At 43.8% G+C, this 72,089-nt stretch overlaps 1 protein-coding gene and 1 long non-coding RNA gene across 3 annotated transcripts; both read right to left on the bottom strand.

Moving 5' to 3' along the window:
- Positions 1-16,374: 16,374 nt before the first annotated feature.
- Positions 16,375-34,474, bottom strand: LOC140688676 (trafficking protein particle complex subunit 9-like). Its single transcript, XM_072948284.1, has 4 exons — positions 34,299-34,474; positions 33,869-33,995; positions 30,079-30,149; positions 16,375-16,902 (listed from the first exon to the last, which is right to left on the bottom strand). The coding sequence occupies exons 3-4, from the start codon at positions 30,124-30,126 to the stop codon at positions 16,654-16,656; spliced, it is 297 nt and encodes a 98-aa protein (XP_072804385.1). The 5' UTR covers positions 30,127-30,149; positions 33,869-33,995; positions 34,299-34,474; the 3' UTR covers positions 16,375-16,653.
- A 6,662-nt stretch (positions 34,475-41,136) lies between these two features.
- On the bottom strand, positions 41,137-43,513 carry LOC140688668 (uncharacterized). 2 transcript variants are annotated; one of them, XR_012063372.1, is made up of 4 exons: positions 43,251-43,513; positions 42,641-42,697; positions 41,799-41,920; positions 41,137-41,361 (listed from the first exon to the last, which is right to left on the bottom strand). It is a non-coding gene; the product is annotated as an uncharacterized lncRNA (long non-coding RNA). The 2 variants fall into 2 exon arrangements; XR_012063371.1 differs by lacking the exon at positions 43,251-43,513 and having other exon boundaries at positions 42,641-42,904.
- Positions 43,514-72,089: the final 28,576 nt, after the last annotated feature.

The raw sequence follows: 72,089 nt of genomic DNA, 5'->3' as shown, positions 1-72,089 counted from the left end.
GGGAACGGGTTGCAGCAGAAACCCTTACTCTGATTTCTCCGTCTGTTTCATAGTGCCGGTTTGAAGTGCCTGCCGTTTTCACTGTAAAACCGAGTTGGAGCTTGTACCTCCCCATATATATGTATGGAGTGGAGTTTGCAACTGAAAAGAAACTTTGTGTTCCCTTCAAGCTAGGTGAAGGACGGCTTTCACACACACTTATCTCTCAGAACTGAGCATGTGGAGAGACGTTCGTTCATCCAGCACAAAGGGAACGGGTTGCAGGAGAAACCCTTACTCTGGTTTCTCAGTCTGTTTCCTAGTGCCGGTTTGAAGTGCCTGCCGTTTTCACTGTAAAACCGAGTTGGAGCTTGTACCTCCCCATATATATGTATGGAGTGGAGTTTGCAACTGAAAAGAAACTTTGTGTTCCCTTCAAGCTAGGTGAAGGACGGCTTTCACACACACTTATCTCTCAGAACTGAGCATGTGGAGAGACGTTCGTTCATCCAGCACAAAGGGAACGGGTTGCAGGAGAAACCCTTACTCTGGTTTCTCAGTCTGTTTCCTAGTGCCGGTTTGAAGTGCCTGCCGTTTTCACTGTAAAACCGAGTTGGAGCTTGTACCTCCCCATATATATGTATGGAGTGGAGTTGGCAACTGAAAAGAAACTTTGTGTTCCCTTCAAGCTAGGTGAAGGACGGCTTTCACACACACTTATCTCTCAGAACTGAGCATGTGGAGAGACGTTCGTTCATCCAGCACTAAGGAACGGGTTGCAGGAGAAACCCTTACTCTGGTTTCTCAGTCTGTTTCCTAGTGCCGGTTTGAAGTGCCTGCCGTTTTCACTGTAAAACCGAGTTGGAGCTTGTACCTCCCCATATATATGTATGGAGTGGAGTTGGCAACTGAAAAGAAACTTTGTGTTCTCTTCAAGGTAGGTGAAGGACGGCTTTCACACACACTTATCTCTCAGAACTGAGCATGTGGAGAGACGTTCGTTCATCCAGCAGAAAGGGAACGGGTTGCAGGAGAAACCCTTACTCTGGTTTCTCAGTCTGTTTCCTAGTGCCGGTTTGAAGTGCCTGCCGTTTTCACTGTAAAACCGAGTTGGAGCTTGTACCTCCCCATATATATGTATGGAGTGGAGTTGGCAACTGAAAAGAAACTTTGTGTTCCCTTCAAGCTAGGTGAAGGACGGCTTTCACACACACTTATCTCTCAGAACTGAGCATGTGGAGAGACGTTCGTTCATCCAGCACAAAGGGAACGGGTTGCAGGATAAACCCTTACTCCGGTTTCTCAGTCTGTTTCCTAGTGCCAGTTTGAAGTGCCTGAATTTTTCACTGTAAAGCCGAGTTGGAGTTGTACCTCCCCATATATATGTATGGAGTGGAGTTGGCAACTGAAAAGAAACTTTGTGTTCCCTTCAAGCTAGGTGAAGGACGGCTTTCACACACACTTATCTCTCAGAACTGAGCATGTGGAGAGACGTTCGTTCATCCAGCACAAAGGGAACGGGTTGCAGGAGAAACCCTTACTCTGGTTTCTCAGTCTGTTTCCTAGTGCCGGTTTGAAGTGCCTGCCGTTTTCACTGTAAAACCGAGTTGGAGCTTGTACCTCCTCATATATATATATGGAGCGGAGTTTGCAACTGAAAAGAAACTTTGTGTTCCCTTCAAGCTAGGTGAAGGACGGCTTTCACACACACTAATCTCTCAGAACTGAGCATGTGGTGAGACGTTCGTTTATCCAGGCCAAAGGGAACGGGTTGCAGCAGAAACCCTTACTCTGATTTCTCCGTCTGTTTCATAGTGCCGGTTTGAAGTGCCTGCCGTTTTCACTGTAAAACCGAGTTGGAGCTTGTACCTCCCCATATATATGTATGGAGTGGAGTTTGCAACTGAAAAGAAACTTTGTGTTCCCTTCAAGCTAGGTGAAGGACGGCTTTCACACACACTTATCTCTCAGAACTGAGCATGTGGAGAGACGTTCGTTCATCCAGCACAAAGGGAACGGGTTGCAGGAGAAACCCTTACTCTGGTTTCTCAGTCTGTTTCCTAGTGCCGGTTTGAAGTGCCTGCCGTTTTCACTGTAAAACCGAGTTGGAGCTTGTACCTCCCCATATATATGTATGGAGTGGAGTTGGCAACTGAAAAGAAACTTTGTGTTCCCTTCAAGCTAGGTGAAGGACGGCTTTCACACACACTTATCTCTCAGAACTGAGCATGTGGAGAGACGTTCGTTCATCCAGCACAAAGGGAACGGGTTGCAGGAGAAACCCTTACTCTGGTTTCTCAGTCTGTTTCCTAGTGCCGGTTTGAAGTGCCTGCCGTTTTCACTGTAAAACCGAGTTGGAGCTTGTACCTCCCCATATATATGTATGGAGTGGAGTTGGCAACTGAAAAGAAACTTTGTGTTCCCTTCAAGCTAGGTGAAGGACGGCTTTCACACACACTTATCTCTCAGAACTGAGCATGTGGAGAGACGTTCGTTCATCCAGCACTAAGGAACGGGTTGCAGGAGAAACCCTTACTCTGGTTTCTCAGTCTGTTTCCTAGTGCCGGTTTGAAGTGCCTGCCGTTTTCACTGTAAAACCGAGTTGGAGCTTGTACCTCCCCATATATATGTATGGAGTGGAGTTGGCAACTGAAAAGAAACTTTGTGTTCCCTTCAAGCTAGGTGAAGGACGGCTTTCACACACACTTATCTCTCAGAACTGAGCATGTGGAGAGACGTTCGTTCATCCAGCACAAAGGGAACGGGTTGCAGGAGAAATCCTTACTCTGGTTTCTCAGTCTGTTTCCTAGTGCCGGTTTGAAGTGCCTGCCGTTTTCACTGTAAAACCGAGTTGGAGCTTGTACCTCCCCATATATATGTATGGAGTGGAGTTGGCAACTGAAAAGAAACTTTGTGTTCCCTTCAAGCTAGGTGAAGGACGGCTTTCACACACACTTATCTCTCAGAACTGAGCATGTGGAGAGACGTTCGTTCATCCAGCACAAAGGGAACGGGTTGCAGGAGAAACCCTTACTCTGGTTTCTCAGTCTGTTTCCTAGTGCCGGTTTGAAGTGCCTGCCGTTTTCACTGTAAAACCGAGTTGGTGCTTGTACCTCCCCATATATATGTATGGAGTGGAGTTTGCAACTGAAAAGAAACTTTTTGTTCCCTTCAAGCTAGGTGAAGGACGGCTTTCACACACACTTTTCTCTCAGAACTGAGTATGTGGAGAGACGTTCGTTCATCCAGCACAAAGGGAACGGGTTGCAGGAGAAACCCTTACTCTGGATTCTCAGTCTGTTTCCTAGTGCCGGTTTGAAGTGCCTGCCGTTTTCACTGTAAAGCCGAATTGGAGCTTGTACCTCCCCATATATATGTATGGAGTGGAGTTGGCAACTGGAAAGAAACTTTGTGTTCCCTTCAAGGTAGGTGAAGGACGGCTTTCACACACACTTATCTCTCAGAACTCAGCATGTGGAAAGACGTTCGTTCATCCAGCACAAACGGAACGGGTTGCAGGAGAAACCCTTACTCTGGTTTCTCAGTCTGTTTCCTAGTGCCAGTTTGAAGTACTTGAAGTTTTCACTGTAAAGCCGAGTTGGAGTTGTACTTACCCATATATATGTATGGAGTGGAGTTGGCAACTGAAAAGAAACTTTGTGTTCCCTTCAAGCTAGGTGAAGGACGGCTTTCACACACAATTATCTCTCAGAACTGAGCATGTGGAGAGACGTTCGTTCATCCAGCACAAAGGAACGGGTTGCAGGAGAAACCCTTACTCTGGTTTCTCAGTCTGTTTCCTAGTGCTGGTTTGAAGTGCCTGCCGTTTTCACTGTAAAACCGAGTTGGAGCTTGTACCTCCCCATATATATGTATGGAGTGGGGTTTGCAACTGAAAAGAAACTTTGTGTTCCCTTCAAGCTAGGTGAAGGACGGCTTTCACACACACTTATCTCTCAGAACTGAGCATGTGGAGAGACGTTCGTTCATCCAGCACAAAGGGAACAGTTTGCAGGAGAAACCCTTACTCTGGTTTCTCAGTCTGTTTCCTAGTGCCGGTTTGAAGTGCCTGCCGTTTTCACTGTAAAACCGAGTTGGACCTTGTACCTCCCCATATATATGTATGGAGTGGAGTTGGCAACTGAAAAGAAACTTTGTGTTCCCTTCAAGCTTGGTGAAGGACGGCTTTCACACACACATATCTCTCAGAACTGAGCATGTGGAGAGACGTTCGTTCATCCAGCACAAAGGGAACGGGTTGCAGGAGAAACCCTTACTCTGGTTTCTCAGTCTGTTTCCTAGTGCCGGTTTGAAGTGCCTGCCGTTTTCACTGTAAAGCCGAGTTGGAGTTGTACCTCCCCATATATATGTATGGAGCGGAGTTTGCAACTGAAAAGAAACTTTGTGTTCCCTTCAAGCTAGGTGAAGGACGGCTTTCACACACACTTATCTCTCAGAACTGAGCATGTGGAGAGACGTTCGTTCATCCAGCACAAAGGGAACGGGTTGCAGGAGAAACCCTTACTCTGGTTTCTCAGTCTGTTTCCTAGTGCTGGTTTGAAGTGCCTGCCGTTTTCACTGCAAAACCGAGTTGGAGCTTGTACCTCCCCATATATATGTATGTAGTGGAGTTTGCAACTGAAGAGAAACTTTGTGTTCCCTTCAAGCTAGGTGAAGGACGGCTTTCACACACACTTATCTCTCAGAACTGAGCATGTGGAGAGACGTTCGTTCATCCAGCACAAAGGGAACAGGTTGCAGGAGAAACCCTTACTCTGGTTTCTCAGTCTGTTTCCTAGTGCCGGTTTGAAGTGCATGAAGTTTTCACTGTAAAGCCGAGTTGGAGTTGTACTGCCCCATATATATGTATGGAGTGGAGTTTGCAACTGAAAAGAAACTTTGTGTTCCCTTCAAGCTAGGTGAAGGTCGGCTTTCACACACACTTATCTCTCAGAAGTGAGCATGTGGAGAGACGTTCGTTCATCCAGCACTAAGGGAACGGGTTGCAGGAGAAACCCTTACTCTGGTTTCTCAGTCTGTTTCCTAGTGCCGGTTTGAAGTGCCTGCCGTTTTCACTGTAAAACCGAGTTGGAGCTTGTACCTGCCCATATATATGTATGGAGTGGAGTTGGCAACTGAAAAGAAACTTTGTGTTCCCTTCAAGCTAGGTGAAGGACGGCTTTCACACACACTTATCTCTCAGAAGTGAGCATGTGGAGAGATTTTCGTTCATCCAGCACAAAGGGAACGGGTTGCAGGAGAAACCCTTACTCCGGTTTCTCAGTCTGTTTCCTAGTGCTGGTTTGAAGTGCCTGCCGTTTTCACTGTAAAACCGAGTTGGAGCTTGTACCTCCCCATATATATGTATGGAGTGGAGTTGGCAACTGAGAAGAAACTTTGTGTTCCCTTCAAGCTAGGTGAAGGGCGGCATTCACACTCACTTATCTCTCAGAAGGGAGTATGTGGAGAGACGTTCGTTCATCCAGCACAAAGGGAACGGGTTGCAGGAGAAACCCTTACTCTGGTTTCTCAGTCTGTTTCCTAGTGCCGGTTTGAAGTGCCTGCCATTTTCACTGTAAAGCCGAGGAGGAGCTTGTACCTCCCCATATATATGTATGGAGTGGAGTTTGCAACTGAAAAGAAACTTTGTGTTCCCTTCAAGCTAGGTGAAGGACGGCTTTCACACACACTTATCTCTCAGAACTGAGCATTTGGAGAGACGTTCGTTCATCCAGCACAAAGGGAACGGGTTGCAGGAGAAACCCTTACTCTGGTTTCTCAGTCTGTTTCCTAGTGCCGGTTTGAAGTGCCTGCCGTTTTCACTGTAAAACCGAGTTGGAGCTTGTACCTCCCCATATATATGGATGGAGTGGAGTTTGCAACTGAAGAGAAACTTTGTGTTCCCTTCAAGCTAGGTGAAGGACGGCTTTCACACACACTTATCTCTCAGAAGTGAGCATGTGGAGAGACGTTCGTTCATCCAGCACAAAGGGAATGGGTTGCAGGAGAAACCCTTACTCTGGTTTCTCAGTCTGTTTCCTAGTGCCGGTTTGAAGTGCCTGAAATTTCCACTGTAAAGCCGAGTTGGAGTTGTACCTCCCCATATATATGTATGGTGTGGAGTTTGCAACTGAAAAGAAACTTTGTGTTCCCTTCAAGCTAGGTGAAGGACGGCTTTCACACACAATTATCTCTCAGAAGTGAGCATGTGGAGAGACGTTCGTTCATCCAGCACAAAGGGAACGGGTTGCAGGAGAAACCCTTACTCTGGTTTCTCAGTCTGTTTCCTAGTGCCAGTTTGAAGTGCCTGAATTTTTCACTGTAAAGCCGAGTTGGAGTTGTACCTCCCCATATATATGTATGGAGTGGAGTTGGCAACTGAAAAGAAACTTTGTGTTCCCTTCAAGCTAGGTGAATGACGGCTTTCACACACACTTATCTCTCAGAACTGAGCATGTGGAGAGTCGTTCGTTCATCCAGCACAAAGGGAACGGATTGCAGGAGAAACCTTTACTCTGGTTTCTCAGTCTGTTTCCTAGTTCCGGTCTGAAGGGCCTGCCGTTTTCACAGTAAAACCGAGTTGGAGCTTGTACCTCCCCATATATATGTATGGAGTGGAGTTTTCAACTGAAAAGAAACTTTGTGTTCCCTTCAAACTAGGTGAAGGACGGCTTTCACACACACTTATCTCTCAGAACTGAGCATGTGGAGAGACGTTCATTCATCCAGCACAAAGTGAACGGGTTGCAGGAGAAACCCTTACTCTGGTTTCTCAGTCTGTTTCCTAGTGCCGGTTTGAAGTGCCTGCCGTTTTCACTGTAAAACCGAGTTGGAGCTTGTACCTCCTCATATATATGTATGGAGCGGAGTTTGCAACTGAAAAGAAACTTTGTGTTCCCTTCAAGCTAGGTGAAGGACGGCTTACACACACACTAATCTCTCAGAACTGAGCATGTGGTGAGACGTTCGTTTATCCAGGCCAAAGGGAACGGGTTGCAGCAGAAACCCTTACTCTGATTTCTCCGTCTGTTTCATAGTGCCGGTTTGAAGTGCCTGCAGTTTTCACTGTAAAACCGAGTTGGAGCTTGTACCTCCCCATATATATGTATGGAGTGGAGTTGGCAACTGAAAAGAAACTTTGTGTTCCCTTCAAGCTAGGTGAAGGACGGCTTTCACACACACTTATCTCTCAGAACTGAGCATGTGGAGAGACGTTCGTTCATCCAGCACAAAGGGAACGGGTTGCAGGATAAACCCTTACTCCGGTTTCTCAGTCTGTTTCCTAGTGCCAGTTTGAAGTGCCTGAATTTTTCACTGTAAAGCCGAGTTGGAGTTGTACCTCCCCATATATATGTATGGAGTGGAGTTGGCAACTGAAAAGAAACTTTGTGTTCCCTTCAAGCTAGGTGAAGGACGGCTTTCACACACACTTATCTCTCAGAACTGAGCATGTGGAGAGACGTTCGTTCATCCAGCACAAAGGGAACGGGTTGCAGGAGAAACCCTTACTCTGGTTTCTCAGTCTGTTTCCTAGTGCCGGTTTGAAGTGCCTGCCGTTTTCACTGTAAAACCGAGTTGGAGCTTGTACCTCCTCATATATATATATGGAGCGGAGTTTGCAACTGAAAAGAAACTTTGTGTTCCCTTCAAGCTAGGTGAAGGACGGCTTTCACACACACTAATCTCTCAGAACTGAGCATGTGGTGAGACGTTCGTTTATCCAGGCCAAAGGGAACGGGTTGCAGCAGAAACCCTTACTCTGATTTCTCCGTCTGTTTCATAGTGCCGGTTTGAAGTGCCTGCCGTTTTCACTGTAAAACCGAGTTGGAGCTTGTACCTCCCCATATATATGTATGGAGTGGAGTTTGCAACTGAAAAGAAACTTTGTGTTCCCTTCAAGCTAGGTGAAGGACGGCTTTCACACACACTTATCTCTCAGAACTGAGCATGTGGAGAGACGTTCGTTCATCCAGCACAAAGGGAACGGGTTGCAGGAGAAACCCTTACTCTGGTTTCTCAGTCTGTTTCCTAGTGCCGGTTTGAAGTGCCTGCCGTTTTCACTGTAAAACCGAGTTGGAGCTTGTACCTCCCCATATATATGTATGGAGTGGAGTTGGCAACTGAAAAGAAACTTTGTGTTCCCTTCAAGCTAGGTGAAGGACGGCTTTCACACACACTTATCTCTCAGAACTGAGCATGTGGAGAGACGTTCGTTCATCCAGCACTAAGGAACGGGTTGCAGGTGAAACCCTTACTCTGGTTTCTCAGTCTGTTTCCTAGTGCCGGTTTGAAGTGCCTGCCGTTTTCACTGTAAAACCGAGTTGGAGCTTGTACCTCCCCATATATATGTATGGAGTGGAGTTGGCAACTGAAAAGAAACTTTGTGTTCTCTTCAAGGTAGGTGAAGGACGGCTTTCACACACACTTATCTCTCAGAACTGAGCATGTGGAGAGACGTTCGTTCATCCAGCAGAAAGGGAACGGGTTGCAGGAGAAACCCTTACTCTGGTTTCTCAGTCTGTTTCCTAGTGCCGGTTTGAAGTGCCTGCCGTTTTCACTGTAAAACCGAGTTGGAGCTTGTACCTCCCCATATATATGTATGGAGTGGAGTTGGCAACTGAAAAGAAACTTTGTGTTCCCTTCAAGCTAGGTGAAGGACGGCTTTCACACACACTTATCTCTCAGAACTGAGCATGTGGAGAGACGTTCGTTCATCCAGCACAAAGGGAACGGGTTGCAGGATAAACCCTTACTCCGGTTTCTCAGTCTGTTTCCTAGTGCCAGTTTGAAGTGCCTGAATTTTTCACTGTAAAGCCGAGTTGGAGTTGTACCTCCCCATATATATGTATGGAGTGGAGTTGGCAACTGAAAAGAAACTTTGTGTTCCCTTCAAGCTAGGTGAAGGACGGCTTTCACACACACTTATCTCTCAGAACTGAGCATGTGGAGAGACGTTCGTTCATCCAGCACAAAGGGAACGGGTTGCAGGAGAAACCCTTACTCTGGTTTCTCAGTCTGTTTCCTAGTGCCGGTTTGAAGTGCCTGCCGTTTTCACTGTAAAACCGAGTTGGAGCTTGTACCTCCCCATATATATGTATGGAGTGGAGTTGGCAACTGAAAAGAAACTTTGTGTTCCCTTCAAGCTAGGTGAAGGACGGCTTTCACACACACTTATCTCTCAGAACTGAGCATGTGGAGAGACGTTCGTTCATCCAGCACTAAGGAACGGGTTGCAGGAGAAACCCTTACTCTGGTTTCTCAGTCTGTTTCCTAGTGCCGGTTTGAAGTGCCTGCCGTTTTCACTGTAAAACCGAGTTGGAGCTTGTACCTCCCCATATATATGTATGGAGTGGAGTTGGCAACTGAAAAGAAACTTTGTGTTCTCTTCAAGGTAGGTGAAGGACGGCTTTCACACACACTTATCTCTCAGAACTGAGCATGTGGAGAGACGTTCGTTCATCCAGCAGAAAGGGAACGGGTTGCAGGAGAAACCCTTACTCTGGTTTCTCAGTCTGTTTCCTAGTGCCGGTTTGAAGTGCCTGCCGTTTTCACTGTAAAACCGAGTTGGAGCTTGTACCTCCCCATATATATGTATGGAGTGGAGTTGGCAACTGAAAAGAAACTTTGTGTTCCCTTCAAGCTAGGTGAAGGACGGCTTTCACACACACTTATCTCTCAGAACTGAGCATGTGGAGAGACGTTCGTTCATCCAGCACAAAGGGAACGGGTTGCAGGATAAACCCTTACTCCGGTTTCTCAGTCTGTTTCCTAGTGCCAGTTTGAAGTGCCTGAATTTTTCACTGTAAAGCCGAGTTGGAGTTGTACCTCCCCATATATATGTATGGAGTGGAGTTGGCAACTGAAAAGAAACTTTGTGTTCCCTTCAAGCTAGGTGAAGGACGGCTTTCACACACACTTATCTCTCAGAACTGAGCATGTGGAGAGACGTTCGTTCATCCAGCACAAAGGGAACGGGTTGCAGGAGAAACCCTTACTCTGGTTTCTCAGTCTGTTTCCTAGTGCCGGTTTGAAGTGCCTGCCGTTTTCACTGTAAAACCGAGTTGGAGCTTGTACCTCCTCATATATATATATGGAGCGGAGTTTGCAACTGAAAAGAAACTTTGTGTTCCCTTCAAGCTAGGTGAAGGACGGCTTTCACACACACTAATCTCTCAGAACTGAGCATGTGGTGAGACGTTCGTTTATCCAGGCCAAAGGGAACGGGTTGCAGCAGAAACCCTTACTCTGATTTCTCCGTCTGTTTCATAGTGCCGGTTTGAAGTGCCTGCCGTTTTCACTGTAAAACCGAGTTGGAGCTTGTACCTCCCCATATATATGTATGGAGTGGAGTTTGCAACTGAAAAGAAACTTTGTGTTCCCTTCAAGCTAGGTGAAGGACGGCTTTCACACACACTTATCTCTCAGAACTGAGCATGTGGAGAGACGTTCGTTCATCCAGCACAAAGGGAACGGGTTGCAGGAGAAACCCTTACTCTGGTTTCTCAGTCTGTTTCCTAGTGCCGGTTTGAAGTGCCTGCCGTTTTCACTGTAAAACCGAGTTGGAGCTTGTACCTCCCCATATATATGTATGGAGTGGAGTTGGCAACTGAAAAGAAACTTTGTGTTCCCTTCAAGCTAGGTGAAGGACGGCTTTCACACACACTTATCTCTCAGAACTGAGCATGTGGAGAGACGTTCGTTCATCCAGCACAAAGGGAACGGGTTGCAGGAGAAACCCTTACTCTGGTTTCTCAGTCTGTTTCCTAGTGCCGGTTTGAAGTGCCTGCCGTTTTCACTGTAAAACCGAGTTGGAGCTTGTACCTCCCCATATATATGTATGGAGTGGAGTTGGCAACTGAAAAGAAACTTTGTGTTCCCTTCAAGCTAGGTGAAGGACGGCTTTCACACACACTTATCTCTCAGAACTGAGCATGTGGAGAGACGTTCGTTCATCCAGCACTAAGGAACGGGTTGCAGGAGAAACCCTTACTCTGGTTTCTCAGTCTGTTTCCTAGTGCCGGTTTGAAGTGCCTGCCGTTTTCACTGTAAAACCGAGTTGGAGCTTGTACCTCCCCATATATATGTATGGAGTGGAGTTGGCAACTGAAAAGAAACTTTGTGTTCCCTTCAAGCTAGGTGAAGGACGGCTTTCACACACACTTATCTCTCAGAACTGAGCATGTGGAGAGACGTTCGTTCATCCAGCACAAAGGGAACGGGTTGCAGGAGAAACCCTTACTCTGGTTTCTCAGTCTGTTTCCTAGTGCCGGTTTGAAGTGCCTGCCGTTTTCACTGTAAAACCGAGTTGGAGCTTGTACCTCCCCATATATATGTATGGATTGGAGTTGGCAACTGAAAAGAAACTTTGTGTTCCCTTCAAGCTAGGTGAAGGACGGCTTTCACACACACTTATCTCTCAGAACTGAGCATGTGGAGAGACGTTCGTTCATCCAGCACTAAGGAACGGGTTGCAGGAGAAACCCTTACTCTGGTTTCTCAGTCTGTTTCCTAGTGCCGGTTTGAAGTGCCTGCCGTTTTCACTGTAAAACCGAGTTGGAGCTTGTACCTCCCCATATATATGTATGGAGTGGAGTTGGCAACTGAACAGAAACTTTGTGTTCTCTTCAAGGTAGGTGAAGGACGGCTTTCACACACACTTATCTCTCAGAACTGAGCATGTGGAGAGACGTTCGTTCATCCAGAAGAAAGGGAACGGGTTGCAGGAGAAACCCTTACTCTGGTTTCTCAGTCTGTTTCCTAGTGCCGGTTTGAAGTGCCTGCCGTTTTCACTGTAAAACCGAGTTGGAGCTTGTACCTCCCCATATATATGTATGGAGTGGAGTTGGCAACTGAAAAGAAACTTTGTGTTCCCTTCAAGCTAGGTGAAGGACGGCTTTCACACACACTTATCTCTCAGAACTGAGCATGTGGAGAGACGTTCGTTCATCCAGCACAAAGGGAACGGTTTGCAGGATAAACCCTTACTCCGGTTTCTCAGTCTGTTTCCTAGTGCCAGTTTGAAGTGCCTGAATTTTTCACTGTAAAGCCGAGTTGGAGTTGTACCTCCCCATATATATGTATGGAGTGGAGTTGGCAACTGAAAAGAAACTTTGTGTTCCCTTCAAGCTAGGTGAAGGACGGCTTTCACACACACTTATCTCTCAGAACTGAGCATGTGGAGAGACGTTCGTTCATCCAGCACAAAGGGAACGGGTTGCAGGAGAAACCCTTACTCTGGTTTCTCAGTCTGTTTCCTAGTGCTGGTTTGAAGTGCCTGCCGTTTTCACTGTAAAACCGAGTTGGAGCTTGTACCTCCTCATATATATATATGGAGCGGAGTTTGCAACTGAAAAGAAACTTTGTGTTCCCTTCAAGCTAGGTGAAGGACGGCTTTCACACACACTAATCTCTCAGAACTGAGCATGTGGTGAGACGTTCGTTTATCCAGGCCAAAGGGAACGGGTTGCAGCAGAAACCCTTACTCTGATTTCTCCGTCTGTTTCATAGTGCCGGTTTGAAGTGCCTGCCGTTTTCACTGTAAAACCGAGTTGGAGCTTGTACCTCCCCATATATATGTCTGGAGTGGAGTTTGCAACTGAAAAGAAACTTTGTGTTCCCTTCAAGCTAGGTGAAGGACGGCTTTCACACACACTTATCTCTCAGAACTGAGCATGTGGAGAGACGTTCGTTCATCCAGCACAAAGGGAACGGGTTGCAGGAGAAACCCTTACTCTGGTTTCTCAGTCTGTTTCCTAGTGCCGGTTTGAAGTGCCTGCCGTTTTCACTGTAAAACCGAGTTGGAGCTTGTACCTCCCCATATATATGTATGGAGTGGAGTTGGCAACTGAAAAGAAACTTTGTGTTCCCTTCAAGCTAGGTGAAGGACGGGTTTCACACACACTTATCTCTCAGAACTGAGCATGTGGAGAGACGTTCGTTCATCCAGCACAAAGGGAACGGGTTGCAGGAGAAACCCTTACTCTGGTTTCTCAGTCTGTTTCCTAGTGCCGGTTTGAAGTGCCTGCCGTTTTCACTGTAAAACCGAGTTGGAGCTTGTACCTCCCCATATATATGTATGGAGTGGAGTTGGCAACTGAAAAGAAACTTTGTGTTCCCTTCAAGCTAGGTGAAGGACGGCTTTCACACACACTTATCTCTCAGAACTGAGCATGTGGAGAGACGTTCGTTTATCCAGCACAAAGGGAACGGGTTGCAGGAGAAACCCTTACTCTGGTTTCTCAGTCTGTTTCCTAGTGCCGGTTTGAAGTGCCTGCCGTTTTCACTGTAAAACCGAGTTGGAGCTTGTACCTCCCCATATATATGTATGGAGTGGAGTTGGCAACTGAAAAGAAACTTTGTGTTCCCTTCAAGCTAGGTGAAGGACGGCTTTCACCCACGCTTATCTCTCAGAACTGAGCATGTAGATTGACGTTCGTTCATCCAGCACAAAGGGAACGGGTTGCAGGGGAAACCCTTACTCTGGTTTCTCAGTCTGTTTCCTAGTGCCGGTTTGAAGTGCCTGCCTTTTTCACTGTAAAACCGAGTTGGAGCTTGTACCTCCCCATATATATGTATGGAGTGGAGTTTGCAACTGAAAAGAAACTTTGTGTTCCCTTCAAGCTAGGTGAAGGACGGCTTTCACACACACTTATCTCTCAGAAGTGAGCATGTGGAGAGACGTTCGTTCATCCAGCACAAAGGGAACGGGTTGCAGGAGCAACCCTTACTCTGGTTTCTCAGTCTGTTTCCTAGTGCCGGTTTGAAGTGCCTGCCGTTTTCACTGTAAAACCGAGTTGGAGCTTGTACCTCCCCATATATATGTATGGAGTGGAGTTGGCAACTGAAAAGAAACTTTGTGTTCCCTTCAAGCTAGGTGAAGGACGGCTTTCACACACACTTATCTCTCAGAACTGAGCATGTGGAGAGACGTTCGTTCATCAAGCGCAAAGGGAACGGGTTGCAGGAGAAACCCTTACTCTGGTTTCTCAGTCTGTTTCGTAGTGCCTGTTTGAAGTTCCTGCGGTTTGCACTGTAAAACCGAGTTGGATGTTGTTCCTCCTCATATATATGTATGGACCGTATGCCGACACATAAGAAGAGATTTTGGTAAAGATAAAGTGGCTGAAATCAATGTCCGGAAAACCTAACTAAGTTTCCTAAATGTCCCAACTTAACTAACCACAGGACTGCCGCATCAAGAATGGGGCAAATAGCACTTTGTGGATTTTTTTTAATAAATAAATAATGATCCACTTCCTACTACCGGCAATTATGATAAGACTGATTATAAGTTCTTACAACAAATAGTGTAGAAATCATAATTTCTACTTGATTCAAACCACTTCTTCTATAAAATTTGAATATTGTTTCTTCAGACAGATTTGTGCCATTTGACCTAGTGATAAAATTTTCAACTGGCTTTTATTAAAAATATTCACCATAGTGAGAGTTTATTACATCAACTATTCCTTTATGGGAAACCCTTGTGCCTTGTCACTGTCTTTCATAATATTTCCTGTGGAAAATTCAATCCTTCATTCAGGAAAAGGCTGAGCAATATTTCTCATGGAAATCCGTCCTAAACTGCAACCCAAGAAAATGAAATTGACACTGAGCAGCCCGTGAAGCCGGCAGACACATGCAGTGCACTGTTGTGTTCCCGCCTCGAATTTCTGTAACCAACAGGGAAATTTGTATCTCAAGAAATAGACATAAACAATTTTCAGGACCTGAGCACACACTTTCCCTTTCAGGGTTTAGTGGGCTTCCATTTAATTCTATGAGAAATGTTTAAAACCACAGGACAACAGCTGAGATAGGGTTTAAAATAACTTTTATTTCAGTGAAAATAAAGCCAACTGACTGTTATCATTTTTACTTTATTTGATCTCACTCTCTTACTTTACCTTCCCAACCTCCTCCACAAAATGATGGTGAACATCCCCTCCTGGGTCAGAAATCTAAGTAGAAATTGCCAATCACATTGAGGTGTGCTTTGTTGTTTTATTTTTCAAAACAACCAAGTTTCATTCATATGATTTAATAATTAAGATCAGAAACAAAGTCTACTCAATAAATGGTAGACAACACATGTCGTCATAGCTGCTCATCAGGTTTGGCCCCACGTTACACACTTTTACATGGACATGTGCCATGTGCTGTCATGGGAAACGGTGAGTGGGGACAGGGCCTCTGCTCTCACAGGGCACACAGCCTGGTGGGGCAGGCGGTGTTCAATCTTTGCCCTTTTCTCTTTAATATACTTACAAATTATGGGAAATGCTATTTAAAAAGAACAAAATGAGTCAATGAAAGTGAAAAATACAAGGACAGTATTTAGGCTGAGGGAAGACAGGGAATCTCTTTGAAGATCTGACACTCCACTGAGACCCAAAGGACAACTCTGGCACTGAAGGTGAAGGGCAGGGACACACTGATAAAGGGCTGAAATCCAGAATATACCAAAATTTCTTTACACTCAACAAGAAGGATGAATATCCTGATTAAAAAATGAGCAAAATGCCTGAACACACACCTCATCAAAGAAGAAATCTGGATGCCAAAGAAGCCTTTGGAAAGATGCTCCACAGCACCTGTCATCAAGGGGATGCAGACTGAAACAGCGAGATACCACTGCACACCTGTCAGAACTGCCAAAATGCAGAACACTGACAGCACCGAATGCTGGTGAGGATGTGGAGCACCAGAAATTATAATGCATTGTTGGTGGGAATGAAAAATGGCCCAGGTACTTTGGAAGACGGTCTGGCAATTTTTTACAGAGCTAGACGTAATTCTAACATATGATCCGTCAACTGTGCTCCTTGGTGTTTACTCGATGAAATGGAAACTTATGTTCACACACAAATCTGCATACAGATGTTAATAGCAGCTTTATTCATACTCAACAGGATTCAGAAGCAACTAAGCTCTTCTTCAGTAAGTGAATGGATAAATAAACTGTGGTCCCGCCAGAAAATGGACTATTATTTGGTGCTAAAATGAAATGAGTTATCAAGGAATGGAAAGACATGGAGGAACCTTAAATGCATATTACCAAGTGAAAGAAGCCAATCTGGGAAGTTTCAGCAACTGTCTGATTCCAACTGTATGGTGTTCTGGGAAAGGGAAAAACACAGAGACTGAAAGATCAGTGGCTGCCAGAGGCTAGAGGGGAAAGAGCAATGAATGAGGTGCAGCACGGAGCATTTTAAGGTCACTAAGACACACGACTCTGTATGATGCTGTGATGGTGGATACATGTCATTGTACATCTGTCCAAACCCACAGAGTGCACAACACAATGTGTAAATCCTAGTGTCAACTATGGGCTATGGGTGATGATGACATGTCAGTGTAGGTTCACCCATTGTCACAAATGTACACTCTGGTGCAGGTGTCAATATTGAGGAGGCTGTGGGGGCAAACTGCAGTTCATACACCCAATCCAGCCCCAGCCACCGCTGTTAATAAAGCTCTATGGGTGTGTGGACTATCTGGCTGTTCTGGCATCTAAACAGTAGAGCTGAGCAGCTGCACCAGAGATCAGGAGGTTTTCAGACCCTGAAATATTTACCCCCAAGCCCTTGAAAGGAAAAGTCTGCTGAGCCCTGTTCTAAATGAATCAAGATTCACCCTGATGAGGCAGGACAGCAGGGCCCAAACCAGGCATGGTTAATGGGGCTGAAGCAATGTTTTAGTTCCAACACATTTGCTGAAGTCCTGCAAGTCCAGTGACAGACTGTAGCCAGGAAGCGTCTGCAGGAGGAGTCGGGAGCAGGCCTTCCCGCCAGGCTCCGGGATGCCGGGGGCCGCGTGCCGCACGGGGGCCACCCGCTTGAAGAAGGTGGACTTGCAGTGGAAGCCGATCAACTCGTAGAGCTCGCAGAGGATGCTGCACGGCTGAATTTTCTCCTCAGAACGCTGAAGCACAGGGAGAAAAGCAACAAGCATCTGAATGAAACACGTAAGTGAAAAAAGACCCATAAAAATGGTTTTCCCTTAAAACAGAGACCCGATGACACAGGAAGGAAGAGGAAGGCTGACTTAGTGCACTGATGGGACCGGATGCAGAAACGCAGGGAAGCAGCACTGTGCAGACACTCCAGACCCCCTCTGGGCCCCACCTCTCCGCATTCCACCTGTCCCTTTACTAGAAAAGCCCGTATTCCCTGAAATAGAGGAATCTGCTACCTAAACATGGGACACAGAGAAGGGAAAGAGGAAAAGGAAGGGAAAGTAAAGGAACAACAGTTCATCTAGACCCTAGGGTCTGGGCGGGACTTTCACCAAACACACAACTTCTCAAAGCACAGAGCGCACAGGGAGAGGCTGACAGAGTGACTGCGACTTCTGCTCCTAAAGCACCCAGCTACCTGTCAGCACACGCTGCGCCCATTACTGAATCATTACAATCATCTCAGAAACAACTAGTACCCCGGCTCACAGGCAAGGAAATCTGAAACTCGGGGAGGAATTATTATCATCCTGGACAAAGTCCCACAGCCCAGTAGTCTCAGAGCCTCCGGCAGACCCTGGGCTAAAATGCTCCTCATCACCACGGGCCCTGAGACTCAGGCTGAGGCCACGTCAGGTCTGCACGGGCCCAGAGCACAGTCTGTGGGACAGGGAATGCTCCCACTCGAAGTGCCAGGTCAAGGCCCTCAGGAACTTGTGTAATGAAACCAAATCCCCAAACTCATTTCCAACCCACTGCCCTGTCCGGGAGGACTGCTCGGCACAACTGCGCTGTCACCTGTGCACAGGCTGAGCAAGGGGCCCAGACAGTAATGTGACATCCCAGTGGAAGTGGCTCGGAGACCACTTCATCACAGGACAGATTCTCCCGGCTTCCAACGTTAACTCTCCATTCCATTTCCAACTGGAAAGTAAGTTTAGACTTGTTTTCCTCTCTTAGAAACAAAGAGAGCGGTAACATCAGAGGGAAACTCAAGACTGAGGAAGAGTCTCCTGGTCATTTGCAAGGATAGGCCGGGGAGGGAACAGAGACAGGGATCAGAAAGACCCGTGTTCCAGTCCAAAGTCTGCACGTCACTCGCTTTGACAGTTTTCTTTATAATACAGGTGATAAAATCTAATTATGATTTTTGGGAAAACTAAATGAAATAACGTATTCCACTAGCATAGGTGTAAAATCCTCCATGAGTGTTCCAGAAATGGACGTGATCGTGGTTAGTTACTGTCTGCCAATTCTTGTGTTCTCAGCTCACATCACCCAACCAGAGATGTGCGAGAGAATGCCTCACCAGCCAGCAGCCTTCTCCAACTTGGAAACTTACAGTGTCCGAAGAGCAGGCAGTGTTGGATGCTTTGCGGCACTCTGGAGGTAGCACTCCAGTGATGACTTTAAAAAGCTGGGGAGAATTTAGGGGACCATACAGTTCAAATACAGAGTACTCATTCCATGTCTACAAATATTCATCTCTAGCCATGATGATTAAGAGAGGAAATACATATTCAAACATACATCATTTTCCCACATAAGTGCATCAAAACAATTTGGAAAGAGTGTAACTTTCTTCTCTAGATCACACAGCGGGGATTACAAGGTTTGTACTGACAGCCCTACTTGTAAATCATCTGCAAACGTAACTGGGTCCACTATCAGTCATCATAATTTGAAGGGAATGTTAGAAAAGAAAAAAGCCAAGCTAATACTCTCCAATCTTTTGTTTGGTTACGATGTCACAGAGGAGATGGACAGCTCAATAAGGAACCACTCTGCCGTGATCACGGAGCCGGGGAGCGGGATGTGCGGCAAGATGTATGACGCAGCCGCAACTGTGCCCATGATTCTAGGTAGGCAGGTACCCAAAGTCACCTTGACAAGGTGTGAAACGTTTATGCCCACGTCCTCATAACCTGACATGTATTAAGGAGAAATGGAAACTTATAAACGGCCAATACCCTTGGTGGATACACCGTCCAAAGAGCAAAGTCACAGTTTGACAACTGGCCATCCCGGTACCTTGGGATTCATTCTTGAAGAACCTTAAAAACCACTCCTCTGTCCTCAAGAAGTGCTGCCTACTAGTCCTATCTTTGGCTCATGGATACCACATGTTGAAGTGAACTTCAATGTCTGCACAGATTTGACTGTCTTTCTCCAGGTTCACTTGTCCATTCTGAAGAGGCCTGAGTTAAGTCCAAATTCCTTAAGATTAATTCCCTCCAGTGACAACTCAACGAGCCTGTAATTACAAGCCAACTGAACAGGACTGTCCTCAGCGAAAAATGTCACCAACCCTTCACTGCTTTCTTAAACTCCTCTCCTGGTTAATTGCAACATACTAACACCACCCTCCACCAAGTTCCCCAACTATGTCAAATAGAAAGTAAGGTCCATAAAAGAGGAGACAACTCCGTAGTCACCTTTGAATTCCTAGCATAAAGTAATGTCAATAAATAGAACTATGATTATGGCTTTTTTCCTTTAAAACCTTTCTGGTTATTTAAATGAGACCATGGAAGGGAGGTGTTTGAGTCCAGTATCTTGATCCAGAAGACTCTGGAGGCCTTTTTCAGAATGGCTGTCCACTGATTCTTTCAAAACACACCTTCTCTTTCCGGGAGGAGCTGTGATTTTCTGCCATGGGTTTGTGGTCACTCTCATGCCAGAACAGCTTTAAACTAAATCCTTACTTTGGATATGTTATTTTTTCCCGCTTCCAAAAAATTTTACTTTCCTTACTTCCTTGCCTTGAGGAATGCTTTTATTCTTTTCTTTCTAATTCAACCTTTTATAAAGCAGGATTCTCAGGATGTGCTTGGCCTTATATAAGAACAGCCATCCAACTCCCAGTGTGAGAGGCCACAGGCTCACCTCCTGCCCTCCTGCCAGGGCAACTGAAACTCAGTTCAGGAGCCAACCGGCACCCCAGGGTTTCTAAGGCTCACGTATCTCCCAGAATCCCTGCTTTCTGGTTTGTCTTGGCTTCTGAGAATTTCCCCTCACTTTCTTGACAATTAGCTGTGCAGCTTGAAAGATGAGGAAGGAAGGTTTTATTTCTTAATCAGAATTTAAAGGAACTTATGTAATGAAGCTTTTCACGAGTTTCTAGAACCCTCCATTGCTGAGACAGAAAACACACAAGATATTTTCTAAATTTAGCTATCATGTGCATTTTTTCTTTGCTTTTGTTTTGTTAACTGCTAATAGACATTTTTTAATTAAAAAATAAAATAAGGTCCCAAATAAGATAGAAAATTGAAGGGGCAAACAAAATTAAAGAGCAAAGACAGAAAAATGATAAGTACTCTACAAAGTTAATAGAATAAATACACTATGGATCAGACCAGCAATTCTCAGTAACAGCTAATTGAAACCTGACCATGAGGTAAAACGTCTCTCCTGTCAGGAGATGACCAACAGAAAATAGAATTAAATCAACAACCTAAAATTCTAAGTCTGGCGAGGTATAGAAGTCTACCAGCTAAGTATGTCTTCTTCTGGAAAAGAGGGAGACTCACCAGCTCTTTTCTGTGGAGCCTGAGCCCAGGGGAGGACAGTGAAGTGTGTTCTGTAAGTACCCAATTAGCAAGGTGGGTGATGAATAAAGAGATGTGAGCTTTGATGAGAGATGATACTACTATTCACTTGTCCTGTAAAGTATGTCTTCGCGTTCAGAGATCAATATCTCAGCAGGAAAATGCACAGCCTGGGACCAGACCACTTCTGTGATTGTGACACTGCACTTAGATGTCTCAAGGGCACCTCCAACTCCACCTGCAAAGAGCTAACTTCACGGTGTTCCTCCCATAGCCATCCTGCCCAGGGCCCTTGGTCGGGGGCAAGGTCTCCCTGCCTCTCCCAGCTCAGGCCAATCACTCACAGATGTGACAAGACCCCTCCTTCAGGGGCAAATTTCCTCAGTCAACGAGATCCACCACCCACACCTGTCCTACCAGGTACTCACTGGCACTCCCTCAGCACTGACTCTGTGCTGGGGACCATGCTGCACACTGTGCACACGTTATCTCACTGGATCTACACAGCAGTCCTGGGAGTTCGGTACATCACTGCTTCTATTGATTAGATAAATTGTTTCACTTCCTTGGGTGTGTCATCCAAAGTGACACGGCTACTGAGCCACAAACCTGGGACTGAAAATCACTTGAAAATTGAACACTGCTACACCTCGCAGCCACCCTACTCTGACTCATCACATCACCTCCTGCCGAGCCTTCTAAATGTTTCTAAGCATTCTACAAGACAAAAGTGATCTACGAGAGCATCGCACTAGCCTACTTAAAATCTGTCAATGACGGTCCACTGCTCTTAGGAGAAAGCCCCACCGGGCCTGAGCACAGCCCAACGGCCCAGCATCCGCTTTCCCTGCGCGGCCGCGCCGCCTCACCCACCACGCAGCTCTACACGTGCAGCGTCCAGGACAGGGATGCTGACTCCGTACAACCCGGGGCTCGTCTCACTCAAACAATGATCACCCTCTTCAGTGGTTACCTTCTTCAATACTGAATCTCAGAAAAATATTTTCTCTGGATGAATCAATATCTTTTTCCTTACAACTTCCCATCATTGATAATGAGCTCCCCCCAAAAGAGAGAAGACCTAATCCTCAGTCTCCTTATCTGTAAAGTGCAAATAACAGGGAAATATGAGAGGTTTTATTAGAAGTAATATTCATGTGAGGCTGAGGGACAATTCCCAACATACAGTAAATACTCAATATGTGCTTACTTAATATTAATAAGAATAGATTACATTCCAGCAACCTTAAATCAATGCTTTATGGCTTTGTCTAAAAGACTACCGACAAACTGTTGGACGAACTGTTTTGAGCAGATCAGCACAAGTGTACTGGGCGAGGTAAGCGCTGACTCCAGTTACAGCTGCAACCAACCAGCACTACGGGGCGGGAGCAGTTTGCTCAAACTCTTACATGTTGCTTGAGCATTTAGTTGTAGTTATTGAATAAAGACAGGTATTATTTACTCAAAGCTCCTGAAACATAAATCTTCAAAGATTGATGCAAATTATGTTTCAAGTACAACACTCTCACTAGAAATTACTTGAAAATTATAGTCTTAGCTCCTCCGCACATCAAAACAGCATTTTCCTAATGTATCTGACTATGTACTCTGAAAGGATTGTTTAAAAGAAATTAAGATGAAGCCATCCTGAATAAGATCTCAGTATCATCTACACAAACCCCACCCAAAGGTCTCATTTCTCACTTCCACATAGGTGTTCAGATGGCTTAAGCTGGGTCTTGGTTTCTTATGACACGGGGGTGGGAAGAATTGTGGATAGATCAATGTAGCAAATATAAACCTAGGGTATTTGCTATGTAGGAATCCTAGAAATAAATAAATTGATATATATAGTCCCACCCTTATGAAGCTAAGCCGTTCCATTTACAACTGCATAAAAAATAAAATGAGAGATACATTTAACAAAAGTTTACAAGATTTGTACATTGAATATTTTGAAGTATCACCAAAAAAATTTTAAAATATCTTCATATATGGAAGGCATCCCATGATCATGCAATGGTAGAAAATATTGTTAAAAATGTTAAGACTTCCCAAAGTAATCTACATATTTAATGGAATCCCTATCAAAATTCCAGCTGACTTCTTTGCAAAAATTGAAAAACTGATCCCAAAATTCATATTGAAAGCAAGGGACCCAGGTCAGCGAAAACAATCTTGAAAAAGAAGAGCAAATTTGGAGGACTCACTCAAAGGTTACAGCAAATCTATAGCACTCAAGTCATTATGCTTCTGTCATAAGTTTGGATGCAGAAATCTATGAGACACAATAAAAAATCCTGGGGGGAAACTTACATTTACAGTCAGTTTTCCAGAAATGTGCCAACAACACTCCATTGAAAGTATAGTCTATCCAACAAATGGAGCAGAGACACCTGGGTATCTGAAGGCAAAAGAATGAATCTGGAATCTGGACCCCGTATTTTATATAACAAATATTAATTCAAAATGGATCACAGACAGAAACGTAAAAACTAAATATATTAACTTTCTAAAAGAAGACATAGTATGAATCTTTGTGGTCATAGGATAGGCTATGGCTTCCTAGATACAATACCAAGAGCACAAGTGATAAAACAAAATAGATAAAATGGACTTCATCAAATTAAAATCATTTGTTACAAAGGACAACATCAAGAGTGTGAAATGAAAGGGGAAAGGGGTAGCTCAAATGATAGAGTGCGTGCTAAGGAAGAAAAACAAAATGAATAAATCTAATTACCTCCCCTATAAAGAAATTGTTTTAATGTTTAAAAATTTAAAGTGAAATGACAATCTGCAGAATAGGAGAAAAATCTTGCAAAGCATATATCTAATAAGAGACTAGTATCCAGGATATAAAACAAATGCTTACAACTGAACAATACAAAGAAAATCGACCCAATTTTTTAATTTGCCAAGGATTTAAATAGATACACAATTGGCCAATAAGCATCTGAAAAGATGGTCAGCATCACTAGCGAAATCAAAATCAAAATGAGATCTCATTTTAAACTCACTAGGATGGTTATAATCAAAACATGGACAATAACAAGTGTCAGTCAGGAGGCAGAGAAATGGATACCCTCAATATGCAGCCGTTGGAAAGGGGCAATGGTGCAGCTTCTTTGGAAAAGCCCGATGTTTCCTCAAAAGGTTAGAGTTATGTGGCTGAGCAATTCCACTCCTACATGTAGAGTCATCCTTCAGTGTCCTCGGGGGGTTGGTTTCAGGAACCCCCCACCCTGGATACCATAATCCAAGGATGATCAAGTCCCTTTGCAATCAGCCATCTGGATCCATGAAGTGGAAACTACAGATATGGTGGGCCAACTGTACAGCCAACAGAATGGAAATGTATTCTCACAAAAACTTGCACATCAATATTCATAGCAGTATCATTCAGAGTAGCTAAAAGTCACTAAAAATATCCATCCATCAATGAATGGATAAACAAAATTACCAAGAATAGTCCCACAAACTTTTGGTAATTGAATCTTTGACAAAGGAGGTGAGAACATACAATTGAGCAAAGACAGCCTCTTCAGCAAATGGTGCAGGGAAAACTGCACAGCTGCATGTAAATCAATGAAGTTAGACTACCCCCTCACAACATACAAAAAAATGAATTCAAAATGGCTTAAAGACTTAAAATTGTAGACAAGAAACTATAAACCTCTTAGAAGAAGACATAGGCAAAACATCTGACATATATCTCAACAATATTTTCCAAGAGCAGTCTACTCAAGCAATAGAAATACAAGCAAAAATATACAAGTGGGTTCTAATTAAACTTACAAGCTTTTGCACAGGAAAGAAAACAAAAATTAAAGCAAAAAGACAACCTATGGAGTGGGAGAAAATAGTTGCATTAAATGAAAGTGACAAGGGCTTAATTCCCAGAATATGTAAACAGCTTTTACACTTGATAAAAAAGAAAAACAAACAATTCAATCCAAAAATGGGCAGAAGACCTAAAGAAACATTTCTCCAATGAAGACATACAAATGGCCAATAGGCACATGAAAAAATGCTCAATAACATTATCAGAGAAATGCAAATCAAAACTGCAAACAAGTATCACCTTTCACCAGTCAGAATAGCCATCATTCAGAAGTTCATAGACACTAAATGCTGGAGAGGCTGTGGAGAATTGGGAACACTCCTACACTGTGGTGGGAATGCAGTTTGGTGGAGCCATTGTGGAAAACTGTATAGAGGTTCCTCAAAAGACAAAACCTTGGGGGCCCAGATGACACAGCAATCCCACTCCAGGGCATATATCCGAAAGGAAACGTAATTCAAAAAGACACTTTCACCCCAATGTTCACAGCAGCATTATTTACAATATCAAGACATGGAAACAACCTAAATGTCCACTGACAGACGACTGGATAAAGAGGTTGTAGTATATATGTCCAATAGACTACTATTCAGCAATAAAATAATAATAAAATAATGCCATTTGCAGCAATATGAATGGACCAGGAGAATGACATTCTAAGTGAAATAAGCCAGAAAGAGAAAGAAAAATACCATATGAGATCGCTCACATGTGGAATCTAAAACAAACAAAAAAAAAAACAAAAACAAAGGAACAAAAAGATAAACTTATCTACAGAACAGAAACAGACACAGAGACATAGAAACCAAACTATGGTTACCAGAGGGGAGAGGGTGTGGAATGAATAAATTGGGAGTTCAAGATTTGCAGATGCTGAGTATGTATACAATAAACAGCAAGTATATACTGTATAGCACAGGAGAATATATTTAATAACTTATAGTAACTTATGTTTAAAAAGAATATGAAAATGAATGCAGGTATGTTCCTATTTAACTGAAGTTTTGTGCTGTACACAAGAAACTGACGCAACACTATAAACTGACTAGACTTCAATGAAAATATTTTTAAATAGACCAAAAACGAAAAAAAAGGAAAAGGATATTATCAAACAAAAAGAATAATGTACTGATTCAGGCTACAATATGAATGAACTTTGAAAATTTATGCTAAAATAAGCCCGTCACAAAAGGGCAAATAGTGCCCTTTAAGGTGAACTGTATCTAAGCATTTATTGTACTACTCCTGTAAATTTTCCGGAGTTTTGAAGTCTATCAATATCAAAATAAAATGTATTATTCATTAAAAACTTAAAACCCTTCCTCACAGGAGGGCTTTAATTATTAAATGCAGAAAAGCATGTAAAACTCTTGGAACAACAATTTTCACGTCCACACACAGTCACTGCTGTCACTGCCACTCAGAGTGTGGTGCCAGCGCTGATGAGAGCTGCCTCCACTCGCTGCCCTGCAGACAGGAGTGAAGGCCTGAGCTTTGACAGGCAGGGTTTGCGTGAACCTGGGTCAGCCACAGCCACGTCCCAGACTCTGCGTTACCCAAATTTCTTATACAAACTGCAACATGTAATGTAAACACTCTAGAGGGATGTATCTTACAACACAGGGAATACAGACAATGTTTTACAGTAACTATAAATGGAGCATCTATTGTACACCTGAAACATATATTTTAAATCAGCTATGTCTTTATAAAAAATTAAAAAATAATTTAAAAATGTTATCCCTTTAATATTCAATTTGGTATTTAATTAACTACTAAACAGCTTAGAATATATAAAAGCATTTAAGTGTGATGTTTGTTTACATATTTATTTACTTCAGCCTCCTGCTAAAAGAGAAATTAAACAATTTTTTAAACACAGCTTAACAACCATAACAACAAAAAGGCAAAACTGAGAGTGAAGAGAAAATGGAGATTCAATACTTAAATGAAACCAGGGGGAGGTAAACTCATAAAAATGGATTCCATGAAGTCAGGGCAAGTGTTAAAGACCGACTAGAAATTCAGCTGTAAGATTCTTGGCAGCTAAAGCAAAAAGAAAAAGATGATGGGGCAGGTGGTAGAGCGTGTGCTTAGTGTGCACAGGGTCCTGGGTTCAAGCCCCAGGGCCTCCACTAACAGATAAATATACCTAATTACCTACTCCCCAAAAGAGCCCCAAAGAAAAGAAAAAGAGAAATTTCTTTCCAAAAAAATCCTGATATTAAATTTGGATTAAATACTTTAAAAATAAAAGGAAAATAGAAAAGATGAGTGACACTGTGAACAAAAACCCCAGCTGGGCTAACAAGCTAAGTCACAAATCTAAGTGTGATAAGTGTCGGTTTCCTGATCTAAGTTTTGCTGGGCTAACTCGTAAATCTGAAGTTCAGTGTCAGTTTACTGGGCTAACAAGCTAACTCGTAAATCCAAGGTCAACAATTGTCAGTAACGGGATCTGTTCCAAATTGATAAGCTTCAGTGTACTGATTCCTTGCTTTTTGTTGTTTGAGCCTTATTGGCTAAAAGCCGCATACTTGTAATTAACCCTATAAAACCTCATGTGCACGTCTTGGATGTGCTCAGGGCTTGGGAACAGAAGCCCCTCTGAGCCCGCTGGCATAATAAATCTCAGTACTCCCACCCTCTGAGTGCTGCTTATTTCTTGGCTGGCCTGTTGTTTCCGTAACAACACAAGCGATAATGCCCGTGAGATAAATCTGCGATGGCTGCTGGCAGGTCCCCATGTCTCATGTGGGAAAATCTGAAACATATTTCTCACCACTCAGAGTCATCCTCAGCCCACCCCACATCTCCCGCTGTTAAATGCAGGAACACACGCAGGGCCCGGCCTTTGCTCTCTCTGTGTCATCACAGTGAGACAGGATGGAAGGGGGCAGAGCAAGCCATTTAAGAAAGACCACAGCAATTAACATCAAAATGGTGAAGAATTCAACCCCCAATAGGTCTTGAGGCTCAGGATGAAGAGATTTAACTTCTAGTAGATCCTGAGCTTCATTATACACCCATTGTAATAGTAACATGGTGAATAACACGGCCCCAGGCACCATGGCAGTCACAAGGCTAGCCACAAAAGGTCAAAGGGTGGAAAATGGCCAACTCCCTGGAATCCCAGCCCCTTGCCCTAAGGCTGGTCCTTCTACTTATTAGTATATGAAACCACGAAGCCCAAGAAAAGGAGCAACACAGAGCCACATCCCAGGAACCCCTCTCTCTACCTCTTCGGAGAAGGCCCACACTATTTCTGTGGAGTGCGTGCCTACTTTTAATCTGAGCATCAAACCCCCATACTTCGTGACGTTTCTCATGCCTGTCAATGTATCTCTCTGAATAAATCTACCTTTACTCAACACTGGCTTGTTCTTGAATTCTTTACTGCATGAAGCCAAGGAACAAAATCTGGTGGGGCACATCCCAGGGGCTCAACGGAAGCCTGGGACACAGCCCTTCTCATGCCCCACATATTTTTTCTTGTATCAACAGGACTGGGATGTGAAGTGAGGTCTGAGACCCCAGCTAAGGGACAGAAGCAGCCTCCAGGTCTCCAATTGGTGGGCAGCCTCTCCCCCATCCGGGGCCATGGGGTCTGCCTGGTTCTCTGTGTTTTTTTGTTGTGCTGACTCCCCAGTCAGAGAGATTTCTCCTTAGGCCTGGCTCCACAAAACCCTTCTCTCCAAAATACAAGCACATTATGTCACAATCCTCTTGTTCAACCATGAATTGTTCAGCCAACTTTTTCCTTCCCCAGTTAAGTACATAAATGTCCTCCCTGCCATCCCACCACTTCTTTCTTTTTGAGAACTCTGCACTCCCCACACACCATCCTGAACGCAGGTGCCTTGCTGGCTGGGACCGAGATGTTTCAGTCTCAAACATCCTGAGTCCTTTCTCTTTCCACTTTCTAACTTAAAAAGGCCTTCCTGTGTCTCCCACCGCTCTGATTCTGAACGTCAAAAAATGCTCAGGTTACATTCACTCTGTGAATACCTCCCAGGTTTTGGCTAGGTTTCCTTCCCAAGATCTTCATTAAGGAGCTGCATCAAGAAGTTTAAAGGGGCTATTCTTACATTTGAGTGGAGGAGCCTGCAAGAAATTTAAATGGCTTTGAAGAGAGGGTTAACCAGGGACAGAGAGGTCGCAGGTCCTAGTCAACAGTGTCATGAGGCAAAATGTTCTTCAAAGGCTCAGAGTGGCTTCTGAACACGGAGTCGGCAGGGAGGAGGTGACAGGCAGTGAGTGGGGTGAGAGACACAGGGTACGGTCCCCCAGCAGGGGAAGAATTGGTTATTTTCTAGTTTTCCAATTTCTTACTACCTTTTTCTCTTATTGCCACATACCATTTCCTACGAATTAAGCATATCAATGTCAGTCATTTGGGCCACTTGGGAGAAGCTGCACGATGCCATTCACAGGGCTGGGACATGACAGCCACACCAGTCTAGGTTGAAAGACCAGTGGGGGTATTTCCATGGTAATCACGGGCATGCAGCAAACTCCCCAGCTTCAATGACCTCCTCTCAAAGTTGGCGCCAATAAAACTACCAAGCAAAATGCATGATGATTCTGGCCAACATCTGTTTATTAGTTAAGTGCCTGTGACACCTGCCACTTAATAGGGAATCAGTACGATCAACGAGGCCCTGTCTACCTGGCCACATGCGCCCTGCCTTCCTGCCTTGGTGCAGCAGCACAGCTTGTTTAGCTGAGATGAGCGCCCCCAGAGCAGCCCCGACGGGAAAGCTCCCAGCTCTGCACGGCCAGACATGTTCCTTTCCTTCTCAGAGCTGATCACAGTTTGCTGTCGTCTGTTTTTATGTTTATCCCTTTTGTAACTGCCTCTCCTCTGGAGATTTTGCTCAAGCAGCACAGGACCAGGTGTGTCTTGTGGCCTGCCGGATATTCTGGGCTGGGAAACAGCCGAGCCCACATCTGGCTCTGGTGCTGAACGGAGAGAGCAGAAGGCCCAGGAGCCCATGCTGAACCGAGGCCCCTGCACACAAAATTATGGTCTGACTTTGGGCAAATTACACAGTCTTTTTTACCCTGAGATTCCTCATCTGTCCATAAAAATAACTGCCGATGGCACACAGAGTTACAAGTATTAAAGGAAATCACCAAATTCACAAAGTAGCCAAGGGGCTACCAGTGCATCCTAAACAGACACATGCTGCCTTTAAGGCTCTGACACACACCAAGCGTGGTGGTCGAACAAAGTGTACACTGCTAAGTGTCAGTGTGTTAAGTGCTTCATGTGTGCTATAATAATCTTCAGAACTTACAACAAGCCCAGGAAGTAACGAATAATTTCATGCCCATTTCACAGACTCACCATCAGTTTAAGAGAGGTTACATTCAAGTCCAAGGCGCTATGGTGAGTAAATGGCGATTTCAACCTGAATATGGGCCCAGGCCTGGGCTCCATCTCTGTCCCATCCACCTGACCACTGCCTATGAATTCCACCTGTCCAATACCCAAGTTGAAGCCAGCCAGCTCTTAAATGCAATGTGTGTCACCGTTTGTCAATGTTGGTTCATTACCATAAACAGTTCTCAGAAAGCACTTCAGAAAGGAAAGTTGGACTCACATAGCTGCCCACAAAGAAGAAGAATTCTGCCTTGCCTTCTCCTGTAACGTGCAGACACCCTTCCCATTCACCACCGAATCCTTTTGTATGCTTCCTCCGTGTTCATGTTTACACATGGCTTATTAAAGTAGAAGTTACCTGCAGTAATTCCATCTCGGTTCCATTCCAAGCTTCCAGATTATCCATAATCAGGGTAATACCATAATTTTCTGTTAATGAAAACACTACAAATTGAATGAAAATATTGCAACCATGTCACTAAACAAAGAATGCTGAAAACAAGTCATCAGCGGCTGCCGCCACCCCCCAGTGAAGACAGGCCTGCAGCCATTCACAATGGTGCCCTCTGAGCAGACTCAGAATAAGAAAGGACAGATTACTGGCCCTAGATAGCTAGGTGCTTGTCTAATGTATATATTCAGTCAGCCCAAATGTTGGCTTCCTCCCATATATTGAAAAGCATTAAATTCATGAACTTGAGATACCTGGCTTTCTTTAGATAACAAGCAATGTTTTATTGTTCTGACTACCTGGTCTTTGTTGTAAAGCTCCTATATAATCCTAGCTTCTCCCCTACTCTTGCGAGCAGTCCCTCAGAGTGTTCTGAGAGGCGGTCATCCTGGCTCGAGTCCTTCTGACAAATAAAACATAACTCTTAATATTCAGGCTGCACGTTTATTTCAATCAAGTCCCAGAATAGACACAACTCATCAATTGTGTAATGGGACACACTGGATCAGGAACCAAAAGAGTGTAGTAGTCCCTAAGAACTACGGCTCCCTCTTTCTTCCTGTCATTATACAATCCCACCAGAACTCATTACTTTGCTGTCTGCTCCTCTGGCAACCAAACTCAGAGAAGTGTCAACTCAGCAGAGCGTCCTGCTGGGGAGAACCCCCGCAGCAGCACTGCAGACTGCCTGCCCTCCCGCACGCTCTGACGACTGCTAGTGTCCTCCGTGGAAACCAGGCCAACAGAGCTGTTCCCTACAGCTACAAAGTCCCAAATATTAAATAAAACCTTTCATTTTATACTATATGTTACATATATACCCATCTCTGAAAACAGCTTTGCCAGAAGCCCAAATCTTCAACATTAATCTGCAAAGGCAAATCAGGTCCCCAAGGGAAAACAAGTCTTAAGACGATGCTAAGACCTCCAAAGTCCTCTCCACGACCATAAACCAAACTGCCTGTAGGTCTGCAGCTGCAGGAGGCTACATGTCTGCTTTTAAAGCAACCCCTTCCTGCCCTCGGGTGCTACAATGCCCTTCTACGCCCTCCCATCTCAGGGTAAGAGCACCCACTGCAGAACCTTGCAGGGCAGCACTGACAGGACTGGACAATGAGGATCAGAGCTAAACTAAGCCTTCTGATGACACGAGTTGTCACTCTGTCACTTTACAGATGAAGATATATATAGAGAGAGGTGGGGTGTTATTGTTCAAAGTCACACAGATAAAAAGTGACAAAGTCTATAACTCTGCTCCTCCCTCTGGTGTGACGCCCCAACTGGGACAACCACAGGGTTCTTTCGTGCCTGCCTGACCAGTTCTTTCCTATCACTCATGACCCACCACAGGGTCTGAAATTAGCCTGCATTTGCAGCATCTTTTCCCTCCAGTTTCTCAGGAACAAGGCTGTTCGGGCCACTTTATGACTTCCAGGTCCCTGAAATCTCCGTGCTCAGGCTGCTCTTGCCTGTGCATCCGGCCCGCTGCTCAGAGGCTCTTCCTCCCCTGCAGGAGGACGTTTCTACTCTTCACAGGGACACCATCTTAGGGGATCCCTCCTCTCGCCCTCAGCATGGCAGGTGTCCCAGGCCACACCACGAGATGCCCCAATAGGACTGCATCTGCCCAGGTCTGCTAGTCAGACCAGCAGCCTCAGAGCCAGGGATTATGCCCAGGTCACACTGCAAACCTACTGCCTGCCTCACAGACCCCAGCCAGCAGGTCACCTGGAAGTCACAGCAAGTGCCCCACCCAATCCAGAAGCCTCTTCATTTCCCAGCACCACTGATGACTGGTTTCCAAACTTTGGTCAGTTTCACACAAAACAACACCTTCTACTGTGTAGCGGGTGGTTTTTGCTTCTGCACCCCATTCTTACTGAAAACGTTAAGGGAAACCAAAAAGCCTCTTCTCAGCCCTTTTCTGATGATACCCTCCCACCCACAATATACATATGCTCAAGAGATTTGGATCCACGTGATTTTGTTTCCCTTACGATAAGTGGCTCAAAACACTGCGGGATTATTTTTCCTTTGAGGGTATTAGGACTCAGTTTCTCGGCTTTAATCTGTTTTTGTCTTTGTCTTCTTTGTTCCTAGCAGTTGCCACCTCTTACTCCCTTCAGCAGCCTCCCTCCCAACTTCTAGTCTAGGAAATCAGCTGTGATGAGGGGCACGGGGGCATTCACAGAAGATGCAACAAAGGCAAAGAGAGGCTATATAATTTGCCAAAGATATCACCTTCAACCCCCAACAGAGTGTGTCATGTCCCTGTGTTTAACCCTTATTCTAAGCAAGTTAACTTTTTGTAGATTATGTTTATAAACAGATGAGAAATCAAAATACATACAAGGACACACATCAACTCTAAGATATTCATTAACTCCACTATTTTGTTTCTATTTATTTTATTTGTATTAAAAAATTAAGAACCCCTGCAACCAATATAGCAAAATGTTACTGGGTTTTAAATACAGAATATAGAGGGGTTAAGTGTGTCATTACTCATCCTTATATGTATGTTCACAAGATAAAATTATTTGAAAGTCTCTCTCCCCTCTCCCTACTCACTACTGGCTCTCACCTGAGATCCCAGACCACACATCTAACAACCTTTCACTTTACCCACAGCTGAACTCATCAGTTTTCCCCCAGAAATCCCTCTGCAGCTTTCCCTCCTCAGAACACAGCAGGACCATCATTTAACTCATTAATCCACCCAGAAACCTGGGCCTTACTCCATCCTACCTTCACAGACAGCTTTAAATCTTTCTTTTTACCATCTAAACATGCCTTCAATCTGTTCGCTTTTACCCACTATCCTACCGCTCAAGTGGAAGCCACCAACACTGCCCACCTGGACTCACGAGTCTCCCAAGTGGCCCCACAGCCACTCTCCCCTACTTGAGACAAATGGGATTGTGTCACTCCCACGCTTTTTGGGCTCTTTCAGACCCACTGTTCATAGAAGAAACTCCAATTTCTTCACCTTGTGAAGGTGTTTGCCATGAAACTGTCAGCTCATGGAGGGCAGGGCACGCCCTCTCCCCTCAACCCCACTCTCTGGCAGAGCATCAGCTTGGGAGGACCCACTGAGCTACATCAGCCTGTATCCTAAACCTGGTCTTGGGTTCTTAGCAAACTGGTTCACTTATCCATACATATCCAAGGTAGATAAGAAAGGTTTTAGATGTTGAGCTAGACTATTCATTTGGGGATTTTGCACTGGCAACCTGCAAGTATATTTTCTAATGTTTGTGTCTTGTTAAAACCACACCCAGATTAAAGGAGTATTTGTGGAATGTCTTCGGAGTAAAAGGGTTCTGTACTTTTACAGATTTTATGTTTTATAACATGAATAACCCAGACAGGGTCACAAATGGAACCGCCTCACAAGTGACAGAAGACAGGTGAGATGCATATAGCAACAGGTCACAAAGATGGTAAGAGCAAAGTTGTTTCTCCAAACCCCAAAAAAATTCCTCCAAGAACAGAAAACTCAGAATTTTGAAAGTAAAATACTATCATATAAGGAAAGAAAATAAATAATCCTCTTCATCAGGGTTTCAAGATCTGACTGCAGAGTTATTAGCAGGCTATACTGAATCCTAGCACAGAAAAATCAGATGGACTACTGGTGAGTAAGTTCCAGGAAAACGGCAGTATCTCCTCCACTTGAAAGAGGACACACACTCACTTGTTCAAGGTGATTGTAAACAACATTCTGCAGAAATTCAGAATATTCAGGCACCGCTTCTAGATGGTGATGACACGGAAGGATGGCTTGGATGCATGCTTCTAACTGAGTCACCGGCATTCTTACACTGCAGGGGGAAACGGAGGCCCTCAGCCAAGAGCAGAGATGTTCCTGTCATGTATCCCAGGTCGTGCCTCGGGGACTCAGTGTCCTGTAGCAGTCCAGCCCCAGGCGAGGACCAGCAGCGTGGCCCACCCAAGCAGGAAGGGCACTGTGCTTGAGAAAGCCCACACCAGATGGGAGCAAGAGTGGCTGGTGGGGTTTTGTGAACCTATGAATGCTCATAGAAAAACACCTGCATACATTCAAGTGATACAATTAACAGTAGCATTCTTTTTAACAAAATTTCAAATGTCAGTGGTAATTTTACCATTCCTTTTCTCTTGTCCCCTGCACTCTGAGACAGGCTTAGGTTCTCTCACACTTGCAGCTCTGATGCAATAGTTGTGAAGTTATTTTACTTTACTGCAAGTGTCTTCGCTCCACGTGTCACTGTGACTGTCGTCTCTTAACACAGTCAGATATCTTCCTGCATCTCTCCCTGAGTTCCTTGCTCCTGCTTCTCAGATCCTGAGATAAAGAACAGGTGAAGGCACATGACTGGAAAAGTCAATGTGGACTTGACCAAAGTCCTCAGTGACCCCCTAGGTGAGTGCTGCCCACCCCTTACCTTCGATTCTCAAGGTTCTGCCCAGGGTGACATCCAGCCAGGAGAGAGTCCTGGGCCCTATTAAAAGCTGTGTGGCTTGGGTGCAGGGAAAGCTGCAGGAGCTGGTTCCGTAGCCGGTCCCATCCACACCTCTGCTCCTCTCTCTCCCGAGGCAGCGCTGCCAAGCCCCCAGGCTCCCTGAGCTTCTGTCTTTCTCTTCTACTCTACTTCAAGCCCTTTTCCTCTTCCTTTATTCCCTGATTATCCCTAGCTGGAGTGATTTTTCTATCATAGAATCTGAAAAATTTTCCTGCAGCTGAAAAAGAGGTGCCAGAGGTCAACGCGCATATGGTGGTTCCTGAATAGAGCCCCTGGTTAGGGGGACCCTCACCAACACTCATGGGGCATCAGGCATGTTGCAGGGTCGACCACCACCAACAAGAGCTTGCTGTGACACCAAGGCACGCACAGCATCCCTGCTCACTAAATTGTAGTTGTAGTCCTTTATTAAGAAGCAAAAATAAAAAAATTGCTCATGTTTCTTACTAAAATTATTTATGAGGGAGAAAAAGAAATTGTAATAGAAAGAACAAATTTCACTCCATGTTAGATGTGTTCATTTGGCTTTAATCCTGTACCTTGTTTTCTAGGCTCAGACTTGCTATCTCTGCACCTTTTGTAAAAGAAAGTTGCCTTTAGCCTGAAATATCCAGGAGGGTCTATTCTCCGGGCTCTGATCTTTAAGGATATTTGCTCTTCTACACTTATGTATAGATGGCAAGTTGTAAAATAGTGAATAACCTTTCTTTTTTTTGGAGGTTTTACAGGGGCACCATAATTTGACCCACATGGACAGCTGCAGGAACAAAGGATTTCAAGGACAAACAATTCATACAGCAAGAAGTTTGCAACAACCAGCCACATCCCCGCCACTTTTTAGTATAAAAGGAGACTGAATTCTGCCCTGGGGAAGAGAGTTCTACTGGATAACAATATGCCATTTTCTGGGTCTGCCAGCTTTACAAATAAAGTCTCTTTTCCTTACTCCAACATCTCATCTCCCGATTAATTGGCCTGTCATGCAGCAAGCAGAACGAGTTTGGACTTGGTAACAAATTGACTGCCTTAGAGGTAGTATGTCTCCACTGTTTCCTCATTTCCTGTATTTCACAACCTATCAATTTTATATGCTTTTTAACAACATGAACAAAAAACCTATTACAAGGAATTGATTCCAGAGAAATAAAATTATTTCTACTCCTTCAAAACTTTTTTCTTTTCTATTTTATTTTGTTTTGCTTATTGAAAAGAAAATAAATTCAAATCTTTTTATTTCACGTATTTTTATAACTAGATATTGTAAATAGTACAAAGATATTTAAATTGCAATAAAAATTGTTCATATATTAGTATAAAGATATATACACAATCAATGCAGATTAGGAAAGGAGTAGATATTTACTAAAAATCCACTGCACATCCAGTCTTTTACAAGCATATCCTGGAATATAAGCTCTATTATCCAGGGTCCCCCACCCCCAATCTCACTGCGGAGTCCCTTAGTAATCAACTACCAAGGCACCAGCATATAACCATGAGATCACTATTTTAGGTATAAATGAGAGTATTAGCTCATTCAATTCTAAAACAGAAACCTTAAAATAAATACTGAACTTACTTACAGATAAACAAATTTGGACACAAAAAAGTACAGTTTCTCCCCAAATTCACAAAGATAATAACTGGTAAAGGCAAGATTTGAACTCATCTGCCTTGAATATAAAGCTAAGTTGGAAATCCCCTTCAACTGTGGAGGACCAGCAGCACAGCCTGTCACCCTATCTTTGTTCAGATCTGGCTTTAGACAGCCTGAGACAGCACCCCTTCCTATGGAACTCGAGGGCAAACAATAACAATAAGGATTTTATATTCTGTAGTTTCTTAGGTCTCAATTATATAAAGTGTCAGCAGGTCAGCAGAAAACTCTGGGAAATATGAGTGGGTCCAGAGCTTTTTGCTGATAAGAAACTCAATCTATCAGGACAGAGTGACCTTCCCATGAGAGGCTCATGGACATAAACTAAAGGCAACTGAGCAATGAAAACTAGCAAGAACATGGAACTCAAGCAAGAAGGATCCCTACCATCCCCTGCCCAGTTGCCTCTTCACCTTTCTGGACAAGACGGCAGAAGGTCCATGTTCTTCTCCAAGTTACAACATCATGGATTCTCACCCATATAATAGTACGACTCTATGCTGTCTTAAGTCCTTTCCAACTAAAATATGATGACACCAATATCTCAGCGGAATGTCTATGTCTCCACTTTCTCTCTTCTATTAGGAGACTATATCTATGGCCACAAAGCCGAAATTCAATTAAAAACACCATGCACGAAGCCTGGTGAAAGTCTGTGTAAGAGACATTGTTCTCAAGCTCAGTGAGTGAAAACTCAGAAAAAGTGGTCCTTATCCCTCTGCAAGTGGAAGGTAGCCTGATTGTGTGTGTGTATGTGTGCACACGTGTGTGTGTAAATCAAATACAATGTATTCTGGGATGTGCACAGATTTTTTTTATGTTACTATCATTTCATGAGGATGAGCCAACCTTTAAAGTAATTTGAATCTACTATTCTGAGAGAGTCTCAGGATCTTTTGGTGGAGGATGGGAAAGGGGAAAGGAAAGGAGGAAAGAAGTAAATGAAGCAAAGCTGTAAGTATACTGCTAGGGAAAGGCAAGACATTATTTTTGTTCCTACTTGCATCACACACAAATTTGGGACTGGCTTTCCCACATGTCTTGTCAAGCACTGAGTTGCAGAAGAACAGGTGACAGCCCATTTCTCACTGAGCTTGTGACTGTACGTGGCATCTTATAGACACTAATTATTTAACCTGATCAAACAATCTGGCAGCAGGCTCTAATTCTCCTATTTTGAGAGATAAGAAAACAGGAAGTGAAAGAGGGTATATAGCTTGACAAAAGCCAGAGGACAAGTAAACTAAAGAGGATGAATTCAAACTCAGATCTGAATGCAGAGTCTGATCTTCCCACTCCGAGGGCTGGAAATTCCTTAACACACAGGGTCCCCAGCTCCTCTGCTTTGTTCCTGGCACCAAGCATTTCCCATGGCGATATTCTCCAGTTCTCAGACACAGCGCTCTGTGCAGCCAATAACCTCCATTCGACCTTGATCATCTACCTGTCACGCCCACCAGGCTTCACCAGGCAAGAAAGCTGGCTTTCAACTGCATACAAAGCCACCCCTGTTTTATCCTGGACTCTTCAGCGGCTTTTCCAGCGTAAACGCAGCCATGAAAGTGCTCACAGTTTGTACATGAGCCACACTACCTCTCTCCATCTCTGTCCCCACCTATACTACTTTGCTATGACCATTTTGAGAATCTTGGAAACAAATTTTTAAAAACAGAAAAGAAAGGATTCTGTAACAAGTACTTAATACTTACAATTTTAAATGAGAAGTTACAAAGTGAGTATTTACAAACCGAATCTGCCTTCCTAGGTGTCAGTTGTAACAGTTAAAATATACAATAGCAAAAAATTCTGACTTAAATAATTAACAAAAACATCAACAATAATCTGGAATAAACTCAAAAACAATGCCCATGTTGTACATGGAGGAAGTACAGGACTGTACTGTGGGGTAAAGTAAGAGGTGTGAAAGTAGAGACATCAACATTTTGTATGCAGGAAAGCAGTTTTGTAAAAATGTACGTTCTCCTAAAGATAATTCAAAAGTACTAAAAAATCCCACGAGAGCACTTCTTTTTTTTTTTAACTTGAAAAATTATATTAGAATTCTTCAGGAATAATAAAGTCATAATACTAACCAAGAAAATTTGGGATCGAAAAGAGAATCAAAAAATCGCACTGTCAGATATTAAATAAATGTTTACAATATGTAAGATATAGTGCTAGTGTAAGAAAGTAAGATTGATAAAAATAAACCATGAGCTCAAAAAGAGACTCTAGTGTACATAAGTATTCTTTACAGGTGGGATTTCAAGTTAAAAAGCAAAGTAGGAATTCAATAATTGTCTTGGGACAATCAGAGAATCCCCTGGAAAAAACAAATTCTATTCCAGTCATAATGACCACAAGAAAAATTACAGAATGTGATGTGAATATTAGAAAGTACTAATAACAGCGAATATAATTCTTTGCTCATATTAATTCAACTTCTCTTCACTATAACAAGTACCATCATCATCTCCATCTTAGAGATTAAAAAAACCTACAGAAGAAATTTATACCATTATAAGAAAGTATTTCTAAGAATAATATCAGGAATAAAACCCAAAAAGAAGACATTTACAATCTTAAGATTATTTTGGGCCACAACAAAAATGAACCTACTGAACAAAATGAAAGGCAAAAAATGACAAGGAAAAGCTCTCTGATACATGTTGATGAAGACAAGGGGTTAATGTTCATAATATACATAGAGCTGTCACAAAGCAACAAGAAGCTGCCTCACTTAAATGTGTGCAAAGGACAAAAGAGATCATTCACTTTTTAAAAGTCAGATGGCTAATGAGTGAAAAATGCTCAATACCTCACTGGTCATCAAGTGCAAATTAAAACAATGAAAAAGTACTTTTGCTCATCATATTGGCACATATTTTTAAAAGATATTCTAGCTAGTGTCCATCTTTGAGAGAACAAACTGTGAGCGATCTTTTGGAGGATGACATGTCAATGGATATGTAAACTCTGAAAAACGTGTGTACACACAGGCTGAACTCCACATTTTGGAATCGTTTCATTTAGAAAAATTCAGTTCAAAAAGATGTACTTATCAGAGCATTTACACAGCACTGTTTACAATGGTGAGAAGAAAAGCTGAAGTGAAATCATATCCAGCGATAGAGAATTGGTTACATAAGTTATTCTACATCTTTTCATGCCCCACAGGAGAAGGAATTTCTTGATTCACTTGAAAGGAGCCTGTGATTTATGTAGTTGTCACATCCAAGGACTAAATTTCCAGAAAACTTAACGAAAATAATACTCATACAAGATCACAGGAATGTTTGTATAAGAAGTATGCCAGTCAAACACCCTTTCTGACAGTGGAAAATGGAGAAAACTTAAGTGTCCACCATCAAGACAATGATGCGGTAAATCACGGTGAGCTGTGGGCACTAAAGTTCCGGTGTTTCGGCGTGGTCCAAGGCCTTGTCCACAGTACGCTCCCACGAAAGGTGTCCTTACACAAGAGACCAAACCTGCATATCAGGAAAACCCTCTACTCTATCTGAAAGGACCGGGTGAGTCTGGAGAGAGAGGACGTCTGTGATATATACCTGAGTGAATAAACCAAGCTGCAGAAAACATATAGTATGGCCTTATTTTTCAATAAAGCATATATACACACACATAGACATAGATTTCTCATATACGTGTATGTATGTGTTTATTTATATGACATAGGCATAAAGGTCATGAAATATATACTCCACATTGTCAGCAGTTTTTACTCTCAGGAAAAAAGGGGAAGGGATGTAGGGGACTTTCGGTACCACAACAGATCTCTTTTCAGAATTTCAGTTAAGTATACTTGGAATTTAAAAGTTTATTTAAGTCCAAAGTAAAATGGACGAGGACTCCACAAGACAGAATGCTATACTAGTCATTAAAAATCATGCCAGGGGAGATAGAATATTGTAGAAAAATGTGTAATAAGCCGAATGGAAAATGGAGGTCTCCACACAGTATACAGGCACACATTGCTCGCTGGTTTTTATGACAGAGGTAATACACACTGATGAAAAGAACAGAAAATAGATGTTAATGTGTTAATTATTATCTCTGAGTACTGGCACCAGGATAGATCCTTTTGACCCTTTTTTCAGACATTTGTATTAAATACACACTATTTTTCATCTGAAAAATGCATTTTTAGATGTCTAGTACCACACATTGGAAAATTACACGAGTACTTACAGAAACAAATAACTAGGAGACACCGCAGCAGCGTCACAAAGTGTAGAAAGGGCGATCCTGAATAACACCGCGCAGTTACATAAGGACCCACAAAGTGAGAGCACCTGCTGTAACAGGGTGCGGCCCCCTTCCATTTGTCAGATGTGTCTTCAGGGCTGAGGCAGTTCTGAGCACGGCCAGTGTCAGTGCTGGTGTCTGGATGGATGCCACTGGACGTGAGGGCACCTGCAAGCCGAGAGGAAGAACAGAAATCATCCTCTGCTTTTTCTGTCTTGTTTCTTTGTTACTTTTAAAGAGAGGCGGAAATAAGATAAACTGGATCTTTCCTACTGAAATTTCAGTAATGAAACCATTTTTAAAGTGATCACAACTTATATTCTGCCTATGACTGTCTTTTCAACAAAGCATCATATTTATAAAATGTTAATTAACTCAGTTAATTAACTCCCTGTTGAAACATTCTAGTAAAGAGCATGAACTGCAGTATGTAAAAGAACCACACCTGCAGTGACTAGCTCAGCTGTCTTGACGGCAGTGCAGTCAGCCCCCACCATCCCATGGCCCTGAGCTCCTGATGCTGGTAAGAGAGCGCGCTGCTGCCTCAGATGGAAAGAAAAGGTGAAAGCATTTTCTGAAATCTACAGCACTGACAAAACATAACTGATAAATCCCAGGCTCCTTTGAGGCTGTCATTTTCCGTTTCTGGCCAACACCCGTCAATGAGCAGAACCACCCCATTCCCGAGTCATGGGACTCACGTGGGCAGCAGTTTTGGAGAAATTTCCAGGTATAGAATGTAAACCAACTATACATAAAACTCTGAAAAAGAAAAGATGCAATAATTTGATTTTGGAAGACACTCAATATATTCTCCTAAGCCTTAGTACTTGGAAAGGCTGGGCTTCTACTAAGCCACTTATTTATTTCACAGCCAATGAGCATCTCCCACAAACCCTGTTTCCCTGTGTCTGCTGGGAGCTTCAGGCACATTGATGTTGTCTATCTTATAAGTCACAAGGCAGAGGCGTGTGTCTCACGCTTGCAACTCTCACACAGGCTCAACTCCTAGCCTCACTGTATGAACTTGGCCCCATTTTCTCACCTGTTTATTTGGTATCTGTTCTTCTGTAAGCTGCCTGAAATGCTTATTGAAACAAGTCAGAAGAATGAGTGGGTAGAGAAATGGACAGATGGACAGGTGAGAGATGGGCAGAAAAACAGAGAGTCTCCAAGAGAAGGGGAGCAATCAAAATTACCTATGCAAAACCCTCTTCTAGTCAGGGAAGGAAACCACCACGGAGAAGTGTGAAGAGGCAGGTTGCTTAGGACTGTTTCCTGGATTCCATGAAAAGTCACACCAAGAGATGAGAGGGTAGAACTATAAATAATAAAAGAAAAAATTCATGCATGTTTGAAAAATATATCTACATTATGTACTTTCTAAAGAATAGAGTCAAATCAGCAAGGCCCAATAACACAATCCTTGGGTATTTACAGAAGTGAGAATCCCATCTCCAATCTGCAAGGCATCCTTTGGAGCACTGAGAGTCTACACGGTGCGGTCATAAAGCCATCACCGCAAAAGCGATGCTATCCTGCACTTACGAGGAAAGAGCAGCTGTGCTCGGTCTGCCTACACGTGTCTTTTACACCCCTCAGCACCTCTACGGGGGAGGGACGCCTAGCGAGCCCCATCTCTGCAGGACAGAAAACAAGTCCAAGAGAGGCTAAGCCGACCTATCAATTCTCCATCTCACAGGACTTGTCACTCCAGACCAGGACTCGAACTCGGACCCACGTTTGTAACCACAGTACTACCGTATTTTATGTGCTTTTTGTGTGTATAATACATTTGTTTCTGGCATGAAAGGGTATTTAATAAATGATCGGTTGTCTTGTCTATCTCATTAGCTCACAATCTTTATATTTTTGAATTGTACTCTTCCCATGGAGAAAGGAACGGAAAGAGCGGGGATCAGAATGAGGTGGGGCTCCATTCTTTATCTGTTGCCTCATCTCATCGAAGTCCCCAAACAAGGAGATAGAGCAAATGTTCTCGTCATCATTTAAAGAGAGGGCTCCAGTGATGGTGACTTACTCAACTCCAAAACCAAGTCTGGGGGAAGGGCACATGCAGCAACGAGAGCAGTATCACCTGTAGGAAGGCAAAAAGAGCTCAGGGGATGGCTCAATGGGTCAGCCTGATTTCATTTCAATCGATAATACAATAACACACTCTAAAAAATCTAGCATGCAATGGATTTGCTCTTTCTTGACATCTAGCAAGTTTCCACATCTCACATGTAACATTATCACGAACTAGTGAAAGGAAGAGTCCACAGACAAGGAAAATCAATGCCACAGGCAGGCTGAAACACAGGCTGGAGGAAAGGAAGGGAAAGGGCATAGTTAAGAAGAGGCGAAATTCTGGGAAAAAGACATCATCACAAGGAATCTCAAGCATCATCCAGCAATCATATAATCATTCTTTCAAGGGAGAGTTACTTAGGTCCTATTTTGTGCAACATTGTACAGTGGGTGAAGCAAAGAGCACAGCGTCCATGGTGGCAGCAAGTTGCGGAGCTCCAATACACTTCTTATCCCGGTACCTTGCACACTTGTCCTCAGTATAAAGGCAAAATATATAGTAAAATAATCCAATGTAAACTCTATGCAATGCTGAAAAAAATTAAAGAATACCTAAATACCTGGACAGACACACCACGCACATTCCTGAATCAAATGACAGCATTCTTGGGATGGCAGTGCTCCCCAGAGCGATCCATATATTCAACGTGGACTCGATCACAATCCCAGTGGGTTCCTCTGCAGAAACTGACTATCTGCTGCTACAATTCATATGAGAATTCGAGGATCTCAGTAACCAAACCGTACTTGAAATAGAAGAAGAGTTTGAGAGGACTTGTAATTCTCAATTTCAAACCTTACAACTGTATCTCCAGGTGAGATTAGAGGCCATTTTTAAGTTATAATTGTGTTTATCCTTATTTTCTAAATTCTGTACAACGAATATACCTGTTAGAATAAGAAATTTAAAAAGTAAAGTATCTTTTAAAACATGCAAACCGATTCATTCATTGGGAAGAAAATATTTTGACTATAAAGAAGTAAACAAATATCTAGTGAAAAAGGACTATTTAAAAACAGGAGTGCATTTACATTTTTTGTAAATTGGAAACTGAAAAGCACAAACACATCAAGTTTCTAGGGAGAGTGTTGCAACATATTAATTGTTATTTCCAAAATTCTAATTGAACAATGAAAACTCAAGAAAGAGAAAATCTTGATTGACAGCCAACTGCAAACACATGGAGAGCAAAGGCCTAGAAATCACAGTTCCTTTAACTCTGCTACTAACTCAATAGGAGAGGAAATTCCTCACAGAGGGGACAGTGGAATCCCATGCATAAGACAGGATACACAGTACAAACTGCACTAGAATTGGGGGTGATTTCCATAGAAGAATTCTAAAGTTACAACATTGCTGAAAAACTATAAAAACACTGACAGACAGATTAAAACACACAGTCATATATATTATATAGAAACATATGAAGTCTGCTCCCATGTTGCATAGAAATACAAACATATTTGTTCATTTATGGGCACTGATTACTTTATCCCAGGTAGAATATTTCAACTAAAATAGATAATCAATAATACACTCCTCTTGTCAAAACTAGTTGATAAGTTACTCTGCTATGTATGCATAATGTGTCTAAGATAGATTTAAAATTAGTGAAAAAGATTTTTGTATGGTTTCTTGAACCCTTCTCAAAACACCAAGCTTAATTTTAAAATAAATCTGAGCAGTATTTCTATATGATCTTTTCCCTTGTGAAATGAACAACACAGTCTGTTGTCAAAATTCTTTCCTTACAATGATTCACGAGCACCGTATACTCACAAAACTGCTGGACAGCAAGGCACTATCCAGACACTGTGACAAATCAAATGAAACACAAGGAAGACAGTGACCCTGTTCTGCAGGGCTTATAATCTGTTCCAACACCGGGTTTTTATTTGATTTGTTTGATTGGTTAGAAAAATAAAATCACTCAAGTACATTCTTCTTTGAGCATTATGTAAATCATAACTCTCTTTTTAGTGTCATGAGCAGGAAAGACTTGAGTATGAATTGATTAGAACAACTAGGCACAATCATCACTGGAGCCTGTGTAATAAATAAGTACATGAGATCTAAAATAAACCTACACAGATCTCTGCAAGGAAAATGAAGAGGTGAGTTCCCCAATGAGAAAACAAACAATCAAGAAATCAAAAAAGGAAAACTTTTTCATTAATGATTCCAGGCAGTAGTGGAGCATGGTGGTGAAGATCACAAATGCTGGGGACAAACATGAGGGTCTGAAATCCCACAGCACTGGGTAGCTGTGACACTGATATTTCAGTGAAATTTTCTGCACCTCAGTCTCCTATCCATAGACTGGGGACAACCACAGCACCCATCTCCTAGAACGGTCTTAAGAATTAAGTTATTTTTTATATAAAAGTTTAAATAAAATACCTCAGATTTTAAATATTACCCCAAAAGCTCAAGGAACAAAGAAAACAGTGATAAATTGGAGTTCATCAATTGTTAAAAATTTGCTTCAAAGGACACCATCCAGAAGGTGAAAAAACAACAGAGAGGAGAAAATTTTTTCAAATTATTTATCTGATTAAGTATTTGTATCTTCAAATAAAAGAAAAAACTCCTACAACTCAACAAGAAAAAGAGAACTCAATTAAAATGTGTATAAAGTATCTGAAAATGTATTTTTCAAAGAAAATATACAAATGGCCAATAAGCACAATCAAACGATGTTCAATATCATTAGCTGTAAAAGAAATCAAGTCAAAACCACTAGGAGAAACCGCTTCACACTTACTACAATAGGTTATAATAAAAAAAAGGTGTAACAAGCACTAATGAAGACACAGAGGAAGCGGAGCGCGCAGCCCTTGCTGGTGAGGATGTAACACAGCGTGGCCACTTTAGAAAACAGCCTGGCAGGTCCTCAGAGAGTTGAACATTTGGTTTATGAATGACCCAGCATTTCTGCTCTCTGGTCACACAAGTAAGAGAACTGAAAACAAATGTCCACATAAAAATTCCTACAGGAGTATTCACGGCGCCATTACTCTTCACAAACAAAAAGCAGACACAACACAAACGACTATCACCTGATGAATGGGTAAACAGTAGGGCCCAGATATACAGTAGAATATAATTCAGCAATAGCAAAGCATAGAGTACTGACCCAGGCCACAACCTGGAAATACATTGAAAAAGTTACTCAGTGTGAAAGAAGTCAGTCACAATAGACAGTTCCATTTACATGAAATAACTTGTTTTACATGAAATGTCCAGCACAGGCAAATCCATAGAGAGAGAACAATGGCTGCCTGGGGCTGGGGGAGGATGAGGAAGATGGGAATGACTGCTTGTGCATACAGGGCTTCCTGTTGGGGGATGAAAATATTCTAAGATTGACTGCGATGCACAATTCTGGGCTTTGAGTAAAAACCGCTGCACATTTTAATGGGTGAATTGTATTAAAACTGTTAAGGACAAAAGCACCTAGGGCCAGAACCTTCAAATAGTAAATGCAAATTGCTAACTTTTATTACAGGAAGAAGAAACTGCCCTCAGCATGAAAGCAGGAGATCGGCAAATATGGGTTAACAGAATTGGACAAGAGCATTTCACTTGAAAGAGTTGCTGAGTGTACACGAAATATTCAGAAATAGGAAAATCAGCTTGACATCACGAAGAAGCATTCTGCTTCAAATGCAGATCAAGGATTCGGCAAGCCCAGCTGCTAGAAATAACCAGAGAAGAAACCTGGTTCTTACAACAAGCACCAGAGCCAACAAGGAAATGGTGGTGAGGAAAGCAGGCAGCCAAAAATCTGGAACAGTTTGCTACAAATAATTTCTCCACTGAAAATTCAAAAATAAAATGAAAGTGATGCAATGCTGAGCTGGCCTCACGTTAAAGGGCTTCCTCTGCTGCTCGACAGTTCTGTAACCCCGAATGAGAGACTCAGGAGAATCAGCATGGCTCCTGGCAGTCCTCAAGTGACTGCCCACCAGCACGTTTACCACCATCACATCTGCCAGGGTTGTATTGCAGAGAAGAGACCAACGTCTAAAAGGCACAGGAAATGTTTACCAGGGAAGAAAAGGCTGCTGTCAGTCCTGGGACAGAGGCAGTGTGAGCAGAGGCCAGAAGGCTGCAGGTGAACTGGAGCAGACCTGGGGCATGAAGGGACCACGGAAGAGCAGATCTCAATTTTCTACTCTCTCTCCCTCGGGTAGGAGAGATAAAGCCTGCATCCTTCTCACCTGGAACTGTGGGTTCTGGCTGGCAGAAGTCTTACGTACAGGGAATGAATACTCAAGACTCTGTGGAAAAAGTCACGAAAGAGAGAGGGCGTAGGGACCCAACTCCACGAGCCTCTCAAATGATCCCATATTTATTGTGTATAATCAAAGGAAAACGTCATTAACAGTTGTGTGATAGTAAGCAGGAACTTGGGGAAAGAAGGATGAGACAGAGATTGTAGAATCCACCATGAGTACAAAGGCTTAGTGTATCTTTAGGTAAGTCATGGGGTGAGGGGAATAAGATACATTCTTTAGACATGTGAATTACAAAGCAGACCACCAGACCAGCTAGGTCCTTGCTTGGGGGATAATAGAGTATCTAACTGCACACAAGCCCAGCCTTTATAGCTGTGGGCCTGGGTCATTGCTTTGCGATGAGCAGAGTGCTATCTAAAACATCATCTATGCAAGCAAAGCATTATCTCTGCTTTTTAAGGCAAGGAGACAGGAGTGAGGATGCACAGGCACTTGCTTGCAAAGCAGTTACTAAGCATACGTTTTCTTCTTAAATTTGACAGGCGGCTGGGGTCTGTTACAATTTGTTAACCCAATCATGGGCTCCCACATGGAACCATTATGGAGGACACCCTAAGGTGACAAATCCTGGCTCTAGGTCTTTTCCTGCCAGCTTCAGCCACTCTAGCAGAGTCTAGGCACATTCCTGAATAATGATCATACAGAACCACCCACACTGTTAACTCCTGGTGCTTGAAACTTAATTTTAGCTCTACACAACTTAACGTAGAAAAGTTTCAGAAATAAAAGATATTATATTTACTTTATATCTCATCATAGGACTGATTTTTCTGATTGCTCTAAGCTGCTTCTTCTTGGTAAAGCACCTAATTCTGCAGGTGAATTCAGTACTTTCTTTGGGCATAACTAGCCAGTTTGGGCTCGCTAACTTCTATTGGTCAAATACCGATACACTTAATTGATTTCATTGTTCATCAATTTCAGCTGGGAGCAGAGGGAGTGTCACTCTGTTCCTCAGCCCAACCTCAACTCTTTATCATCAGCAACTCAGGACTCCGGAAACCAAAAAAGCTTTTGTTTCCCTTCTACAGTTTCAACAAACCCAACAGGATACATAAGCCTGGAGAAAGAATTCAACACAAATGTTAAAACAAAAATCAATAAACCTGAAGCAACTCCATCTCCGAATCATGATACACAATGACATGAGATTAAGTGTGTCAGGCCCAAAGCATGGGTGAGCCTGACCACCTGATTTCTATTCTTCAAAGGAAGGAAAGTTTTCCTATTTTTTATTATCACTCTGTCATTGTTTCTGATTAAGCCAAAAACTAGTGTATGAAATAATTAAGCATTGAAATAACAGATTTTTGTTGTATCAATTACAGAAGGCATTCAGAGGTGTTAGGAAAAACCACCTCTGTAAAAAATGCAAAATTTCTTCCACTGTGAAGAACACGTATACAAAATGCAACAGAGAATTCAAGCTCTTGTGGAGAGGAGCAAAAGCCACAGAATCAAAGCAAAGTCATTACTATGAGTCAACTCAAAATTCACTGGACAATCATGTTCAATGCATTCAATGAAATTTAAAGGCATACTGCAAACCATACACTTAATGATCTGCAGGCTAGAGGAAGAATTTCTCTCTTTAACAGACAAGAGTAATCAATAGGGTGCCCCACCAAACAAGGACAAAAGAACAATCAGGTTTTTAACAGTTATGATAAATCAGCATTTTCTAAAGATCAAAATCCAGAAATTTTAAACATTCATTCACACCACAATGAAACAAGCACTTAAAAAAAAAAGAAAATAAGCACATAGAACATGTACATAGATCAATGAGAATTTCTTGAGACGCTGGAAGAAACAGGCTATAGTCTTTTACTTGAGAAATAAAACTACTTTTAAAGATAAATGCTAAAACACATTTCATCATTCATGTTGCCTTGAAAAATCTGAGGCACTTGTATCTGATTAGAAAAGCAATTCTGAGTAATAGTGTGTTACAATTCAGAGCCAGTTTGCTTTAGAAGAAAAGAGAAAAGAAAAGCTACTGTTTCTCATATACTGCACAAAGTGTGAAGTGTCTCCCTGCCTCTTTCTCCTCCCGTTTTCTAAGCTCATGCTTCCCAACCCTTCTGAAACAAGTATGAGAACCTCTTATTCCCGCCAATATGCCAAATGACAAAAGAAAATCAATTTATTTGTGTAAGTATATGCTTAAACCTTGAACTGGAAGAGAAAGATATCAGAAGTCTATATGGAACTTATTTCTACATTCCTGAAATCACACACACAAACGTTCACACAGACACAGACACAGACACATACCCCCTGGATTACTGGGAAATTCACAAACTTAGGATTTCCATCTTCTAGAAGATAACTTTGTAGTTAGTTTAAAATACAAAACTGTCAGCTTTGGAAAGCCTTGATCACCTGCTAAACCATCCAAATATCAAAGAGACCCAATTAGCCTTCTCGGTAGAATGTAATTTCCCATGATGGCAAAACATACCCTAAAAAGTCCTGGATCTAAGTCTCGTGTTTATCACTAGCTATGATCGTTTTTAAGCACATTAACAGATTCAGAAACGTATGTCTCAACAGCATTTATTCTTATCGAAATAGTATACGTGTTCATTTGCCTATACAGAGACCAGGTCCCATCATGGAGTTTAAGAGCTATTTTGTGTATTGCAATATTTATTTTTAAGTGCAGAAAAGGAGGGTGGGTATTACTCAGTTGTAGAGCACCTGCATAGCATGCACAATGTCCTGGCTTCAGTCCCCAGTACCTCAAAAAAAAATAAATAAAATAAGGGCATATTTAAAAATGAGTAAAGTTATAAAAAAATGCAGACTAAAAACCACTGCAATCTAGGAGACACAATTACAATAAAAAAACAAGAGTTTCTGTCAATTATTGGCTATTTGCCAATCGCAGAGACAACCAGAAATCACACCTGATAACCATCACGTGTGATTCTCAGCAACCCTACTAAGTAGACACGGATGAGAAACCAGGCTCTGCAGATGAGGAGACGGAGCTCAGAGGAGCCGGGGACGCTGACCGTCCTGCTTCCCGTGACACCACATCAGCCCAGGGCAAGCGCTGACGGAGCTGCTATGAGGGGACACCCAGCTGCATGGAACCTGGGGCACTGGGGAGTCCCAGAAAACACTAAAAACTGTTCAGTGAAAAACCAGCTCAAATATAATACACTGTGCCACATTGTTTAAACAGGGAACATGACTGAGACCTTTTTGATGCCTCCGTGTCCTTTCTGCCATCGTCAGTTACTTGCCCTCACAGCGTGACCAGTGATGAACTGGACCCCATATGAAGTGCACTCAGATGGCAGAGCATTTGAAGCTGTTTTATGAAGTTTGTAAGACTCTGTGCCTCACACAGGCGGTCATCCATCACTTCTCACCGGTGTGGACGTACCACCTGAAATCACTCCTTTCTGCTTTTTAAAATCCCTTCATCTACTCCAGACTTTTCAACAGCAAAGAAGAAGCTAAACCACAGACAGTGGACAGCTTTTCACCAAATTTCTTGAACGGCCCATCAGACTACCTGGAAGCCCTTTACTTTTATTAAACCCACTTCCAGGTACTTCATCATTTTCTGATTGGTGGACTTGGCCTCTGGCTGAGCTACTCAGAGAGCTCCCAGCCTCACATCCGTGAGAGGACCCTGCTGTTGGGAGAAATCAGTGAGAAAGGCGTACATCCCCTAGTCAGGTCTGCACGGCTAGAAGTGCCACAACGTGCTAAAAATTTATACCGTCATAACCCCTGGGCTCCCATGGACTGGTTTCACATTAACCAAACTCATGAGACACTGATACAAGAAAACCAGAAATTTAACTTATTAATGTAACAGAAGACGTGAAACTATGAACCAGACTGCAATATCAGAGTTCAACCATGAGTATATGTTCTCCTCCACGGCCCAATCACGGGCAGGCAGTCACATGGCAAGTGTGGACAGAAGCAGAGCAAGAAGGATTTCTAGATTAATTCAATGGACTAAATTTCTGTTATACCAACAAATCTGCTGCCTGGAAAACAATTAATGCTAATCACGGTGCACTCTTCGTGGACAGTTGCCGAGACACGACTGTGAGCACCTGTGTAACTCTCCTTTCCCTGTCCTTTATGGGCTAATTGAGGCACAGACGTACAGAAATCGAGGGATGCAGATACATCTAAACACCCAAAGCCCATTCTGGGAGCCACAATACCATACAGCCAGGGTTAAAATACTTGCTCTGCCACTTACTGGTTCTGTGACCTTGGCCAACTTACCCTCTGTGTGCCTCAATTTCCACACTGTAAAACTGGGATAACAATCAAACCTTCCTTACTCGCTTGTTGACAAGATTGAAGGATTCATTTCTGTAAAACGCTCAGAAAAGAATGTAGCACATTTTTGGTGCTCAACAAATGTCAAATTAATATTACAGTGGTTTACAAGTCTCCTTCCTAATCATCTTCTGTGTTTCCTGGCTAGACTAATACCCAAAGGAAATTTTTATTTCTCCTTTTATAAACTCTTGTGGTGCACCCTTCTGTTCCATCCCACCACCTGTTTAAACTGATGGAAGGGATACCTCCTCCCCACTCCTCTGGGCCATGCAGAGTGCTACTCCCTTCACAGCCCTGACCCCTGGCCCACAGCTAGCCCTCCTCACATTAACAGATTGAGTTGTGATTCCAGGGAGACAAGCAGGGCATGTGAAACCGTTCCTTTCCCTCCAGTGTTGGCCACCCTAGGGAAGCACCCTGGATGCTCAGCTCCATGGCAGAACAGCCCTGTGCATGATGGGGCAGATTCTCTCAAGGGAAGGCTTGTTGTGGCCCAGAGATACCTGGGACAGGGTGAGTCTCTACTTCTGGGACACAGTATCATGACACTCATTTACCCACAGCCCTGAAGTTCATGGAGAACGTGGCTTCATCAGTAACAAAGAAGACATTTAACGCCTGCCTACTCTTTTGTGTCATCTCTCAGTTGGCTGCTGGAGACAACATGTGTATAAGTATTGGTTCCCCTTAGGCCCCAACATATATGAAGTAACAAAAATTTCTGTGGCTTAACGTTGGTCCAGGGCGACTGTGTAACAGTTCTGACTCTGCTGATGCTAAATTATGGGTGTAGGAATTATGGAACCTCCTCAAATATCTTTCATCATAAAATCAGCTTTTCTTATTTTCTTGTTTCTTTGTAATTACCAAAGACTATAAAATGATGGCTTCACACAAAACAGCAGCTAAAGTTTATGAGCTCTCTTGACATACCCACTGTGTTAAACACGTTACATAATTACTAATTCTCACAATTCTACAAAGCAGATATGAGCGTCCCCTTCTCACAGACAAGGGGAAAACTCAGAACGAGCTGACTCAGGATCACGTGGTTCAGTGGCAGCACGTGCAGGCAAACACAAGTCAAGAAACTACACCCCATCATATATGTACCAAATCAACTGCCACCAATTAACACACAGCGGCGGGGTCAATACTCAGGGAACTCAACACACTTTTCAGCTTTATGGTGCTCCAGAGGCAGCTTCTAGCTGTTTTATAAAATCCCGGCTCACTGGTTTCTAACACTAGAAGAAAAGGCCGATTTTGCCATTGTTTGCACAGCAAGTCTGAAATGTTCACAGCGAGATAACAGAATAAAACTATGATATAAGCAGAAAAATTTTTCCTGGTAGAAAGACATAATGGACATTGTGCTATTCTGAAGCATTAAGCAAAGAAATCAAAATAAAATCACATTGTTTAAGCCTTATTTTACAAACAGAAAAATTAAGACTGTAAAAAGTTGCAACAGCGCCACCTATGGCTAAAAAGACCTTCCAGGTTGCCGGGAAACATGCAACACAAAAATTGACTGTAGGATGAGAAACGAGAATCAGATAACTAGAAGCTTATGTAGCATATACTGCACTTTGCTTCGGGGGAATGGACGGGTATTCAGTATTTAATCTGATATTGCTAATACTCCTAAATATAAACAAAATACATAGGCTCATGGAAATTCATCTTAGAAGTGGAAAGATTCCAGTCCAGCCACTTCATTTTACATGAGGGGAGACTGAGACCTGAGATCTGTCCTCCTGGCAATCAGCAGCAAAGCTCTCCTAGGTCTCATGTCTTGCACTCTAGTAAAAACCAACAGAACTGTACTACGCCTATATTCGTAGAAGTCACGTCTGTATTTCTCCAACAGTAGGTAATCTAAGTATCTTGCAAAATAGTTCTCAAAGAGCCAGAAAATGATACAAGTTTGTTGAAATACAAAAACATTTATTTACATATTAAAACAGCATGAGCTTTATTCTCTCTATTAAAAAAGTGACATGTCAAATCAAAATTTTGAAATTTTAAAACCTGAAAAGAGTGCAGAAAAAAATCAAAATATTCTTTAATCACAAAAGAGAGAAGCTTATTCCCTGAAAATAATCAATGTGGATTTTTCTAAACTTAATGGTTCTGGTCAGAATCCCGAGAAATTAAATGTCTGATGGATGGTTACACGGCAACATGAATTCTGAGCTGTAACAATACAAATTCTGTGTAAATAATCTTCAAGGTCGTCTGCTTAAGGCAATTTAAGTAGTCCTTGTCTCACTAGAATGACACAGATTTCAATAAAGCTTCATACTGCACTTATAAAAAAACTGAATCCTAGTTTCTTTAAGCCATATTAATGTATATCATATATATACATATTGAATATGCATCAGAAATAAGCTACACTTTTTAGTATTCGGAGTTGATACTTCTAAACTATCAGTCACTGTGACAGCACATTTTTATTAAGCACCTATACGGTGCTTTGTATACAAGGCGTCCAGCTCTCACAGTCAGACAAGGTAAACCATATTACTCAAATTTCACAAATGATGAAATATACTTAAGCCAGGTAAACAACTAAGATATTCATCATCAGGAAAGAAAAGAGTAAGGATTTTACTTACAATACTCACTGACAAAGTTTTCTTTCATACTAAGACTACATAAAACAAATTCAGTGTTTGGAAATTTTTCAGTAAATAAACACCACTAGAAAAAACAAGTAACATCATTAGCAACAGTTGGACTTTCAAAGACCACTTCTCTCTTGCACAATAGTTATTTTAAATGTTTTGTTTTTAGTTCTCACAAAGCACTAAATTAAAAAAATATTACCTTTAAAGTCATTACCTGAGAATAAAACATTTGTGAAAATGTACAATTTTAATTTATGTCACTCTGCCTCACATTCTCACTGGTGTCTCTCCTTTGAAGACCTCATCAGGCTGAGATAGCTAAAATCGGTCATTTATGGACTCACAGGAGTTGGGGAAAACACTCAACGGGAGGCTGATTAGAGGAGCAATTGAGAATTCATCCTGTGCAGCCTGGATTCCAGCATCGAGCTAGCCACCGCCAGCTGCGTGTGATTTGGGGCAAGCTGACCCATCTCTCAATCCCTCAGCTACAAAAAAGGAGACACTGATACCTACAATCAAACACCTGCTATGAAGTAAAATATGAGCAAAGCATTTTAGCCTCAGTTAGGCGTCCACTCACAGCGAGTTTGGTCATTATGATGATGAGGATGGCAGTTAATAAATTAAGCTCAACCAAACAGGAGATATCACCTTAAAGGAGAAACATTCTAAGTCCATGAGAATTTCCTTTTGGATGGATTGCAGAATATTCTATAGATTTTTTTTTTAATAAACCAAATTTTGTCCATTAATTGTAGATTTACAGGTTCATGGACAAGTCTCCAGAAAAAGAATTAGAGGCCTCTAACCTCTGAAAACTAAGATGTAAATTTTAAAAAAAATCAGGGAAGAGATTATACCTCATTTGGGAGAGTATGTTCTTAGCATTCATGAGGCCCTCAGTTCAGTCCCCAGTAACTCCATCTAAAAACTTTGTTTTTTAAGAAATAGAGAATTAAAGCAAAAAGATGGAGGAATAGGGAATTTTTTAGAGACTCATCTCAGATTTAAGATGGGGAAGAAACCATCCAATTCTCAGAAGAAATCTTGAGGACTATGTAAACTGGATCTGAGATGTCTAGTCTTTTAACATTATTCATGAAATCATATTACCAAGTCTTAAAACTACCTGATAAACCACAGTGGTGATACTGATCATAACAGCTACCATCACGTATCGAGCTCCGGCTAGGACTGCTCTGTTCTGACATCTCTGCACCTCAGGCCTCACCAGGCGGAGAGCACTAAATTCGGTCATTTATGAGCATCTCGTGTAAGTCCTCCATTTGTGCTTCTCACTCTCCCCTCACCAGCTCCTCTGAGGGAAGCACTGTTATCATCTTCCCCACCCACAGATAAGGCCACTGAGGCACAGAGACTAAACCTGTTCCAGGCCACATTGGCATTAAAGGACGTCTGTATTTCTGCTGTTTTGCTTTTCACAAAGGAATCTGAGATATCAATTCAAGGCAGACTGTTAAATAATCAAGTCTGTCAGGTCTTCACCTCAAAGAGCAGATACTATAAATTCCTGATGTAGGATGAGGCTGCCGCCACAAACTGACTCAGCTTGAAATTAATATCCAAGATGAAGCAGCGGATACACGTAAATATTCACGATTGTCAACTCTGCTCACGGGTCTGGGCCCTTCACTGCCTGAAAGGGGGTGAAATCCCCACCCGTGTCTGGGAGGGAAGCCCGGCTCTTCCCGGGCTCACCCAGGCTTCATGGGCTATTTACCCCCACAGACTAGCCTCAACGGTTAAAAGCTCTCAAGATTTTTACACCAGGCAAAACTGAAAGACATTTCTGCAGATGGAGCACTTTATCAGGCTTAAATTTTTTTGCCTACACTCAGCCAGAGGGAGAAAAGGAACAGAACTCTACAAAGTCTCTGACCCTCACCACTCACAGGAGTAGAATGACCACAGCAGAAGATGGCACTTCACATTGCAGAATGAGAACAAAATAAAGATGCCCCAACGACAGGCACTCCCAGACACAGCGCTCAGCAGTCTTCTGCACAATCACGGTTGTGCAGCCCTCATCACCTTCTATTTCCAGAACACTTCATCAGCCCAAAAGAATCCCCCTATCACTAGCATTCACTCCCTAATCCCCCTCCACTCAGCCCCTTCCAACCATCACCTGCTCTCTGCCTCTGCATGTGCCTATTCTGGGCATTTCAGATCACTGAAATCAACAATTTGTGACCGTTTGTGTCTGCTTCCTTTCAAATAACAAGCTGTTATAAAGGCTTGTATATTTTGAAGTGGTATCAGCATCTCTTTCTTTTTTTTTTTTTTGGAAACGTTAAAGATTATTAGAAGGTGGTAAGTACTATCAAAAAGAGTAGAGTGGAGCATAAGTGATTGGGTTTCAAACGGAAAAGTGTGGGTTGAACAGTCAGGGTGGAATTCCCAAAACAGGTGGCTTTTTCATTCTCCTCTTTTTTTTTCTTTTTTACTCACTCTTAAGTGTGAATAATGTTCCACTACATGGAGATACTACATTCTGTTCATCCATTCAGCAGCTCTTTATGGACGAGGTCCAGAAAAATGAGTGTAAGAGGTGACTAGCATGGATGGCATTTAAGCAAAGGGCAAAATGTGCTTTCAAAAAAAAAGCCAACAAACAGAGGCACAAGGAAATTCAGTGCGTTTCTGAGCAAAGTGCTTGCTTGCTTCGGCAGGACTACCGTGCAGGGCTGGGGCGGATATTGGCAGGAATCACGGTGAGGGAGTCACCTGAGAAGACACCCCACTGCAAGCAGCTCAGCCAATCCTCCTCCCTCATCCTGTATTGTTAGAGCAATGTGTCTAGGTTACTCTTATTTCAATTAATAGCACTTTAACTGCACATCTGATCATCTCCATCAGACCACATTACCTCCAAGTCACAGAAAATCATTCACTGACTGGAGCAGCACCAGGACATAACGGTGATGGATCAGGGAGTCCTACAGCATTCCAGCCTGCAGGCACAAACCCCACATGTGCCCTGGTGATGTCCAGAAAATAAAATGCATGGAAATATCTCACTGCTGGTACACGATATCTGACCTCAAATTGCCCGAAAATCATGCTGGCAAAGCACTACTCAACCTTCTCAGTACAAAAAAAAAAAAAGCTAAGAAGGCAAATTTAGGCTCTTCCATTGAAAACCAGCAGCCACCACTGCCAGTATTTCAGCTGGAATGCTCCTGACTTTGAAAACCACTGCGCAGTTACTTTTCAAGCGTGAAACTCATATATATATACCACGTAGATGATATTGCAGTAGGATTTTTCTTTTCAAAATTTCCAGTTGCAACATTAGCACAAGAAAGTTTATGTTTAGGCTTTAAAAAATCAATTATCCTCCACTTTCTTAATTTTGAACTTATTATTATTTTATAAATGGAGCTATGTTGCGTATTTAAAACCTTTTGATTTCTGAAAACAAGACCTTTATGACCTCACTATTTCAGAGCAAACTTTAACGATTCTGAGAGGTGGGGCCTGGGGCGCTCACTAACAGCTCTTTAAATACTGGCAAGGATGTGCTATTAAGTAATGCAATGGCTCTAACTCCACATTAGCTCAGAAAGCAAAGAAACCACACCAAAGTCTTCCTTAAATATTTTTATATTCCTATTCTTTTGAATATTAAAGTTCTTAAAATATATGATGTTTTTTGAAAAAGACAACAGCTGTATTAATTTTCCTCTCACCAAGAAAGCAGTCTTTATCAGGAATAAAAACCCCTATGGAAATCAAAATGACAGGACGTTTCTAGCTAAGTGAACATCCAGATATGAACACAAACCTAAATCCTACCAGATCTCACTCGAAGGAGCTCAACAAAGGCCTGGGCAACCCGGGAGATTAGCTCTTTTGTTCCAAATGTTGGCTGAGCTAAGATCATCACACTAGGCTTGGAAGGAGAGAAGAGGAATGTCCACCTGGCGGCCTCCATCCGTTTTCTTCCAGCCACAAGGTGCCTCTAGGGCAGCCCCGCTAACAAGCCCCACATAAGGAAAGCCGGCATCCACACTGCCCCTGCCGTCCCGAAGTAGCCCCTATGCCCATATCCCAGCCTGTGAATGGTCTTCTAATGATCCCCCAGTTGGTGGCACCCTCCCCCTCTTCCCCGCTACACACAGATACACAGAGCCATGACAGCCTTCCCAAAGCACAAATTTGATTACATCAATCCCACTTCAAACACTTCAGAGGCTCCCTGGTAGAGTTCTAGCCCCACCCCAGACCCTGCTCGCCCAGTCTCATCTCAGGACATAGGTCCCCAGTGACCTCAGGAGCCCCCAGACCTGCTCCTACTTCCCACTTGCCTCCAGGCTCATTTTGACTGTTTCCCAAGGAAGCCTTCCCTCCCTCCAACCTCCACAATTTGTTCCTCTCTTCCTAAAACATTCTAGGCTAAGTCAACTTCTGACAATGCTAAGTTCTCAAGAAGCAAATACATTTTGCTTACTAATGTGGCTACACTCTCTCTCCCCTAGACTCACTGAAGTGCACGTGTTATGAATAAATGAATGACGGGTTGGGTCTCAAAGGGACCGACATACCTGCTCTCGCCCGTCCCGACCCTTTTGTCTGTAGTATATCTGAAGCAAAACCAGAAGTACCTTTCCTTAGGGTCACTTTCTGTTGACACCCTTCACTGCCTACTGTGTCAGTTCTAGTAAAACTCAACTTCTTCCAAAGCCCTACACCACGGACTCTCTCCAGTGTCCTCCCCAGCAGGGGCTCCCTCCACCCTGGACCGCACAGGGCACTCTCCCCAGGTCCCCACGCCAAAAGCCTCCAGGCCTCTACCCGGGCTGCACCTGCGACCTGAGCCACATTCTTGACTCCTTCTCCTGGCTGACCCTTACTCTGTCCTCACAACTGAATGTAGAGCCCATTTCTTCCAGGAAGTCCTCTCTGATAATGTCCTTTAGGTCTTGTCTGGCCTCTATCTATAGCAGCAGTACATGGTGACCAACTGGGTGTTTGCCTGCTCCTTTGAGTCCACGAACCCTTGGGGGCCACGTGGGAAGGAGTGAGAGATTACAAGACGGGTGGGGGAAGCAAAAAGCAAAAATCACAGCCCAAGTCCCAAATTCAAGGATACATTCTCAGAAAAAACTATAAACTATTTCACACGGGTCCAATTTGGCTACTATTTTTGTGGCTTGGGGACAGCAAGAACTTGGTGTTCTAGCCCAAAACCCAGGTTACATGCAAAGAAATGTATATATTCATATCCAAAGGAAACCAGAGCTGCTCAACAACAGTTTGCAGTTAGAACTGAAAGGAAATTTGATAAAGGCAATCTCTCTCTCTCTCTTCTTCCTTTTCTAGCATCATATAATTTTAGAAGTATTTGCGTGACTAACAGATGGCTACAGCCCGTGATTCTGCACTGAAGTGTTCGGGGCTGAGGAAGCCCAGATTACATTCACTCTGTAAGTGCAATCACACCAACACACTGATAGGTGCCGTGAGTGGTGCAGCTGATGTTCCAAAGCAGGCAACATTATTCTGTAAGAGAACTCTAAATAGAAAGGAAGAAATGCAATGTCCTGTAATCAATTTCATTTGTAATATGGGCCATTAACTGATAGTATATCTTGACTAATGAAACCCAAAAATAAATTGTCAACGTCGATTTTCTTCATCTGACCGTTTTATGCTAACATCGGATATTAAACCCTCACTCCATACGGAAAGCTCAGGCCTATGCTGCAGCACAGTTACATCCCGTGGAAGAAAGCGGATCAAGGGAGAATTGGAGAGTTTCCCTTCAGAAGCTGCGAAGTGTGGTTTTGAACCTGTACATCATTTGCAACCACGACATCGACAAAGGAGTTAGACGTTACCTCTGTGGGGCGAAAATCACTGCGTGCTTCAGAACCATCAAACAACGCTGAGCTTTGTAAAACAGTCCAGAGGCGCTTAAATCATACTTTTTCTGAAAGGCTCCAAAACTGACCCACTTCACCATTCCAGGTATAACAGGGAAGTACTGGAAACAGTAGAGAGAACATGCCCTTGAAGTCTGACAAGGCCCTGCTTGAATCCTGCTACAGCATTTACTAGCCGCTAAATGGACCAATTCCTTAACCCCTCTGAAAAGGCTTCCCAAACCACAAAAGGGGGCTGCCACCGCCCACCTGGGAGGCATGGATGTGAATGCAACACGCAAGTAGGGCGGCCGACTGGTACCTGACACGGGGCCTGGCTAGTTTCCCTCCGCTGCCCTTCTCCCCCTTTAAACTTGCACTGTTCCCCCGGTAATGATCAAGCCCCTGAAACAGACTACCCGTATCTTCTGTGTATCCCTGGATACATGCCTTACCCTTAGGAGGCCAGAAAAACAACTGCCTCCTCCCAAGTCACTAACAATGTTCTTAAGAGTCTGGGTATTTTTAACTCTATTTTTCAGGGAGACTATTCCAGAACTTTCCAAGCACCATTCTCCAGGTTGGCTCCCCTCCCAGTGCCCATCCCTTCTCACCTCAGATCCTCTGTCTAACTGCCTTCTGTTCATGGGAAAATGAGTCCGGTATGGTGGGGCTCCCAAGACCTGCCTCCCTCCCTCACAGGTGATTGTGACAAACTTCTCCCCACTCCTCACTCCAACTCTAGCTTCTGAGGAGTCTATCCTCCCGGACCCTGCAGACTCTGCACCTTCCCAAGACGCACACTTGGCCATGACCCTCCCTTCAGATTTCTTCCTGGCTGGTCCTGCCCAGCCCCCGGCCCCTTAAGGATAACTGGCATTGCTTTGACAATGGCAAACGCCACTGACTGACACCCCAAAGCTGCATGGTCTGGGCTTTCCTCCAATCCAGACACAGTCCTAACCCACCTCAGCCTCAGTCTGCAGCCCTCGAGATGATCTAATTCACATGCAAGGCTGTGAACAGCAGCTAAGAATGTATCTCTAGTACGGCTCCTTCACCCGAGCCCCAGGCTCATCGACCCGAGTGCCTCTTTGAAGTCCTAACTTGGATGACAAATGGCATCTTAAAAATGCCTCATGTGCACCATTTACTCTGGAATTCCATTCCTGGCAGGTATCTCCCAGACTCCCCATTTTAGTAACAGCCCCAGCACCCACCGAGGTGTCTGAGGTCACATTCAATTTCCACTGTTCCGTCCCCCCCAGCCCTGCCCTGGAATCAGTCCGTCAATAAGCCCATCTCAAGTGTAGTTCTGCAGGGACCATGGCCGGAAACACACAAACTCACAGCATGGTGCACTAACAGTCCTCCGTAGGGTGCTCCCTGCAGGGGGAGGCATCTCCTGCCGCTGTTCACCTCAGAAGGCACTGGATTCTCACACAGGAGTCCCAGGAGGAGGGACTCAAGGTTCTCCCGTGGTCTGAGCTTTGAAGGGCCCAAGGTCTGGGGGAGCTCCTAATTAGCAGACACACTTGCCAATGAGCAGATGAGGATGAGGGAACCCATGCAAGGCTGTTATCACTTCAACTCATGGGCTCTCAGGGGCCACGGGAAAGGCCTGTGTCCAAGGTACAGCCCGGCCATCACAGATCCCAGCCTGCATTTGCCAACCCGGACAGCCTAGACTCCATCTACTTGTGACACTTACTTCTGTTCTGTTCCCCACCCAGAATGTGATGGACTCATTCAGATATTCTGGCCTGTCTCAAGCGAGACAAATTCAGTGAAAAATGAAGTGTCCACATTTGGACCAGAGCATGAAAGGAGAAACAAGGCCTCATGTTCAGCATGATGGTGGTGACCAAACAATTCCGCCAGGTGAGATGAACCAGGGTAGGGGTGAGAATCCAAGGTCCTAGGTCTGCCAAATCATCTTCTTTCACGGTTGTCTGGGGTGTTGGAGACTGACTAACACAAACTAACGACACGGCCGTCAGTGGTGGACGTCAGCTGCAACAGAAACGGATTCAGCTCTTTACTGCCAACATGGGTTAAAAGTAAAGGCCGAGGCAGGGAGGTCTGCACGGCTGCTGAGGCAAACCACAGACCCAGCTCTGAATGCCCACTGGCTGGAGCAGAGAGGAAGCTACGGCCCTTTTAGCAGTCCCTGTGTCCAACAGATCCAGGTGAGCCAGCTACTTAGGAGAAGGCCATGTTGTCCTGATACTCAGAAAAACCAGCCTCGTAAAGGGAACAAAATAGTGGCATGGATTTTAGACCCAATTCTGCCCCTTTATGAAGGCAAAGTAATGTAAATGGCACGGGGAAGTTGAATGTAAAAAAAAAAAAATTAAAGAACCAAACGGTGACCACTTCCTCCAACAGCGGCCCCTGCAGCTGTCACCTCCGTGGCGGCCACTTCCTCTCCAGTGACCGCCGGCCAGGAAGCGCCGTCACGCACGTCACACAGCGACAGCCAGGAACCGCCTGCCGAGCACGTTTGTGTAAAAGCAGGAATCGAGCAAAATGCTGCAGAATTAAACCTTACAAGTTTAAATACTCCATGAAAAGAATGCCTCAGCAGCCGCCTAAATCAAATCGCATCTTACTTCTACAAAACAATCAAACAAATTTAATAAGAGCGCATTTGTCACCAAATAAAAGGACGACCAAACATGTTCCTCAAAAGCAAGGATTTCAACAGGTATCAAACACCAGTGGGTGATGAGCTAACAAAGCAAATATTCCAAAAAATTAGAAAATTAAAAAATGACTAAGATAATAGATGGATCAAAACAGCTGTTAAGTTGTTGCTTTTTAAAGCGATGGAGACGCACGGAGGGCAATCTGGCTATTTCCAATGCAGGGTGTGCACAGCCCACATTTTCAGAAGCAACAACATGTTCACTGGGCAGTACAAGTGAAAAAGGAATAAAGAAAAAAGAAAAGAGGAACAAGAGAAAATTAGAAACACAAGAACAAAAATGATTTTGACTGCATGTACAAGAATTTACGTGAGTGTGTGAGGTCAGGGACGCGGGGATGGTGAGACCCACCCTCACCTCCTGCTCCAGGGAAAGCAGGGGCCTGAGGGGAGCGGCGCTGCCAGGGGACCACAACGTGTTCAGCGCCCCTAACCAAAATTCCACCTACAAGCGTCGAGGCAGCTTTTGAGCTACAAATTTTGATCACATTTCAGTCTGGACAGATTTACTCACTTCCACCAAGAGTAGCAGGAGAGAATGAGGTTCTGCTCCTGCACCAAAGCATTGTTTAAAAAATTAATGACTGTGGAATAGTAAAAGCAACAATGGAGTAGAAGTGACTGGAGGAGAATATGCTTGACCCTAGCTCACTGGCCGCGTTATCTCACTGACGTTCAGATGCTGGCTGAGCCCTTATGGTACCAGAACAGACAGACCCACAAGGAGGGAAGTTTAATGCGCTGAACCACTGTGGGCTAAGTACACATCCGGCTACTACGCTAAGTCCCAAGGGCAGACTTCAAAAGGCAAAAACAAGCTGGCATTTTCTGGTGGGTCTGCAGACTCAGAGACAAGCATTTGTTGAGCAAAAATGTCACCAGTGCCTCCTATGACAAAAGAAGTGTCACTGGCGTGGGGTCTGGGGCAGGGCTCCAGGCTTCCACTTCTCACTCACCAGTCTGTCCAGGGGGAGAAGAAGGTCCCTGCTTAGGTTTCGCTGATGAACCTACCTTGACTAATGTCTGGGGCCTCAGCAGGAGTTGACAGATGAGGTGAACGGAGCCAGACTCTGTGTAGCACGGTGCTGGCAGCTATGCCCTCAGCAGTGCCCAGGATCCTAAACATGTCAGCTCATCTCCAAGAAGTAGATGGGGATTGCGGGCATGTAGATCACAGGGCCCTGTGAGGACAAGTACAGATCATGGCCACGACATGCCTCTCCTCTTCCTTAAGCCATAGAGGTATGTCCGGGGAGGAACAGAATATTCATCCAGAGCTTGCTAGGTGGGCTCTCGCAGGTGGGACTCGGGTCCCCCGTGCTTTTCACTCACAGGGCTGGTCTAGACATTCTATTTATCAATTCTCTAGCATCTTCTCCTCCAACTTACCAACAACCAGAAAGTAGGATCTGATCTTATGTAAGTTCAAGAATCACAGAGCACCTCCTCCAAAGCGGGCCTGGTAGCACATGCCAGGTCCTCTGACCGTCATCTGTGGGACCATCATGAGCCCTCTCCAGACTCAAGGACAGAGGCCGTAGGCTAGGGGGACACAGCTTCCCTCACTCACCCCAGAAAAGGGGGACCACGTCTCGGCAAAGGCATCTCACCCTCTTCTGCCCGAGGGACAGCACGATAGATACACAGGGAAACAGAGCAGAAGGTGGGGGGGAAGGCAGCCCAGAAGAGCTCGTCTGTACTTCCGAGGCAAAGTGGGGCCTTTGACTTAATCACAGGGACAAACTGAGAATGAACATTTCCCTGCTCTGTCCCAAACACCGTGATACGCCTTTCCCTGCATAAGGAGTTCATTCAGAAGTCCCTGGCGGTGTTTCTGATGTCCTAACATGGCATGGTGGCTGTCGGGCAGGAAGAGACTGCCTGAGCTGAAAAGGTGCTGGGCCTGGGAGGCAGGTGACAGCGGATCCAGCAGCAGCTAAACCAGCGCCTCGTTTTGCCTCTCGGGATTCAGCATCTCATCTATAAGCAAAGGGATGAGACTGTCCCAGGACAGGCTGCCCAACAGAAATGAAATGAGAGCCATGTAAAGAAAGTTTCCCAGTTGCCACGTTTAAAATTTTAAACAAAGAAACAAACCAACAAACAAAAAACAAATACTAGAATGTGATTTTAAGAACAGATCTTACTTAATCTACTGTATGTTAAATACTATCATTTTGACATGTAATCAATATAGGAAGTAAAGGGATAGTTTATGTACTTTTACTAGACAAGCCTCAGCGTCTAATGTGCATTTGACCTACAGCACATCTCAGCTCAGTCCAGCCTCCTCCCCAGTGCTCCTAGCATCCGTGGCTTTGGCTACTTTCTTGGACAGCAACTCCAGGGTTCCCACCATGTTCCTGGCTGTAAAGCGGGAGTAAGTGTCCACACTAACCCTAAAAGGATCTCTCTGAAACAAAGGCGGATTCTCTTTGAAATGTCTGTAAAGCGGCGGGCTGCACCTCCCCTCCCCTTGGCTACAAGACAGACTTCTTCCTTGCTGATCCCTTTCTGGATGTAGGGAAGCAATCCGGCACACAGCCAGGGTGGGCTGGCCTCCAGGTAAACTTACCTGCTCTCTGTGTTCAGTCTCATGAATTCCTCCTTCTCAAACGGGATGCAGAGGAGGGGGATCTTGTCCCCAGATATCTTGGGGCCACCATCCAGCCACTTGGCCTTGAGCAAGATGAAGAGTGAGTCAGTGAAGTCCTCGATCCTCTTCTCCACCACCCTGCAGTCCTCTTAGTTTGAAGGCAACGTCGGTGCGCGGCTGCTCGGCTACCTCCCCATGCTGCACAAAGACAAAAGCTAAGAGTCATTGAACGAGGTGCCATACAGCCCCTCTGCACGTGCAGCTTCTTGAAGGCCTTGGCAGAGAGACAGTCGGTAATGGTGACAAGGCCCACGACCTTGCGGTGGGTCTGGAAGATGCTCCACCCATTGTCGGGCACATAGTGGTGCCTGTAGTGCATACAGTGTGTCCACTGTGAGCCGCATGGGCTGATATGGCTCACCAAGGTGAGTAGCTGATAGATGCAAAAGAAATTCTCCTCTGACATGACCTCTATGGATTGGACCACAACGGGACGAGTCTGGTGGTCCTCAGCACACTGCACGTAGTCAGGGATGCTCATGTTGCAGGCCCTGCCGAGAGGGGAGAGGAGATCGAGGTACATAATCTGCTGTGTGCTACGGGCCCATCTGGGTTGCGGTGACCTGGTGTGTACCAGCCAGAAAGCAAGGGAAGCCAAAGCAAATCCAACGGTACAGTTTGTCCTCAGAGTCTGCACATGGCCACTGTAGCTCGGATCACATTACCCAGCTTTTGGCCTAGGCTTCCTGCCTCTGCAGAGAAGGGTCACTTCTTATTTTATATTTCCAAGCACCTAGCAAGGCCCTGATGCAAAGTCACTGCTCAAAAATGCTGAATAAAGAAATGAACAAAGGAAATGCTTTCCCCAACCCCCTTCAGCAGAATATAAAGAAAAGGACCACAGTAGGATCAAAAGATCTGGATTTCTATCCAATTTATTTGAACCCTTAAGCTTCATAATAATGGATAAGAAAACTTGCCTTGGGGAAGAGTGTACAGTTCAGTGGTAGAGCACATGCTTAGCATGTATGACGTCCTGGGTTCAAACACCAGTACCTCATTTTAAAAATGAAACAAATAAATACACCTAATTACCCAGCTGAAAATGTATTTTTTAATTCAAAAGTCTAAAAGCACCTTGCAATTGACATAACATTGTAAACTTGACTATACTTCATTTAAAAAAAAAATCTTTGCCTTAGAAGAATATATCTGGATTACAGATGTGTTCAAATGTAAAATGCCTAGGGTACCACCTGCATAAAAGGAGGTGACTGTACAAATGTTCTATCCCTCCTTTATGAGCTATACTTCCTTTGGGTGGGTTATAAACTCACAGAGCTAATTTTCTCAGATTAAAAATATTAATATTACCTGATTCTCAATACTGCTGAAGAATCAGATAACCCTAAGAAAGCATCTGACCCACAGAGATTACTCAATAAATGTTTGTTGAATGAATGAATAAACATTCAAAGTGAATGCTGCTCCCTGCCACAAGCCATCATAATGGTACTGCCTGGAAATCCCAAGCCCACGTTCACCCGACTCTGCACTAACAATGTGGGTGACCTGGGCAGGCCTGTGTGCTTCTCTAAGCCCCAGTTTAATCATGAATAGAAATAACAGCAATAACACAAACCTCAAATTGTTAGTGAGTCAGTAATTAATTGTACCCCAACACTGCAAAATGGAACCATTAAGAAAACTGGGCAAAGTGTCCACATGCCCTCTCCATATAATCTCTTACTACCACATGGGAATATACATTACATCTCAAAATAAGAAGTCTAATATTTTAAAGAGGTCATTGAGGTTAGGTGAGCTCACTGTCTCAAATAAGGAACACACAGAACAAATAGGACAATGCCCAGCCCATGAGATACACTCAGTTAACATTCCCACTGAACCCACTAGTCCCTCCAACTTCAGAGCAAGAGGATGGGTCCTCGTGGCAACAGGCCGCAGCACCTGAAGCTAACAAAGCTAATGGTGTCCACTTCCAAGAGCCCCTGTCACCACCCTTGTTCTAATTTTCTATTTGTAATTTTTTTCTTTTCATTAAATTGAAACTCCCAATTGCATACAATTCTTACCAGATATCATGATGGCAGCCCTTCAAAACCTGACCACAGAGATCATGATGGCAGCCCTTCTTGGTGAAACAATAAAATGAAGAGCCATTTCCACAAGACCTCTGTGTAAATCTACTAGGGAACTTCATCCTGGACTGAGGAAGAGGACTGGGGAGTAGCGGGTAAACTGGGGCATGGAGAAATAGAGGCCACCTGTCCCACAATGGACTTTAGACTCACCCTCACCCTCCAGGAACTTCAAAATACACACAGACAGAGTGCTATGGACAAGAATTTTTTTTAAACAAATCCCTGAATCCCTAGCAGATCTTGTTTCTACCGAGACACAAATGTCTTATGTGTATAATGTTTCACAGAAGCCTTAAAATATTATCACCCCAACGTGACCCATCAAGAAACTGAGGTAGAAAAGTTTATCACATTCTACAAGATTAGAGAGAGGCCACATCAGACACCGTATTTAAATCCAAGTCCCTGCTCGAGTGCTCACACTAGAAAGTGTCACATACTGCCCCTTTCCTGCCCTCTCCCTGCAATAAATCCCTGAAGAGTCTTTTCTGTGTCACCTGGAATCAAACTCACATCAATTTTTCACAAAGAGCTATGTAACTCCTTAGAGGATTTATCAAAATCTAAAGGGTTGGGTTGATAGGAGAAATTTGCATTTTCTGTTTCTCAAAGGAAACATGGCTTTAAAAGAAACTGAAAAGTACTTATCTAGTCTAAGCCCTCATTGTGCACAGGAAGAAACGGAGGCTCAGAGGAGAAGAGGAAAGGGCGTTATTAACAAATATTGCCTCAGCGCGGCACCAAGCCAGCCCTGGGCACTTCTAGGGGAGGATCTGGAAGGCCCAGGAGAATGAGTGTTAGAAAATAGAAAGAGAAGAAGCATATAAGGCCCCGTCTCTACACCACCATACCATGAATTTCCACCAATTACCCAGTATGGGTGCAGCCAATATTAAGGTTGTCTAAACAGGTTATTGAAACCTGGAATTCTCAACCATAGTGGAAATTCCAGCATTTACTGTGCTTTTTTCCCAGTCCAACCTTCAATTCTGTGGACAATCTGTACCAGGGACTACACGAGGCCTGGAGTTCTCCCAATTACAGATCTCTATTACCACGTGTGCAAACCACATAAAGGCTACCAGAAGAAAAGCGCCCACCGATAAGATGGAATTACTGAAACCGAAAGCAGCCAAAGAACATATATTACTAGGAAAAACGGTGCTCCTAGAAATGGACTCATGGACATAGAAAGCAAACTGTGTTTAGCAGGCAGGAAAGGGGGGATTAACAGATACAAATTAGTAAATATAAAATAAATGACAAGGACCTGCTATATAACACAGGGAAATATATTCAATTTCTTGTAATGAGTTATACTAAAAACAATCTAAAACATATGTATATACATATGCATATGTTTATAACTGAATCTCTGCTGTACACCTGAAACTAACATTGTAAATTGACTACACTTAAATAAAAAATAATTTAAAAAATAAGTAAAAATAAAAGCAACGCCATTAAGAAAAAGTAAAAGAATGCTCTAATCCCCTTAGCTGTAGGTGGTGGAGAATTCTGGTTGCAAGCACCAAGTCCACTGGATCACTCCAGCACTGGCTGTCACTCTTTCTGACCATCAGAGAGTCACTTGCTTCACTGAGGTTACTTTTCTCTTCTGTGAAAAGCTACAGCTGCAACTAACGATGTATAGAATCTCATCATTCACAAGCCCAACAAGTAGTGAGGACTTCCCATGGGCCCGGCTCTGGACAGAGGAAAAGATAGGGTCCGAGATATATTCATGGGTAGAAGAAGTTTATGCCTTAAAGACATTAATTCTTCCTGTTTTGATAGACAGATTCATTGCAATTCTGATTAGAATTCCTACCAGATTTTTCTTGGAATGTAACAAGTGAATTTATGGTCAAGAATAGCCAAGAAATTTCTTTAGAACCACCACTGGGGAGGGGTGGATGGGTCATTAATTTCCACTGCTCTTTCTGAAGGGATAAAAACGTTCTGGAATAATAATGGTTGCACCACTGTGAATATGCTAAAAGCTTCTGAATTGTACCATTTAAATGGATGGAATTCATGGTGTGTGAACTATATCACAATAACACTGTTACATGAAGAAATATTTCTTGACAATTATTTTTCTGTTTATACCACTAGTCTATCACACAATTTAAGAAAAACAAAAAACCAAAACAAACCAAACAGTGCCAGGAGCTCTTTAGGACTGCAATATCCCTGGGTCTCCAAGGCCTCTGGTGGTGCTGTTCCTCTTAACACACACTAGCTGGGCTGGGCTAGTTAGGGACTGTAACTATCTTTTTAAAATCGAGGATCACTCCTTTCACCCTGGGAGAGGGAAGGAAGGAGGATGTCACAGCCTCATGCCTTCAGCTCATTTTTAACAGAACCAAGCCCTGCTTTCACCACTGTAATCACTCTCACTATAAAAACACGTGACATCAACAAGCACAGCCATGATAACACCTGAAAGTGTTCAAGGTACTTACCTGCAGCAGAAAAACTGAGGGAGGAGACAGAAGCTCGCTCAGCACTGAGGCTCCCTTTTCCCGACTCCAACTGGAGAAGCAGGGCGTTACAGCCTGAGGCTCTCAGCCCAGGGAGCAGTGCCCGCGCCACTGAGCTGGTCCTCCGGGAGCGGGAAAGGGAGAGGAGGGCTGCCCCGGGGGGGAGGGAAAGGGGAGGGACGGGGGCTGCAGCCCTGCTCGGAGGCCAGCCCCAGCCCCAGCCCCAGCCCCCCGCCCCGTCCGAGTCCGCAGTCCCCGCCCGCCCGGACACAGCCCTCCCAGGGGCGTGAACGGGCCGGCGGCCAAGGAGAGGAAGCCAGGGAGGAGAGGACTCGCGGGCGGGAGAGGGGAAGGGGACGCCAGCCGCGGACTGAGGGTATCCCGGCTGGGTGAGAGGTGGCAGGTGCACACCTGGCCCTTGGCAGCTGTGGCCGGGGCGCCGGGGCAGGTGGCGCGGGTAGAGGGGTCTGGCCTGAGCAATTCATCTGAACACGGGCTGACTGGCGCCCTTGGGGACTGTGACAGGCGGACCGCCCTCCCGCAACCGCCTGAGCACTTTTCCGGGAGCCCCCCACCTTGCACTTCCACAGCCAGAGGCCCCGGCCCCAGACAGGAACCAAAGGCCTACTGGGCGACAGAGTTGAGAAACCATTGGGCCCAATCCCCGGCTAGGATATGGAGCTTCCAACCAGCGGACCACTTGGCACTGACTGCGCATGCGCAGGAGGGCCAGCGATCCTCTCTGGGTTCTGTGAGAGAAGGTGGGACAGGGAGGGAGGGAAAAGATGGGAGCGGGTGGAGAGGACGGGAAAATTGGAGAGATACAGATGGACACGATGAGCAGAGAGTAGGGAGGGATCTGGAGAGGGGAGGGTCTTAGCGGAGTTGGAGAGAAAAAGCTTTACCTCTGGGGCACCCCTAGGCGGCAGACCTGCCTCTGTACCCTTCTGTAACCCTTCAAGTTCCGCAGCTCAAATTTTACCTCCCTGATCCAGCCCTCCATGGGATGCTTCTGCAGAAACTCTATGGGGATCACACCCATTGCCCCCACGCGGACCTGGGTTTTCTCTTGCTCTGAGAACCAAGCACCCGCAGGTGTTGTCGCTCAGAACTACCTTGGGAAAGGTACATAATCCCCTTTTACACGCTGGGAAACAGGCAGGCAGGATCACTGCCTTAGCTCCACTGTCCCAGGTGTTGGGCTGGCGGGGAGCGGGATGGTACAAGATCAGAGCCCCAGACAGAGCAGACTGCCTGAGTGTTGGTGCATAGTCCCCATCCCTCCTGGGTAAACCATACCCAACCCTAGTGGAAACATCAAGGGCTCACAGTAGTTCCCTGGGTGTGGGAGAGCTGTCCTCATGTGAAGGAAAAGTCCAGCTGGGCTAACAAGCTAAGTCACAAATCTAAGTGTGATTAGTGTCGGTTTAATGATCTAAATTCTGCTGGGCTATCTCATATATCTGAAGTTTAGTGTCAGTTTATTGGGCTAACAACCTAACTCGTAATTCCAAGCTCAACAAGTGTCAGTAATGTGATCTACTACAAATTGATAAGCTCCAGTGTACTGATTCCTTGCTTTTTGTTCTTTGAGCCTTATTGGCTAATTCCCCCTTACTTGTAATTAAGCCTTTAAAACCTCATGTGCACGTCTTGGAGGTGCTCAGAACTTCGGAGCAGGAGCCCCTCTGAGCCCACCGGCATAATACTTCTGAGTACACCAACACCCCGATTGGTGCTTTTCTTGGCTGGCCTGTTTCCATAACACTCAGCTCCAGTGCCCAGCTTTCTAGGTAGATAGGAGTGTTACCAAGTCGAAATTCTTTCTCCTCAGTGCAGGACAGGACAATAAGTTGGGAGACCAGATGTTGGGGCACGGAATAGCAAGTTTCTGTAGACCTAGATGGCAAACTAATGTCCTGGAAAACCATCTCCCCAAGTCACAATTCAGGCTTCTTTCCTATGTGCTTGGTTGTTGCAAACTTCTTAGTGTAGGAATTCCTTCTTCTTAGAATCCTTTGTTCTTGCAGCTATCTGCGTGGGTCAGATCCCTGCAATCCTCCAACAAAACAAAAGTTTTTTTCTATTATGCAATTTGCTATCTTTTAATGAATGAAAAAGTGTTAAATATCCTTAAAGGTCAGAGCCTTCAGAATAGGATCTCCTGTTTATTTCAGGCTCTAGGCAACATTGTTTTACAAGCAAGATGAAGCCTAGGAGACAGAGCATAGGGTTAAATTCAAAGGAACAGATCTAATATGGAGTCAGATTTGTTCTGTTCTATTACCCGGCC

Source organism: Vicugna pacos, chromosome 2 (genome assembly GCF_048564905.1).
Source record: "Vicugna pacos chromosome 2, VicPac4, whole genome shotgun sequence".
NCBI lineage: Eukaryota > Metazoa > Chordata > Mammalia > Artiodactyla > Camelidae > Vicugna > Vicugna pacos.
This window is presented reverse-complemented; position numbering and strand designations above follow the sequence as displayed.

Excerpts from the sequence above, each read along its gene's own strand:
- LOC140688676 (XM_072948284.1), bottom strand. The coding sequence starts at position 30,126 with ATGGATAATCTGGAAGCTTGGAATGGAACCGAGATGGAATTACTGCAG. Across the intron at positions 16,903-30,078 it reads CCGAGATGGAATTACTGCAG|CGTTCTGAGGAGAAAATTCA; the intron begins GTAACTTCTACT and ends CCTGTGCTTCAG.